The sequence below is a fragment of the Pelophylax lessonae genome (genome assembly GCF_965119305.1).
Source record: "Pelophylax lessonae genome assembly, chromosome: 11".
Lineage (NCBI taxonomy): Eukaryota > Metazoa > Chordata > Amphibia > Anura > Ranidae > Pelophylax > Pelophylax lessonae.
Genome location: NC_138778.1, coordinates 171,941,938 through 172,014,026, shown reverse-complemented (window position 1 = coordinate 172,014,026; position 72,089 = coordinate 171,941,938). Strand labels below are relative to the sequence as shown.

The 72,089-nt window shown below is 46.3% G+C and overlaps 1 protein-coding gene across 1 annotated transcript; it reads left to right on the top strand.

The window, feature by feature from the left end:
- Nucleotides 1–37,740: 37,740 nt before the first annotated feature.
- On the top strand, nt 37,741–71,763 carry PHB1 (prohibitin 1). Its single transcript, XM_082271965.1, has 7 exons — nt 37,741–37,867; nt 44,362–44,461; nt 57,306–57,467; nt 57,553–57,695; nt 58,834–58,950; nt 60,566–60,661; nt 70,629–71,763. The coding sequence occupies exons 2-7, from the start codon at nt 44,374–44,376 to the stop codon at nt 70,839–70,841; spliced, it is 819 nt and encodes a 272-aa protein (XP_082128091.1). The 5' UTR covers nt 37,741–37,867; nt 44,362–44,373; the 3' UTR covers nt 70,842–71,763.
- Nucleotides 71,764–72,089: the final 326 nt, after the last annotated feature.

Genomic DNA, 72,089 nt, shown 5'->3' with positions numbered 1-72,089 from the left:
TCTACTTGGCTCTGGTGAACAAGTAAGGACGTCTAAACACTATGGTCATCTGCTGACTTGGTACCATCAACAGGCAGCTTAACTCTTCGATTCTTCAATAAGACAGAAGATTAATCCAATGCAATTTTACTTCAGATAGGTGCAGTATAGAGAATGTTTTTTTCAGAACAGGCAAGGCCTGTTCTGAGTGGAACCTGTCCTGTTAACTGTATGGTCTTTGCCACTGTGCTGCAGCTCAGTTTCAGGGTCTTGGCAATCTTCTTATAGCCTAGGCTATCTTTATGTAGAGCAACAATTTTTTTTTTTCAGATCCTCAGAGAGTTCTTTGCCATGAGGTGCCATGTTGAACTTCCAGTGACCAGTATGAGAGAGTGAGAGCGATAACACCAAATTTAACACACCTGCTCCCCATTCACACCTAAGACCTTGTAACACTAACGAGTCACATGACACCGGGGAAGGAAAATGGCTAATTGGGCCCAATTTGGACATTTCCACTTAGGGGTGTACTCACTTTTGTTGCCAGTGGTTTAGATATTAATGGCTGTGTTGAGTTATTTTGAGGGGACAGCAAATGTACACTGTTATACAAGCTGTACACTCACTACTTTACATTGTAGCAAAGTCTCATTTCTTCAGTGCTGTCACATGAAAAGATATAATAAAATATTTACATAAATGTGAGGGGTGTACTCACTTTTGTGAGATACTGTATATATATATATATATATATATATATATATATATCTTTTTTTTTTTTTAGCAGAGACCCTAGGTAATAAAATGGTGGTCGTTGCAATTTTTTGTCACACAGTATTTACGCAGCGATTTTTCAAACGCATTTTTTTTTGGAAAGAAAAAAAAAACACTTTCCTGAATAAAAAAATAAATAAATAAAAATGCAATATTTACCCCAATTTTTTTTTTTTGCATAATGTGAAAGATGTTACATCGAGTAAATAGATACCGAACGCTTTAAACTTGCGCACATTTTTTGTATTGTTTACTCAATGTTGCCAAACTTCAATACTTCAAAAATCTCCATAGGCTATGCTTTCAAAAAAATGTACAGGTTACCAGTTTATATTTAGAGAGGAGGTATTGTGCTAGAATTATTGCTCTCGCTCTAATGTTTGCGGCGATACCAGATCTCACCTCTATGCTGGAAAGCCTGGGATTAAAAATAGAAAAAAAAAAAAAAAAACTATCTCAGGCTTTCCAGCAAAAGAAACGGCAGTGTTTACATCTCCTGGTGCTGGAAGTGACGTCATGCCGAGATTCATAGAGATGGCCAGGGACCATCTGGTTCACGGCCAGCTGTTTGGTAAACCGATGCCGCTGGCGGATTCATTCTCAGGGTCCCCGATCGCACAGGCAAGCCGGGAGAAGCACAGGAGGGTGGAGGGAGGGGCTTCCCCTCCCGTCACCTGTAAACGTAATCAAGGGGCTAAACAGCCGCTATGATGGCTTTTACTGTGCAGGGAATCGCCGGCTGAAAAAAAAAAAAAAAGATATGTAAAGATCCAGATATCGCAACTCAAAGTCAAGGCCGTCATATGATGTCATTGGGTGGGAAGTGGCTAGCTAGGACTGAACTAACTAGCACTAAATAGGAGAAGTGGAGGACAGAGGGAGATGCCAAGTTACGTAATAAATAGGTTGTAGGCACTTTGCCCCGGTACATTCATGAGAATCCGGTGTTTAGGTGCAAGCGGAATGCACAGATGCAGCATCCAGGCCCACTGCCAGCGGCCATTTAAACTTAATGAAAGGCTGACAGCTGCTGTGCCTAGACGGGGCTGGACGTGCACCGAGCAGAACTAAGATTGAGGGAAGTATGTGGCCAGGGACAAATGTACAGAATGCAGGCTGTTTGCTTTCCCGGCATTTATCCCTAGGCTCATACTGCCCTAAACTTTAGTACTCAAGCTGCAGCGCCTGTTAGTCTCCCATAGAGTTTAAAAGGCTGCCAGCGGGACAGCTGAACTCTGTACCTGTGCCTTCCACCCTTGCCTAAATGCCAGAGTCTCATGCAGCAGGGCTAAACGCCCAGTGTGTATGAACTTCACAAAAAAATGGAAAAACATCCTCTATACAGCATTAATCTGAAGAAAATTTGTGTTGGATTCAACTTCTGGCAGCTTTGGGTCACTACTACTTGTTTATTATGTAATATATTATCTCTCCCTGTCCTGTTTAGTGCTAGTTAGTTCAGTACTAGCTAGACCATGTCAAGCAAGAGGACAGCAGGCAACTACAAAAACTTCCAATTCTTTGTTGTCACATCCCAGTGAGTAAATAAACAGAGTGGCTAACGCGTTTCGGCGATGAGCCTTGATCAAAGCACATATAATAGCTACACCATTCCTGTTTCTTCCATCCTCCCTCAGTCAGCGTTAGTGCTTCACAGGGACAGGGCTTAGGAAAGCCATTGGGGTTGATTTACTAAAGGCAAACAGACTGTGCACATTGCAAGTACAGTTGGTCCAGAGCTTAGTAAATATGGGGAAGCTTTGATGACTTCCATCATCCAATCATGTGTAAGCACAAATGCTGTGTTTTTATTTTCCTTGTGTGCGACTAGATATTCTTTACAAAGTTAAAGTAGAACTATGGGCAAAACTTTTTTTTTTTTTCATTTTGGATAGAGTAATGGAGGGTTATAACAGATTTTTTTTCCACTATCTGTGTCCCATTGCGGAGATTTCTCTTCACTTCCTGTCCCATAGCCAAACAGGAAGTGAGGGGAAATCCCTGCAAATTAACGGCATTCCTTGGGGACCCCCAGCTCACCGGAACTCATTGGAAGATTTCCCCTCTATTAATTTGGGATTTTATTTTACTTTCACTTAAATTGATGATGTTAAACAGGACAAATAGAGAGGGTGAATCTCCTTAACCGGGACATTGACAGCAATAAAAACTGACAATGAGTTCTGATCGCTCTCCACTTTATCCAAAACAAAAAAAAAAAGTTTTGCCTTTAGTTATGCTTTAATCTTACCCTCATTTACTAAGCTTTGGAGCAACTGCTTTTGCAGAGTGTAACTGCATGTGGAAAGTGCACTGTCTGTTTGCCTTTAGTAAATCAACCCCATTGTCTTCTTATACTTCAAAAGACTGGAAAAAAACATCCCCTGTACTGCAATTATACAAAATAAAATTGTGTTGGATTCAACTTCTGTGTCTTATTGAAGAGTTAGGCTGCCTGTGGATGGTGCTAAGTCAGCAGGTGACTATACTGTTTGGACTGACTGGGTCTATGGGGGCAGGGTCGTAACTACAGGGGTTGCAATTGCAACCAGGCCCCATGCTCCAGGGGGCCTGTGCGGCTCCCCTGTACACCTGGATAGAAGGGGCGGAAGGAGCAGCATGTAGAGAAATCACTGTCCTCCTTTTTCCTCCTGTTGCTGCAGGAAGAAAATGGAGGAGATTGGTTCCTCTGTATGCTTCCCCCGCCAGTCCTCCTATCCAGTTCACTTGTGTTCTGCTGTCTCTGGGCCCCTGTGTGCTCTCCTGGTCCCCCCCCCCCCACCCCACTGTGCTCCCTCTCCTGCCGGCTGCTGCAGGGGATGTGTCACAATAGAGAACCAGGAATGGGTTGATAAATATGTAATTTACCAGCTCCTTCCTTTTCTGAATGGACAGAGTCATAGTCAGTGACATTGTTAAAAAAATAAAATAAAATGATAAAAAATAATACAATTAAAATACCAAAAAATAAAAACTACTGACACCAGTGGGTGAACTTCCAGGATCGCAAAGGTCACATTTGCAATGGGGCCCTGGCATTCAACCACCGTGGGGAGGACCCAAGATGGCAGGAAGGGGGCCCACTGTAGAACTTGTGAAAGGGTCCCACTGCGGGACCATAATAAAGGGCCCTGCAATGAGAGTAAAGGGCCCCTGGATCAGTGGGAAGAGCCCCAGGCTTGAAGGGAAGGGCCCCAGCCAGGGGACCTGGGGGGGCCTTCATGGTTTCCTGCACTGGGGCCCTGAAGGTTCTAGTTACGCCTCTGTATGGAGGTATAGCAATGCATAAAGCGACATTTACTATTTTATTAGGGTAGGTCCTTTTAAGACTTCTTTACTTATTCACTAAAGCCAAATAAATTTAAAATATCCTGAAGTCAGCAGGTGACCATAGAGAAGGCACGTTTTTCTGAACTTCCCCTCTTTTACTAAACTCTGGAGCAACTGCAATTGCAGGGTGCATTTTCTCTTAGTAAATCAACCCCAATTTGCTAAGGCCTCTCTCTATAAACAAGCAACACTGGCTGGAGGGAACATGCAAGAAGAAGAGAGGGTCTAGCTGGGACTAAACAAATTACCACTAAACAGAAGGGGGGGACATAGGGAGACACCAAGTCACATAAGTAAATAAGTTGTAGTAGCCATAAACCACCACTAGATGCCAGCATACATTAAAATAATAGTAACTTTATACAGTTTAATACCAAAACAAAAATAAAAATAAAAAATACTTATAGATGGGACAGAACATACATGATGAGGCAATGATGTAACCTGCTACGGACATCCAAAGAACTCAGGAAGAGGCTTTACCATTAGCTTTGCCAACCCCAAGCAGTAATCCTGTATATCACAGCGGTGATATGTGCCGCCTGTGATTTGTGTTTCCCAAAACATCCTGAAATTTTATGCAATCACAGCTCCATAAATAAACAAAACTGGCAAAAGTGCAACGTTCGGCATATTCCGCTGCCAACTTTAACTTTGGTCTGTGGTAATTGCTGTAAATCTGAAACTCGCAGTGCCCAGATATGAATGAGCCAGGATGGCAGAGAGCTACACGAGGGAGACCCCTTGTGGTCACAGCGCTCAATACACATCTGCATTGTACAGTACTGAGATGGATGAGATTAGCATGCATGTAACCATGCGTCTACACAAAACATTTGGCACCAAGGGAGAACGATGTATCTTCTCTGCTCACTACATTCCTAACAAAAACTGAGAAAAAAAAGGATATGTGTGTGTGTGTGTATATATATATATATATATATATATATATATACTGTATAAATACATATATATTTATATATAAATACACATACATACATATACATACATTCACACATATACACACATACACAGTATCTCACAAAAGTGAGTACACCCCTCACATTTTTGTAAATATTTTATTATATATTTTCATGTGACAACACTGAAGAAATGATGCTTTGCTACAATGTAAAGTAGTGAGTGTACAGCTTGTATAACAGTGTAAATTTACTATCCCCTCAAAATAACTCAACACACAGCCATTAATGTCTAAACCGCTGGCAACAAAAGTGAATACACCCCGAAGTGAAAATGTCCAAATTGGGCCCAACGTGTCAATATTTTGTGTGGCCACCATTATTTTCCAGTACTGCCTTAACCCTCTTGGTCATGAAGTTCACCAGAGCTTCACAGGTTGCCACTGGAGTCCTCTGATGACATCACGGAGCTGGAGGATGTTAGAGACCTTGCGCTCCTCCACCTTCCATTTGAGAATGCCCCACAGATGCTCAATAAGTTTTAGGTCTGGAGACATGCTTGGCCAGTCCATCTCCTTTACCCTCAGCTTCTTTAGCAAGGCAGTGGTCATCTTGGAGGTGTGTTTGGGGTCGTTATGATGTTGAAATATTGCCCTGCGGCCCAGTCTCTGAAGGGAGGGAAGGCATTCTCTGCCTTGGCCCCTCGTTTCGGCCAACGAGATGACGTCCACAACCTCCGTGACCCAAAAAAAAAAAAGCTAAAGCCAGATAAAGACCTGAAAGAAGTAAAGTGAAGGTCCTTGATATAACACAAACCAAAAGTAAAGGTCAAAAATGTGGTCAATGTCCTATACTCAGATGCTGCCAAGAGAAATTAGCTTTATAAGAAAAAAAAACAAATTTTATGGGCAGCCAGTACATCCAAAGCAGAAGATGATGTGGAGGTGGATTGCGTAATACTAGGAGACCAAAATCGAAAGTGCTTACAATGACACAATTAAAGGGGGTACATAATTGTTTATTCAGAGAGACATTCATTGTTATAGAAGATTGGAACCAATGAAAAATCAATACCAGACAATGTAACAGTGAAGAATGATTCATTAAGTATGTGAAGGATGCCTGGGCCAATTAAGGAAAAGAAATTAGAAGCAACCATAGGTCGCCCATGATAGACAGACTAATTCGGGAGTGCAAAGGACGTAGAAGACAGCCCTTTAGGAGACAATCACCTCTAGGAACCGGAGAACAATCAAGGGAACAATGAAGTACTTGAAGACATCACTGGTGAAGTGTCCAAGATGGCCATTGCAGAGGCGAAACTTGGAAAAGCAGGAAGGATAATTAAACTTCTTCCCTAAATTTTTTGGGTGGGGCAGAGATCTTTCATCATAAACTTAAGAAATGATGGAATATGTGTCTTACTCTGCAGAAAAGATGCAAGTAAGGAAACAGGAAAGCAAGACCCGAGGGATATATTTATAAAACAAAAAAAAATATGCAAAGCACATTCATTCTGTGTAAATGGGGGAAAAACAAATATGAATGGGCTACTTCCTGTGCTATTCATTCATTTAAAATGAAAAATACTGCATTTGGCCACTAGATTGTGCTAAATGTCATATGCATTACCTATGATACTTAGCACCATCACATCTGGCCACTAGATGGCACTAAGTATCATGAATTTCATATTATACTTAGCACCCACTCATTTGGCCACTTCATGGTATTGTGTATCACAGGAATTTTTTAGTAATACTTAGTATCACCTAGTGGTCAAATGTGTTAATTTTTCCACTTACCGACTGACTAACTGGGAATGTCTGTCATGACTTTGACATTAAATACCGTTGTTATGGTGGCAGGTAGTTGCCATATACCCCCCAGTATCTGGCTTTCAGATAAAAGTGATCCCAGTGATCCACCATTGTCTCCACGCTTACCGGAGCCGTCGGTAAGCCCTGAACCAATACGATGCGGCAGATGGCTAGGCAGGATGTTGAGTAAGGGCAAGACAGCCCCCGTGGGGCTTTATGCCCTTGGAGGACCAGAGCGACCCCAAAATCACTTCAAGTTCTCAGGCTTAAAGTAATGATTTTTTTTTTTAAGTCAAAGTGTCAATTTTTTTTTTTTTTTTTTTGCTTTTAGGCTCCGTTCACATCTAGGCGTTTTGGGGCGTTTTTGGGGCGTTTTTCTGCTCTAGGATCAGCTCTCAAAACGCCCAACAAGACAAATCCTATTCATTTCAATGGCCCCTGTTCACATCTGAGCGTTTTGACGCTGTATACAAAACGCCCAACGCTCAAAAAAGTACATGAGCTTCTTTTTGGGCAGATTACAGGCGTTTTCCATTGATCTCTATTCAATCTAAAAACGCCTGCACAAAAATCGCGGTAAAAATCGCGGTAAAATCGCGGTAAAAAACGCTGCAAAAATCGCGGTAAAATCGCAGTAAAAAACGCGCGAAAAACGCTACGCTCAGGTGTGAATGTAGCCTTAAGGGTAGATGAGAGATGATTTATCAATAAAGAGGACCTGTCATGCCTATTTCTATTACAAGGGTTGTTTACATTCCTTGCAATAGGAGTAAAAGTGATTAAAACATTAAAAAATAAAAGGGACAGTGTAAAAAAAATAAATAAATAAAATAAATAAGAAAAAAAAAATCGAACGTGCCATATCGCTCAAAGCACACATGTGAGGTATCGCCACAATGGCTAGAGTGGGAACAATAATTCTAGCACAGGACCTCGTCTGTATCTTCAAACAGGTAACCTGTAAAAATGTCAAAGAATCACCTATAGAGATTTTTGAGTACCGTAATTTGTCGCCATTTCACGAGCATGCAAAATTGTAAAACATGACATGTTAGGTATCTATTTACTTGGCATAAAATGATCATCTTTCACATTATATTAAAAAAATGGGCTAACTTTACTGGGTTTTTTTATTTTTTTATTTTATTAAAATTTATTTTTTCCAAAAAAATTGCATTTGAAACATTGCTGCGCAAATACAGTGTGACATAAAATATTGCAAAGACCGCCATTTTATTCTTTAGGGTCTCTGCTAAAAAAAAAAAATATATACATAATGTTTGGGGGTTCTAAATAAATAATTTTCTATCAAAAAATACTGATTTTTACTTGTAAACAACAAATGTCAGAAAAAGGCCTGGTCTTTATGTGGTTAAATCAATTAGAAACGTTTGCAATTAAATTTACAAAGCAATTTTCCAAATTAATGTAGGTGTACATTTACTCTGTGTAAATGGGGCAAAAAAACAAAAAACAAACATGATTGGGCTACTTCCCGTGCTAGTTGCATGCTGTTAATTTAAAATAGAAAATTCTGCATTTGGCCACTAGATGGTGCTAAGTGTCATATGAATTTCAAATGATATTTAGCATTATCTCATTTGCCCACTAGACGGCGCTGAGTAGGATAGGAATTTCTTATGATACTTAGCGCCATCACATCTGCCCACTAGGTGGCACTAAATGTAAATTATTTCATATTATACTTTGCACCCTCTCATTTGGTCACTAGATGGTGTTGAGTATTATAAAAAAAAATTTTTATTAAACTTAGTGCCATCTAATGGTCAAATGTGGTATTTTTTTTTCTTTCATTTAAAATCAAAGAGAAACATTTGACCAGCACTGGAATTTGCAAAGCAATTTGCCCAATGAACGTGGATGTACATTCATTAGGGACATCTGGCCACTACATGAGGTTGAGTATCATAGGAGCTTTTTTTTGTGATGCTTAGTGCCATCTAGTGGTCAAATGTAGTATTTTTCCAATGAAATCAATGAGAAATATTTGACCAGCACTGGAATTAGCAAAGCAATTTTCCCAATGAACGTGAATGTACATTCATTCTGTGTGAATGGGTCAAAAAAAAAAAAAATATATATATATATATATATATATATATATATATATATATATATATATCAGTGTGTGTGTGTGTGATTAGGCTACTTCCTGTGCTGGTTGCATGCTATTCATTCATTGAAAATGGAAAATACCGCATTTGGCCATGGCGTTCAGCGTCATATGAATTTCATTTTTTACTATTATTATTCTTATTATTATTATTATAATACAGGATTTATATAGCGCCAACAGTTTGTGCAGTGCTTTACAATGTTAGTATTGCTGCGATCTCAGCCATACAAAATTGCACAGACATCGCATGGGATGTGCACAGGAATGAGGTGTGATTCCTGTGCGAATTACATGCGATGTCTACATCGCACAAGTGTGAACCCAGGCTTCGGCAGACCCTTGTACTATATAGATGATGGAGGGAGATTGTACAATCAGACTGTACAGTGTATGGTCAGTTTCAGATCTACTGGCAGATATGAAGTGGAAGGGTCTCCTTGATTGGATAGTTCAGGAAGGTCCTCAGATTATTTTAAATCAGATTGGACAGTCAGATTGAAACAAGGTTCGGGTGCCATGAAGGACATTACAAGGAGGCAGAGAGATCGAGTAAGAAAGGCTTTCATGGAACATAGATCCTGGATGTGTATGGATGATGTCGGAGAACACAGATATGGTTTAGTGTCTGGGATTATCCCCTTACATCAGACTTCAAACTCCAATAGATAAAGATCCGACACTTAGCACTTCTCTCTCACATTTCTAGCCTTCTGTGTCCCCGCTAAGGACAATCGTCCTCTGTATTAGTTCTGGTGACCCCTGGCACTAAGACTTAATGAAAATCCGAAAAGTTCAGTTGTCACAGGAACAGGAAGAGAGGGCAAATCATCCACTGGGGACACTTGTTCTGTTGATAACTAAATGTGGCCACGAACACTACAGACTGACCATATGAGCCCTGTACGATTTTACCACTTCATGACCACTCTATAGTAGTGTTCCTGCTACAGGGCGGCCGCTGTGCGCAGCATCACGTATACATGGGCATTCGCAGGTAGGGGTAAGGGGGGGCAAATGCCCCCCCTTGGAATCTCAACTTCCCCTTTTAAGTGGTTGTTAAGCCACTTTATACCATCCTGTCTGTTCTGTTTAATAATCATGTGTGCCTGTGTGTCTGTGTTTTAAAAAAATAAGCTGTTCTTTACCAGTTTTCAGAGGGCCGAGCACCGCTCACGTGACCCGTCGGCTCTCTCCTCTCTTCGGCTGACAGCTGCCTGCAGCGGGTGGGGCCAAGGATTCCTCACTGATGTCAGTTGGGAGGGGAGGAGGAGGGGAAGAGGAGAGGAGGAGAGAGGTGGCGGGTCACGTGAGCGGCGAGTGGCACTCTATACTTGTAAAGAATGGCTTATTTTTATAAAAACATATTATACTTTGCACCCTCTCATTTGGTCACTAGATGGTGTTGAGTATTATAAAAAAAAATTTTTATTAAACTTAGTGCCATCTAATGGTCAAATGTGGTATTTTTTTTTTTCATTTAAAATCAAAGAGAAACATTTGACCAGCACTGGAATTTGCAAAGCAATTTGCCCAATGAACGTGGATGTACATTCATTAGGGACATCTGGCCACTACATGAGGTTGAGTATCATAGGAGCTTTTTTTTGTGATGCTTAGTGCCATCTAGTGGTCAAATGTAGTATTTTTCCAATGAAATCAATGAGAAATATTTGACCAGCACTGGAATTAGCAAAGCAATTTTCCCAATGAACGTGAATGTACATTCATTCTGTGTGAATGGGTCAAAAAAAAAAAAAAATATATATATATATATATATATATCAGTGTGTGTGTGTGTGATTAGGCTACTTCCTGTGCTGGTTGCATGCTATTCATTCATTGAAAATGGAAAATACCGCATTTGGCCATGGCGTTCAGCGTCATATGAATTTCATTTTTTACTATTATTATTCTTATTATTATTATTATAATACAGGATTTATATAGCGCCAACAGTTTGTGCAGTGCTTTACAATGTTAGGGCAGACAGTAGTTTTAATACAATTCAATACAGGAGGATTCAGAGGTCCTGCACGTATTTGGGTACTAAATGGTGCTGAGTATGTCTTATGATACTTACCACCATCACATCTGGCCACTAGATTGTGCTAAATATCATGGATTTCATATTATACTTAGCACCCTCTTATTTGGCCACTACATAGTGTTGAGTATCATAGGAATTTTGTTTATGATACTTAGTGCCATCTAGTGTTCAAATATAGAATTTTTCCATTTTAAATCAATGAGAAACACTCGACCAGCACTGGAATTTGCAAAGCAATTTTCCCAATGAGCTTGGATGTACATTCATTCTGTGTGAATGGGATAAAAAAAACAAATATGATTAGGCTACTTCCAATGCTTGTTGCATGCTACCCAATAATTTAAAATAGAAAATACTGCTTTTGGCCACTGGATGGCGATAAGTGTCATATGAATTTCATATATTTCTTAGCATTGTCTCATTTAGCCACTAGATGGCGCAGAGTATAATAGGGATTTCTTATGATACTAAGCATCATTACATCTGGTCACTAGATGGCGCTAAATGTCATGGATTTCATATTATACCTATTATTATTATTATATAGGATTTATATAGTGCCGATAGTTTACGCAGCGCTTTACACTTGGCACCCTCTCATTTGGCTACTAGATGATGTTGACTGAGTATGAGGATTTTTTTAATGATACTTAGTGCCATCTAGAGGTCAAATGTGGTATTTTTTCATTTTAAATAAATGAGAAACAGTCGACCAGCCCTGTAATTTGCAAAGCAATTTGCCCAATAAACATGGATGTACATTCATTTTGTGTGCATGTGGCAAAAAAACAAATATTATTGGGCTACTTCCTGTGCTGGTTGCACGCTATGCTTTGGTCATTAGATGGCGCTACGGGCCATATGAATTTTATATGATACTTAGCATCATCTCATTTGGACACTAGATGGTGCTGAGTATAATAGGGGTTTTCTTATGCTACTTAGCGCCATCACATCTGGCTGCTCAATGGCGCTAAATATCATGGGTTTCTTATTATACTTAGCACCCTCTCATTTGGCCACTAGATGTTGTTGAGTATCTTAGGAATTTTTTAATGATACTTAGTGCCATCTAGTGGTCAAATGTGGTATTTTCCATTTTACATCAATGAGAAACATTCAAACAGCAATTGAATTTGAAAAGCAAAGCCATTAGCCCAATGAATGTGGATGTACATTTATTCTGTGTGAATGGGGCGAAAAACAAATATTATTGGGCTACTTTATGTGCTGGCTGCATGCTACGCACTTGGCCACTAGATGGGGCTGTTATATGAATTTCATATATTACTTACCACTATCTAATTTGGCCACTAGATGGCGCTGAATATAATAGTGATTTCTTATGATATTTAGCACCATTACATCTGGCCACTAGATGGCACTAAATATCATGGATTTCATATTATACATAGCACCCTCTCATTTGGATACTAGATGTTGTTGAGTATCATAGGATTTTTTTAACGATATTTAGTCCCATCTAGGGGTCAAATGGGGTATTTTTTCATTTTAAATCAATGAGAAACATTTGACCAGCCCTGGAATTTGCAAAGCAATTTGCCCAACAAACGTGGATGTACATTCATTCTGTGTGAATGGGGCAAAAAACAAATATGATTGGGCTACTTCCTGTGCTGGCTGCATGCTGTTCATTAAATTAAAACAGAAATGTATGCATTTTGCCATTAAATGGTGCTAGATGTCATATGAATAATATAATTTGGACACTAGATGGCGCTGAGTACAATAGAGATTTCTTATGATACTTCGCACTATCACATCTGGCCACTAGATGGCGGTAAATATCATGGATTTCATATTGAACTTAGCATTCTCTCATTGGGCCACTAGATGATGTTGAGTATCAAAATAATTTTTTTCATAATACTTAGTGCTACCCAGTGGTCAAATGCGGTATTTTCCATTTTACATCAATTAGAAACATTTACACAGCAATGGAATTTGCAAAGCCATTTGCCCAATGAACGTGGATGCACATTCATTCTGTGTGAATGGGGCAAAAAGCAAATATGATTGGCCTGCTTTCTGTGCTGGTTGCATGCTATTCATTCATTTAAAATTGAAAATACTGCATTAGGCCACTAGATGGCGCTGAGTGGCATTTGAATTTCATATAATACTTAGCATCATCTTATTCAGCCACTAGGTGGCGCTGAGTATCATAGGGAATTCCTATTATGCCTAGTGCCTATTTGACTTAGCACAATTTAATTTGGCCACTAGATGGCACTGAGTATAATAATAGGGATTTCTTATAACACTTAGCGCCATCACATCTACCAACTAGATGAGGCATCATGAAATTCCTATTACTGTATACTTAGAACCCTCTTATTTGGCCACTACATAGTGTTGAATATCATAGGAATTTTTTATGATACTTAGGGCCATCTAGTGGTTAAATGTTTTATTTTTTTTTTCCATTTTAAATCATTGAGAAACAGTAGACTGGCACTGGATTTTCAAAGCAATTTGCCCAATGAACGTGGATGTACATTCATTCTGTGTGAATGGGGCAAGAAAACAAATAAAATTGCCCTACTTGTGCTGGTTGCATGCTACTCATTCATTTAAAATGGAAAACATCGCATTTGGCCATTCGATGGCGCTAAGTGTCATATGAATTTCATATGATACTTAGCATCATCTCATTTGGCCACTAGATGGCACTGAGTATAATAGGAATTTCTTATGATACTCAGTGTCATCACATCTGGCCACTAGATGGCGCTAAATATCATGGATTTCATATTATACTTAGCACCCTCTCATTTGGCTATTAGATGGTGTTGAGTATCATAGGGATTTTTTAATGATGCTTAGTGCCATCTTGTGGTCAAATGTGGTATTTTCCATTTTACATCCATGAGAATCTGCAAAGCCATTTGTGGATGAAATGATAGGAAATGCATATAACATCGCCACCTAGTGGCCAAATGTGTAGCATGCAACTAGCACAGGAAGTAGCCCAATCATATTTGTTTTTCTTTGCCACATTCACACAGAATGAATGTAATCATAGGGATCCCTATGAATCCCTATGAATGCCCCATTCATTCTGTGTGAATGTGGCAAACAATCTAATATGATTGGGGTACTTCCCATGCTGGTTGCATGCTATACATCTGGCCACTAGATGGCGATGTTATATGAACTTTATATAATCCCAAGCACCATCTCATATGGCCACCGGATGGAGTTGAGTATTATAAGATTTTTTTTAACGATACTTAATGCCATCTAGTGGTCAAATGTAGTATTTTCCATTTTACATCAATGAGAAACATTCAACCTGCACCAGAATTTCCAAAGCAATTTGCCCTAAGAAGGTGGACGTACATTCATTCTGTGTGAATGAGGCAAAAAAAACAAATATGAATTTGCACCGTATCTAGTGTGAACCCAGGCTGAAAGGGCTCTTAGCCCTGGTTCACACTGTGATACGGGAAGCACAGCGAATTCATTGCAATCGCAGGGCGTCTATGCAATCTGCTGCGGGTGTCAATGATAGATTAACGACACCCCGAACACCCATGCAATGCAATTCAGGTGCTGGGGAAAAAAAGGGTCCTGCACCATTTTGGTGTGGAGGCGATGCGATCTCAGCCATACAAAATTGCACAGACATCGCATGGGATGTGCACAGGAATGAGGTGTGATTCCTGTGCGAATTACATGCGATGTCTACATCGCACAAGTGTGAACCCAGGCTTCGGCAGACCCTTGTACTATATAGATGATGGAGGGAGATTGTACAATCAGACTGTACAGTGTATGGTCAGTTTCAGATCTACTGGCAGATATGAAGTGGAAGGGTCTCCTTGATTGGATAGTTCAGGAAGGTCCTCAGATTATTTTAAATCAGATTGGACAGTCAGATTGAAACAAGGTTCGGGTGCCATGAAGGACATTACAAGGAGGCAGAGAGATCGAGTAAGAAAGGCTTTCATGGAACATAGATCCTGGATGTGTATGGATGATGTCGGAGAACACAGATATGGTTTAGTGTCTGGGATTATCCCCTTACATCAGACTTCAAACTCCAATAGATAAAGATCCGACACTTAGCACTTCTCTCTCACATTTCTAGCCTTCTGTGTCCCCGCTAAGGACAATCGTCCTCTGTATTAGTTCTGGTGACCCCTGGCACTAAGACTTAATGAAAATCCGAAAAGTTCAGTTGTCACAGGAACAGGAAGAGAGGGCAAATCATCCACTGGGGACACTTGTTCTGTTGATAACTAAATGTGGCCACGAACACTACAGACTGACCATATGAGCCCTGTACGATTTTACCACTTCATGACCACTCTATAGTAGTGTTCCTGCTACAGGGCGGCCGCTGTGCGCAGCATCACGTATACATGGGCATTCGCAGGTAGGGGTAAGGGGGGGCAAATGCCCCCCCTTGGAATCTCAACTTCCCCTTTTAAGTGGTTGTTAAGCCACTTTATACCATCCTGTCTGTTCTGTTTAATAATCATGTGTGCCTGTGTGTCTGTGTTTTAAAAAAATAAGCTGTTCTTTACCAGTTTTCAGAGGGCCGAGCACCGCTCACGTGACCCGTCGGCTCTCTCCTCTCTTCGGCTGACAGCTGCCTGCAGCGGGTGGGGCCAAGGATTCCTCACTGATGTCAGTTGGGAGGGGAGGAGGAGGGGAAGAGGAGAGGAGGAGAGAGGTGGCGGGTCACGTGAGCGGCGAGTGGCACTCTATACTTGTAAAGAATGGCTTATTTTTATAAAAACAGACACAGGGGCACACAGGATTATTAAAAAAACTGTGGACAGGATATGAAACTTTAAATGAAACTACAGCAGCAGGAGAGGAGGGGGTGTGGGCACTGACACAGGAGCAGACAGGCAGGGAGGGAGGGGGTAGAGAGGACAGAGGAGGACAGGTGGGCTGCGGATGATGGAGGCACGTAAACTGACCACGGTGTCAGGGCTCAGCAGCCATGGTATACCGTGGTCAGTTTACAGAGGGGAGGACATAGCCAGGCAGGATCAGCCAGGTATTTTAGGTGATAGAAGGGGCCAAATTACACAGCAAAGCACTGTGCTGTAAAACATGCTTTAAGGGAATATACTCAAAATAAGTATAATAACTAAGCCCTTCCCCTTCATGACATTGTTGAAAAGGGGTGGAGCATGGGTGACCTTAAAATTATGCCCCCCCCCTGAAAAAAGTTCTGCGGACGCCCATGCACGTATATATACACATGATCCCGCACTTCCGCGCAGCTGCGCGCCGGCTTGCTCTCACTGTCATTATGCACACGTGGGACTGGATATCTGTTGTCACCCACCGATCATTCAGTGCAAAGGCAGAACAGCAGTCTGGTCTTGTAAACAAGGTAAATCACTGTTCTGTCAGTAGGGAAGGCATGGATCCTGGGTTCCTGCAAAGCAGGGACATGAATCTATGCTTTCTCTTAGTAAATGCACCTCCCACAGTACATAAACACTGGCTAGGCACACAGTTTATCCCTTTAATCGCACTTATGTTAACCCCTTCCCATCCAGTATCATTAGAACAGAGATAGGGCATATTTTTTAGCTGTATTAGGACAAATTCACACCACAGAAATGCACTCCAGATCCGCTCCAGATGTTTTTCTGCATATGTGTTTTTAATACGTTTTTGATGGGTTTCCCAGTGCAGTCCAAATGCTTTTTCCTGTCTTTTTTGTTTCACTTTTTAAATCTGGAGGAAAAGAGCGTTCATCTCCAAATGCGGAAATGATTCTTTACAGTAAGAGCTGTGAAAATGTAGAATAGACTCCCTCCTGAGGTGGTTCTGGCCAGCTCAGTAGATTGCTTTAAAAAAAGGCCTGGATTCTTTCCTAGGTTTACATAATATACTGTAACTGGATACTTATATTTATAGGTAAAGTTGATCCAGGGAATATCGGATTGCCTCTCGGGGGATCAGGAAGGATTTTTTTTCCCCTGCTGTAGTAAATTGGGTCATGCTTTGCTGGGGGTTTTCGCCTTCTTCTGGATCAACAGCAGGTATAGGATTGTGTATATGGGATTGTATGCATATGTATGAATATATGTAGTGTGTGTATATATATATATATATATATATATATATATATATATATATATATATATATATATATTGTAAGGGATTAGAGGGGTGAACAGCCAGCTCAGAGACAGTCCAGTGAAATTAAAATGTTCTTTTATTCAGCTTCAAGGCAAACAAACAGAAAAACGACAGGCTTGTCTTGAAAAACGGTCCCACACAGGAGTATAGTACAGGTTCTGCAGTAAACAGTCTTCTAGGAAGCAACAGTCCTAGCAACAGTCCTGTACAGAGGTTCTATCTCACCCAGCAGGTAACAATCCAGAAGTGGAGCCGTCCACACATCATGCTGCTGTCTCTCTCCCTCTATTTTTTTAGCAAACAGCTCTACTGACACTTTCAGACCAGCTTATTAATAAGCAGATCTGAAATTAAAGTATAGTACCTGCCTTCTACAATTACCCTCTCCTGACCCTATATCTTTTCATGAGACAACACTGAAAAAATTACACTTTGCTACAATGTAAAGTAGTGAGTGTACAGCTTGTATAAGGCTCCATTCACACTAGAGCGACTTGTCAGGCGACTTGTCAGCCTGACAAGTCGCGGTCCCTCGCGGTCCATTGACTGCTACAGGACCCGTTCTAATAGGAGCGACACAAGTCGCTCCGACTTAGAAAAAGGGTCCTGTACTTACAGTGTATATTTGCTGTCCCCTCAAAATAACTCAACACACAGCTATTAATGTCTAAACCGCTGGCAACAAAAGTGAGTACACCCCTAAGTGACAATGTCCAAATTGCACCCAATTAGCCAAATTTTCCTCCCCAGTGTCACGGGAATTGTTTGTGTTACAAGGTTTCAGGTGTGAATTGGGATCAGGTGTGTTAAATTTGGTGTTATCGCTCTCACTCTCTCATACTGGTCACTGGAAGTTCAACATGGCACCTCATGGTAAAGAACTCTCTGAAGATCTGAAAAAAATAAATGTTGCTCTACATAAAGATGGCATAGGCTATAAGAAGATTGCTAAGACCCTAAAATTGAGCTGCAGCACGGTGGCCAAGACCATACAGCGGTTTACCAGGACAGGTTCCACACAGAACAGGCCTCGCCATGGTCGACCAAAGAAGTTGAGTGCACGTGCTCAGCGTCATATCCAGAGGTTGTCTTTGGGCAATAGACATATGAGTGCTGCCAGCAATGCTGCAGAGGTTGAAGGGGGGGGGGGGGGTCAGCCTGTCAGCGCTCAGACCATACGACGCACACTGCATCAAATTGGTCTGCATGGCTGTCGTCCCAGAAGGAAGCCTCTTCTAAAGATGATGCACAAGAAAACCTGCAAACAGTTTTCTGAAGACAAGCAGACTAAGGACATGGATTACTGGCAGGGCTGGCCTTTGGAGTGTGCGAGCTGTGCGGCCGCACAGGGCGCCATGGGCAACAGGGGCGCCATGTGGCCATCACAGCTCGCAGATGATCAGGCTGCACAGCGGGAGGTAAGCGGCGACCGCGGCCTGGACAGGGTTAACACAGGCCGCTTACCTCCCGCTGTGCGGCTGAGCCTCGGTCTCCTACTGCTTCAGCGCTGAGCTGTGTATCTCACACAGCTCAGCCACAGAGACGCAGCCGCTGACTGATCCCTCCTCCTCTCTGCAGGGAAGCCAGAGGAGAGATCGTCAGCTCCTCCTCCTCCAGCCCCTTCTCCTCCTGGGTCTGCCCCGCCCACACTCCCCAGGGATGTGTGGGCGGGAAGTTTAAAGAAAAAAAAATCTGCAGACAGCGTGAGCCTCCATACTGGGTAAGTAAGCTCTTGATTCTGCAATAAATATGAGGGGGGGCTCTGTGTGGGGGTCTCTGATGTAAGGGGGGCTTTGTGTAGGGGGGTCTCTGATGTGAGGGGGGCTTTGTGTGGGGGGTCTCTGATGTAATGGGGGTCTCTGATGTGAGTGGGGCTTTGTGTGGGGGTCTCTAATGTAAGGGGGCTCTGTGTGGGGGGGTCTCTGATGTAGGGGGGTCTCTTATGCAAAGGGGGGCCTCTGTGGGGGTCTCTGATGTAAAGGGGGTGTCTGATGTAAGGGGGGCTCTGTGTGTGGGGGTCTCTGATGTAAGGGGGGCTCTGTGTGGGGGGCCCCTGATGTAAGGGGGGCTCTGTGTGGGGGTCTCTGATGTAAGGGGGGCTCTGTGTGGGGGTCTCTGATGTAAGAGGATCTCTGATGTAAGGGGGGCTCTGTTTGGGGCGTCCCTGATGTAAGGGGGGCTCTGTGTGGGGGTCTCTGATGTAAGGGGGCTCTTTGTGGGGGTCTCTGATTTAAGGGGGGGCTCTGTGGGGGGTCTCTGATGTAAGGGGGGGCTCTGTGGGGGTCTCTGATGTAAAGGGGGTCTCTGATGTAAGGGGGGCTCTGTGTGGGGGGGTCCCTGATGTAAGGGGGGCTCTGTGTAGGGGTCTCTGATGTAAGGGGGGCTCTGTGTGGGGCATCCCTGATGTAAGGGGGGCTCTGTGTGGGGGTCTCTGATGTAAGAGGGCTCTTTATGGGGGTCTCTGATTTAAGGGGGGCTCTGTGGGGGGTCTCTGATGTAAGGGGGGCCTCTGTGGGGTTCTCTGATGTAAAGGGGGCCTCTGTGAGGGTCTCTGGTGTAAAGGGGGCCTCTGTGAGGGTCTCTGGTGTAAGGGGGGCTCTGTGAGGGTCTGTGATATAAGGGGGGTCTCTGATGTAAGGGGGGCCTCTGTGAGGGTCTGTGATGTAAGGGGGGTCTGTGATGTAAGGGGGGGTCTCTAATGTAAGGGGGGCTAAGTTATTAGTGATCATTAACCACTTAAGCCCCGGAAGATTTTACCCCTGACCAGGGCCTATTTTGCGATTCGGCACTGCGTGACTTTAACGGACAATTGCGCGGTCGTGCGACGCTGTACCCAAATGAAATTGACGTCCTTTTTTTCCCACAAACAGATCTTTCTTTTGGTGGTATTTGATCACCTGTGCGATTTTTTGATCATGCGCTATAAACAACAAAATAGAGACAATTTTACGAAAATAACAATATTTTTATTGTTAAGAAATTCCCCCCCAAAAAAATGTAAAAATCTAAATTTTTTAACAATTTAGGCCAATTTGCGCAATAAGCGTATTTTGATTGATTTGCGCAAAAGTTATTGCGTTTACTAACTAAGGGAAAGATTTTTGTCATTTTTGTTGTTTTTTTTTTTAACGAGTAAATGCGGCGATCTGCGATTTTTTTTGCGGGACTGCGACATTGCGGTTGACAGATCGGACCCTTGACTGACATTTTTGACACTTTTGGGGTTACCAGTGACATTACTACAGTAATCAGTGCTATAAATATGCACTGTTACTGTAAATATGACACTGGCAGGGAAGGGGTTAAGTTTATTTGAGAGGGAGGGGTTAAGTGTGTCCCTAGGGGCGTGATTCTTACTGTGATTGGATGTGGCTGTGTGTGTAACAGCACAGATCTATGGTCCTACATAGCAGGACCGTATGATCTGTGCTGTTACACAGGGGAGAATGACAGGCGGCTTTGTTTACATTAGCCGCCTGTCTTTCTCCCGCTGTAACCGGCGATCGCGAGTGACCGGCGGACATCGGGTCCGCCGGTCACTCGCGCGGGGGGGTCTGTGAACGAGTGGGGCTCATGAGGGGCTGACTGTCGACGTAGATAGACGTTAGGCAGTCGGCAAGTGGTTAAAAAAGAAAAGTCAAATAAAGTGCAAAAAAGGTGCAAGAAAATGTGCGGGGGGGGGGGGGGGGGCAGGCACAGGGCGCCTGAACACCTAAGGCCGGCCCTGATTACTGGAACCATGTCCTGTGGTCTGATGAGACCAAGATACACTTATTTGGTTCAGATGGTGTCAAGCGTGTGTGGCAGCAACCAGGTGAGGAGTACAAAGACAAGTGTGTCTTGTCTACAGTCAAGCATGGTGGTGGGAGTGTCATGGTCTGGGGCGGCATGAGTGCTGCCGGCACTGGGGAGCTACAGTTCATTGAGGGAACCATGAATGTCAACATGTACTGTGACTTACTAAAGCAGAGAATGATCCCCTCCCTTCAGAGACTGGGCCACAGGGCAGTCTTCCAACATGATAACGTCCGCTGCCTTGCTAAACTAGCTGAGGGTAAAGGTGATGGACTGGCCAAGCATGTCTCCAGACCTAAACCCTATTGAGCATCTGAGGGGCATCCTCAAACAGAAGGTGGAGGAGCGCAAGGTCTCTAACATCCACCAGCTCCGTGATGTCTTCATGGAGGAGTGTAAGAGGACTCCAGTGGCAACCTGTGTAGCTCTGGTGAACTCCATGTCCAAGAGGGTTAAGGCAGTGCTGGAAAATAATGGCGGCCACACAAAATATTGACACTTTGGGCCCAATTTAGACATTGTCACCTAGGGGTGTACTCTCTTTTGTTGCCAGCGGTTTAGACATTAATGGCTGTGTGTTGAGTTATTTTGAGGGGACAGCAAATTTACACTGTGAGACCCCGTTCACACTGGGGCGACCTGTCAGGCGACCTGGTCGCCTGACAGGTCGCCTGCCATAGAGAAGCTGTGGACCCGTTCTAATAGGAGCGACACAAGTCGCTCCGACTTAGAAAAAGGGTCCGGAGCTTCTTTGGGGCGACCCGGAGCGACCTGCATAGACTTCAATGTTATGAAGACCGCGCCGGCCGCTCCGAGGTCGCGGTGCGAGCAGCGTGCCGCGACCTATGAGGTCGCCCCGGCAAGTCGGATCGCCCCAGTGTGAACGGGGCCTTATACAAGCTGTACACTCACTACTTTACATTGTAGCAAAGTGTCATTTCCTCAGTGTTGTCACATGAAAAGATATAATAAAATATTTACAAAAATGTGAGGGGTGTACTCACTTTTGTGAGATACTGTATATCTATATATATAATTTTTTCCCCCTCTGTTGGTTAACTAGATAGATTTGTGTCTTTTTTCAGCCAGACTATGTAACTGTACAGGGGTCCGATGCATTTTTATTACGTTTTTGATGCATTTTACTGTGTTCCAGTACACTTCAGTGCAGGAAAAATGCAGCGTGTTCTACTTTTTTTTTTCTGGAACTGACCCCACCAGTGTGAACTATCCCATTGGAAATCATATAACCTACTTTCCATGAGTTTTTGATGCAGAAAAAAATGCACTGGACTGCATGTGGTGTGAACTGACCCTTAGGGTTACTAGTTCCCAAAAAGTGTCAAAAATGTCAGTTAGTATCCCAACTGTATGCCAAAATATTGCAGTCCTGCTATAAGTCGCTGATCACCGCCAATACTAGTAAAAAACAAAAAAATCCATAAATCTATCCCATAGTTTGTACAAACCAATCAATATACACTTATTGGGATTTTATTTTTTTACCAAAAAACATTTAGCAGAATACATATTGGCCTAAATTGATGAATACTGTACATTTGATTTTTGACATTTTTTTATTGGATATTTTTTGGGCTCCATTCACACCTGGGTCACTGTTCCCGAATTGCAGCAAATCACCTACGCCTGATACTGTCCCCCAAAAGAAGCTCCTGTTCCTTTTTAAGCAACATAATATGTGTGTTGCAATCTTGCTACGATTGCAGTGTAATTTATCGCGTGGCTAAATCGCTCTGCGACTGGTGTGCTATTAGGGCGGTAATGACATCGCAAATGCATCCCGTGTTTAACCATGATTCTGAAATTGCGCTGCCGGCGATTTTGGAACGCCCAGATGTGAACGGAGCCTTATAGCAGAAAGTTAAAAATAGTGTTTTCTTTTTTTTTTTTTCAAAATTGTCACTCTTTTTTTGTTTATAGCGCAAAAATTAAAACCCGCAGAGTTGATCAAATACCACCAAAAGAAAGCTATTTTGTGGGGAAAAAGACAATTTTATTTGGGTATAACGTTGCACGACTGCACAATTGTCAGTTAAAGTAATGCAGTGTCATATTGCAAATAAATGGCCTGGAGTGGTCATGAAGGGGGTTAAATCTTCCAGAGCTGAGGTGGTTGAAGTGTTACTAAACCCAGGACCTGCATTCACTATATCTAGTCTCCCACCGTACACAGAACATGGATATGCAATTATTTTAGTAAATATAAACTGCTAAATATCTTTTCTCATCAGCAGTATGTAGCAGTCTTGTGACTTCTATCAGTGTCCGGTTAAAGCGTAAATCCCCTTTTGTGTTAAGAAAAAAACATTCCCCTCTGGGTGATCTCTGTACGTTGCAAAGATTTTAACAACCTTTGTTGCAGATTCCTACATTTTGTTATTCTGAAGAAATTATTGTTTGTTCCTTTGTGCCTCTGTGCTGAGTGGGTCTAATGGGCATGGTTTCATAATTATCAATCAGCTGTGGCAGCTGCAGGGCTCTAATGAGGAAAGCTGCTGGGCCTGCATCCCTTTAGACGTGTTCCTATTGGGAGTATCTCACCAAAAAGGACATTTATGTTGCAGGAGATGCCAGAAATCTGATTTGTATCTTAGGCAGACTTCTGGGAAAATTGGTGAGCCAATCACACAAGCAGGAAATGTTTCTGGGGCGTGGTCAGTACACATTCTATGTACAGAACAGCTCCAGGTAGCCATATTGTAGAGCTGCACGATTCTGGCTGCAATGAGAATCACGATTTTTTTGCTTAGAATAAAGATCACGATTCTCGGGGTAACATCATCTTTTACATTATACAAACAAATTGGGCTAACTTTACTGTTTAGTTTCTTAAAAATTAATTAACCACTTCGGGACCCCTTGCCGCAGTTTTACGTCGGTACTTTGATGTTAAATACCAGGGTTATGGCAGCAGATAGCTGCCATAACCCTGGTATTTTTTATGAGAAACCAGAATAGTCCTGGTGCTGGACCTCCGGATAACCAATACTTTGGGTACTCAATCCATAACCCACATATATTTGGACTGGTAATGGTTCAAATAGTAATAAAAAAGATCTTGTAATATACACCACTCACGGTGCAGCCAATCCCTAGCACGGGATGTAAATGCAAAGAACTAGAGACTGAAAGGATGCCTCCTTTCAGTTTCCGGTATTTTTTTAAACTGCTGGCAGTCCTCTTTCTTATAAGAGTGGTCCCAGTGGCGGATTCGCCACGGGATCACCCTCCCACCGCTTCCCGTTTGTTTTCCCCGCTTACTGGACCCGCCGACAGTGGGGAAAACAATCCGGTCTGCGCTTCTCACAGACAGGAAGCTGAGTGAGGGCAAGATGGCCCCCACTCGACTCTATGGCCTTAGAGGACCGGAGCGACGTCAAACGTTGTCTGCTAGCAACGCATTCAAAGAGCTCATTTTTTTTTCATCATGAAAAAGAAGTACTCTTTTTTTTTTTTTTTTTAGTGTAGATGGGAGATCTGAGGTCTTTTTGACCCCAGATCTCACATTAAAGAGGTCCTGTCCTGCTTTTTTTTATTACAAGGGATGTTTACATTCCTTGTAAAAGTAATAAAAATTATCAAAAATTTAAAAAAAAAAAAAAGTAAAAATAAAAAAATATTAGATAAAATAAATAGGAAAAACTGAATTTTTGTAAAATCTTACCTGTAAAATTCCTTTCTCTGAGCCCTCCGACAGTCGCCGCCTCCTCTAAGTCATCACTATTGGGTATTGTCCACCTATCCGTAGAAATATCTAGGCATTTAGACTTAGTCAAAAGACAAAAGGCATTAGCATATACACACCCACGGGGGCTGTCCCATCTGGTCAATACCCCCCCTGCATCACCACTCCCAACTCAGTTTTGGTAGTATAGCAGTAGGTAATAAGAACCCCAAAAGAGGGGTGGGGGCGGCGACTGTCGGAGGACTCAGAGAAAGGAATTTTACAGGTAAGATTTTACAAAAATTCCGTTTTCTCTTACGTCCTCCGACAGTCGCCGCCTCCTCTAAGTCATCACTATTGGGATGTCCCAAAGCAGTATAGACATGAGGGGTGGGAGACACAACCGTAGAAAAGGCAACGCAGTACCCACATCAGAGAAAGGAATCTTACATGCAGCGTAAGAACCAACTGGGCAAAAGAAAAAAACAATGCTCAACAGGAGCAACAGCCCAGGAAAGCAAATGCCAACAGCCAGGGACCCAGAGACAAAATGTAAGGGTCCATCATGGCACAGCCGCACTGAGGACTTTGCGGTCAAAAGAAGCATCAGCTGATGCCAGAACGTCTACTTTGTAGAACTTGGAAAAAGTGTGCACCGACAACCAAGTCGCCGCCTTGTACACCTGGGCCACCGAGGCCCGATGCCAACAGGCCCAGGAAGTACTCAAAGACCTGGTAGAGTGCGCCTTAACAGGGAAGGGCGGAACCCGTTCCTTCAAGTCATAGGCCTGCTCAACGGTCTGTCTGATCCACTTGGCAATAGTCGCTGCCAACAACATCCAAGGAATGCAAAGCAATCTCCTTTGGATGTTTAGGCTTTGTACAAAGCGAAGGCAGGACTATTTCCTCATTAAGGTGGAACTCAGTGATCACCTTGGGAAGAAAGGACTGGGGTGTTCTCAACACCACCTTATCCTTGTGGATTATCAAGTAAGGGGAGCGGCAAGACAACGCCGCCAGCTCCGACACTCTGCGAGCCGAAGTGATCGCCACGAGAAAAGCTACCTTTTTCGACAGCAGAGGCAACGATATCTCCCTGATATTTTCAAAAGGAGCACGCTGCAATGCAGAGAGGACCAAGTTCAAGTCCCATGGAGGTAAAGGCTCCTTCCTAGGAGGAGCCAAATGTCGCACACCTTGAATGAATGTGCGCACCAAGGAATGAGACGCCACAGGGCGTTGGAAAAGGACCGCCAGTGCTGACACCTGGCCCTTTATAGTGGCCAGCGCCAGGCGCTGATCCACTCCAGACTGGAGGAAAGCCAAGATTCTCGACACCGAGTAAGAACGAGGGGAAAACCCCCTGGACTCACACCAGGTGAAGTAGGCTTTCCAGGTACGGTAATAGATCTTACCAGAGGAAGATTTCCTAGCCTTGATCAGGGTAGGGATAACCTCAGAGGATAGACCCTTGTCCTTCAAGACCTGGGTCTCAACAGCCAGACTGTTAAAGCCAGCGACTGTAAAGCAGGATGGGAGATCGGACCCTGAGACAGGAGATCTTCCTGCAGAGGCAGACGCCACGGAGGCGCCACTGCCAGGTGAACAACGTCGGCGTACCAAGACCGGCGAGGCCAGTCCGGCGCCACCAGAATCACCATGTGCGGTTCCGAGATCAATCTGCGAAGGAACCGGGATAGTAACTGAATCGGAGGAAAGGCGTACATCAGACGATACTGATGCCAAGGGGCCACTAACGCATCCGAGGCGTCCGCCAACGGGTCGCGCGTTCTTGCCACAAACCTTTCCACCTTTCGGTTTAGCCAGGATGCGAACAGATCCACGTCTGGGGATCCCCACTTCGCACACAGCATCTGAAAGACCTCCGGGTGTAGGGACCATTCCCCCTGGTCCAGGGTCTGGCGGCTCAGATAGTCTGCCTGCCAATTCTCCACACCCGGAATGTGAAATGCCGAAATCGCCAGGACATGAGTCTCGGCCCAAGACAGGATGTCGGTCACCTCCTGGGCCGCTCGAGCACTTCTGGTGCCCCCCTGGTGGTTGATGTAAGCCACCACGGTAGCATTGTCCGTCTGTATGCGAACAGGCAGGCCCTGGAGACGGTCCGACCACTGGAAGAGACAGAGTTTTATCGCTCGTAGTTCCAGCACATTTATCGGGAGGGAGGATTCCTCCTCCGACCAAGTGCCCTGGGCAGACAGGGTGCCCAAGACTCCACCCCAGCCCGAAAGGCTGGCATCCGTCGTAACCACTGTCCACACCAACGGACGGAAGGACTTGCCTTCCGCCACCGACGGGGACTGGATCCACCACAGAAGAGCCAATCTGGTCTGGCGACTCAAGAAAACATCCAGATCCAAGGACTGAGGAAGTCTGTCCCACCTGGCCAGGATCTCCGTCTGGAGAGCCCGCGTGTGGAACTGGGCAAAGGGAATCGCCTCGAGGGCCGACACCATCAACCCCAGGCCCCGCATGCAGGTCCTGAGTGACGAGGACGGATTGTCCCTGAGGGACCTGATCTCGTCCCGCAAAGTCCGGAGCTTGTCCTCCGGTAAGAACACCTTTGCCTGAGCAGAGTCCAGAACCATTCCCAGATAGGGAAGGCGAAGCGACGGAGACAACGCTGATTTTTGAACATTGATGGTCCATCCGAACTCCTGGAGCGTCTGTACCGTGATGGACAGATCGCGCACAAGGTCCTGACTGGCACGCGATCTCAGAAGCAGATCGTCCAGGTACCCCAGGACCACAATGCCCTGGGCCTGCAGCAGGCCCAGGATCGGCGCCAACACCTTGGTAAACACCCTGGGTGCCGAAGCGAGACCGAACGGTAATGCCACAAACTGGTAGTGGTCCTCTGCGATAGCGAACCGAAGGTACCGCTGATGACCCTCGAAAATGGGGATGTGCAGGTACGCATCCTTCAGATCTATCGAAGCCAGGAATTCTCCTGGACTCAAGGAGGCCACAACCGAATGGAGGGACTCCATTCGAAACCTCCGAACCCGCACGAAGCGGTTCAGCGCTTTCAGGTCCAGAATAGGACGCACTTTGCCCTCCTTCCTGGGCACAGTGAACAGATTCGAATAAAACCCCCGAAACCTGTCCCGATGAGGCACCGGTACAATCACCCCCTGAGCAAGCATGTCCTGCACCGCTTGATGCAAGTCCTGCAGACGCCCTGGAAGCAGATGGAGATTGGAGGGAAAGAATCTGTCCGCCGGCCTGGAAAGGAATTCGATCTTGTAACCTGATCGAACGATTTCCTGGACCCACCTGTCCGAGATCCGGAGCAGCCAAGGTTGGAGGAAACCGCGCAAACGTCTCCCCACCCCAGAATTGGGTGAGGCGCCCCTTCAGGCAGAGGCGGAAAGTCCCACCGAACCGGCATTGCCGGTCTTCTGCTTACCCGCCCAGGGTTTCTTCTGGTTGCCCTGGGCCTTGAAGGGCTTGCCCTTGGATTGGTTCCGAAAGGCACGAAAGGACCCCTGATTTGATCTAGGCGCAGAACCCCGCTTGCCACAGAAAGACTTGTTCTTCGGGTTCTGGGGTAGCATAGTGCTCTTACCCCCCGTGACGCCTTTCACCAGGGTATCCAACGCCTCGCCAAAAAGGCGAGAGCCAGCATAGGGAAAATCAGCAACAGTTTTCCGCGAGGACTGGTCGGCCGACCAGCTCTTCAGCCATATCAGTCGCCGGTTAAGTACCGCGACACTCGAGAGGCGGGCCACCAAGGGGGCCTAATTTAGGGCTGCATCACACAGATACATGACTCCTTGATGGATCTGGTCCACCATTTCCAGTCGCGCAGGCGGCACGTCATCGGACACTAGGTTGCTTCTAAGCACCTTAATCCAATCAGCCACCGCCTGGGCCACCATAACGGACGCGAAAACGGGTTTGAGCAACGAACCCGCCACTGTATAGGAATGGCGGGCTAGAGACTCCAACCGCCGGTCCGTGGGATCCCGGAAAACCGGGGTATCCTCAGTAGGAACCAAGGTAGCCTTGTTCAGCACGGCCACAGTGTGATCTACCTGTGGAGGCACACACCATCGCGATTCCGTAGCCGGCGCAAAAGGATAAAGCAATTTGAACCGACTAAGTACCAGGAATGGACGTTTTAACGTCCGCCACATTTCATTAACAGTGTAATGAAATTCAGCTGGGCAGGGAAAAACCTGCGCAGACTTACGGGTCCTGTGCGTCCCAAAAGAGGACACAACGCCCGGAGGACTGGGCTCGTCCTCCAAATGTAAGGTTTCCTTAACAGAAACAATCAACTCACCCATGGTCGCCCGTTCTTCGGGTGACCCTGGGGAGGATGTATCAGCACCCTCCACCATAGCCTCCCCCTCAGACCCCGGGGGGGTCTAAGGATGAGCGGGACCCTGAAAAGGGCACGCTCGCAGCAGCAGCAGCATCCATATCCCCATCTGAATCAGAAGAGAGAGACAGCCTGGGCCGTTTTCTCGCAGCCCGTTCAGACATCAGCATTTCCATATTTGCCACTAAAGTCGCAACCACAGCAGCCAGATCAGGTCGCAGCGGGGCCACGGGAGAACTGGGGCCCCCCACTAAAACTGGAGGAAACTTGCTTTCCTGAGAATCCATGGCTCAAGACAATGAAAAACTACAGTGCAAAAAAGTAGTGTACTGTCCCCTTAAATAGCACTGCGGAGTGCGCAGCCCACCGCTACTGTCACAGCTATGAAGACCCCCAAAAGGAGAAAGAAACTGAGCCAGAAGCAGTATACAGAGGAAGACTGAGAGAGATAAACTGCAGAGCCCGCAGATCGTTGCTACCTGTGTCCTTGCTGCCTGAGAGGAAAAGGAAATGCTGCTGGAGGGGGCTGGCTATAAGCCAGACCCCAGGGAAAATGGCTGCCCCATAGGGATGCATAGGAGGCTACGCCAAGATGGCCGCCGACATGCGGCCGAACCGATCGTTCCACCGCCCACAAAATGGCGGCGGATGGCGCCAAAATGAGCTGTATACTCGCCCCAGAGGGGCTATACACGTGTGCATGGTAAAAACATGGCAGACCGCGCGATTTTACCCCCGCAGCGGTCGCCGCACAACACACAAGTCTGTACCCCCAAACATGCACCTAAGGTGACACAGGGACAGGGACCCCCAGCAAACATCCAGATCTGCATACAGCGAACCCCGCAGGGATCGCACAGGGAGTCACACAAGCACAGACATGGGGACACACAGCAACACAGACTGCCACCCCAGACAGAGGCCCCACACAGAAAAGTACTTACCTGTACCCGATGACGTGGGGGAGCCTCTATGCACGGATAAACCTCTGTCCTCATCTGACAGGGAGTGCCGTGAGCCAGGGACATGACGCTGCAGTACCACAGACAAGTCCTGTGAGGTAGCCACCTCACGGCTGCATCCCTGCAGCGAACAGGGATGGGTCGTTCTTAGTGCCAGGGCGAACCATAGCTGAACGCTCGATGGCAGGCTGGGGGTCCATCTGACCCTCTGTGCCCTGGAGAACCAGGGCGGCCAGTCCAAATCCCAGCACTGCATGATCCATCTTCATCCGAAGAATAAACTAACACTAAAGCTGACAAAATAAACAGCTAGTAAAGTGAGAGAAAAAAACTGACATTTAAAAAGAAAATCAAATAAAAGATTTAGGAAGGCTGAGACTGAAGCCCCAGCACAAGGTAAGCCTGACTATTCCTGATTGCTAGGCAAACTAAAACTGAGTTGGGAGTGGTGATGCAGGGGGGGTATTGACCAGATGGGACAGCCCCCGTGGGTGTGTATATGCTAATGCCTTTTGTCTTTTGACTAAGTCTATAGGCCTAGCTATTCCTACGGATAGGTGGACAATACCCAATAGTGATGACTTAGAGGAGGCGGCGACTGTCGGAGGACGTAAGAGAAAAAAAATTAAAGCGCCCTGTCCCCGTTAGCTCACGTGCAGAAGCGAACACATCCGCAAGTCCCGCCCACATATGTAAATGGTGTTCAAACCACACATGTTAGGTATCGCCGCAATCGTTGGAGTGAGAGCAATAATTCTAGCCCTAAAACTCCTCTGTAACTCTAAGCTGGTAACCTGTAGAAATTTTTAAAGTGTCACCTATAGGGATTTTTAGGTACCAATGTTTGTCGCCATTCCACGAGCTTGCGCAATTTTGAAGCATGATATGCTGGGTATCTATTTAATCAATGTAACGTTATCTTTCACATTATAGAAAACAATTGGGCTAACTGTACTTTTTTCTTATTTTTTAAATCAAAAAAGTGATATTTTTTCCAAAAGAATTGCGTTTGGAAGAACAGAGTTTTCTTTTGGTGGTATTTGATCACCTGTGCGATTTCTACTTTTTGCACTATAAACGCTATAAAAAAAGAGCGACAATTTTGAAAAAATAACAATATTTTTTACATTTTTTTATATGAAATTCCCCCCAAAAAATGTAAAAATCAAAATTTTTTAACATTTTAGGCCAATTTGTTTTCTGCTACATATTTTTGGTAAAAAAATCGCAATAAGCGTATTTTGATTGGTTTGCGCAAAAGTTATTGCATTTACTAACTACGGGAAATTTATGTCATTTTTATTGTTTTTTTTTAAACTAGTAATGGCGGCGATCTGCTATTTTTGTTTGTTTTATCATTGCGGCGGACAGATCGGACCCTTGACTGACATTTTTGACACTTTTGGAGGTACCAGTGACATTACTACAGTAATCAGTGCTATACATATGCAGTGTTACTGTAAAAATGACACTGGCAGGGAAGGGGTTAACTTTATTAGACATCCAGGGGTTAAGTGTGTCCCTAGGGGCGTGCTTCTAACTGTAAAGGGGCGTGGCTTTTGAGTTAACCACAGAAACATACGATCCTACATAGCAGGATCGTATGATCTCTGCAGTTACACCAGGGAGAGTGACAGGCGGCTTTGTTTACATTAGCCGCCTGCCTTTCTCCCTCTCCAGCGGGAGATCGCGAGTGACCGGCGGACATCGGAGCCGCCGGTCACTCGCGCTGGGATGGCAGTGAACGAACGGGGGCGAGAGCGCGCCTCCTGCGGCGCGCGCTCGCCCCCTATTGGCTAGCGGGCGAGTGATGTACTGATATGTCACTTTGCCCAGGGGGGGCTGACCGCCGCAGTATATGTACTTGCGGCAGTCGGCAAGTGGTTAATCGTGCAGCTATAGCATATTGCATTGCATTATCAGAAAACTACAACAGCTGCAAATTGAAAAGAAAAGGTAATTTTTAATAACATTTAATTACAATATTATTTGTGTCGTAATTGTATACGCTACATTGTTTTTTCTTTACTTGCTTTTTTTCTTTTACCGAAAGTGGAGTTACCCTTTAAAGCTTGTAGGAGGAGTTTCCATTATCTTCTGCCTGTCCTATCGGAATGCAGGACCCCTGACCCCCAGGGCCGGAGTGCGACTCATTTTCAGCCCTGGAGTTTCATGGCTTAGACCGGCCCACTTTAGTTCACGACTGACTATATGAAAATAATGTAATTAAAACCTCAGAATATTAGTTTGCAATGGCGCACTGTTCTCTACAGCCTTGTAATTCAGTACAAATACAGTAGCCTAAGTTTTACTTCACAGTGAAGATTTATTAGAACAGTAAATAACACAGACATCTCAAGTCTCCCGCAAGTCGTGGGAGACTCCCGCTTTCCGCCCTGAGCTCACGGACACCCGCGAGCTCAGGGCAATATCCCGGTCACAGTCAGGACTCAGGAGCATCAATGCAGAGTGTCAGCGCCTGTGCAGTGAGAGTTAGAACACCCGACGGAGCCTCTGAAGTTCCGGCTCACAGGCGGAGTGATATGATCACATACACTCCACCTGTGGGAGGAGCGGCAGAGAGGAAGTAGAAGCTTTGCTCTCTACTTCAGCCGCATCTTCCACTCCAGAGGCTGTTTGGCGCGCGCTGGATCATCGGACACAACACTGACCAACTCTGACCTAACCTAAAGCCAGAGGCCAGCACAGACAAGAGAGCAGCACCAGTGACCAGGTCAGTACCAGCACCAGTTACCAGGGCAGCCCCAGTGACCAGCACCAGTGACCAGGCCAGTACCAGCACCAGTGACCAGGCCAGTACCAGCACCAGTTACCAGGGCAGCACCAGTGACCAGGCCAGTACAGTACCAGCACCAGTGACCAGTACCAGCACCAGTGACCAGGCCAGTACCAGCACCAGTTACCAGGGCAGCACCAGTGACCAGGCCAGTACAGTACCAGCACCAGTGACCAGTACCAGCACCAGTGACCAGGCCAGTACCAGCACCAGTTACCAGGGCAGGACCAGTACCAGCACCAGTGACCAGTACCAGCACCAGTGACCAGGCCAGTACCAGCACCAGTTACCAGGGCAGCACCAGTGACCAGGCCAGTACAGTACCAGCACCAGTGTCCAGGCCAGTACCAGTACCAGTTACCAGGGCAGCACCAGTGACCAGGCCAGTACAGTACCAGCACCAGTGTCCAGGCCAGTACCAGCACCAGTTACCAGGACAGCACCAGTGACCAGGCCAGGGCAGCACCAGTGACCAGGCCAGTACCAGCACCAGTGACCAGTACCAGTTACCAGGGCAGCACCAGTGACCAGGCCAGTACCAGCACCAGTGACCAGGCCAGTACCAGCACAAGTTACCAGTACCAGCACCAGTGACCAGTACCAGCACCAGTGACCAATACCAGCACCAGTGACCAGGCCAGTACAGTACCAGCACCAGTGACCAGGCCAGTACCAGCTACCAGGGCAGCACCAGTGACCAGGCCAGTACAGTACCAGCACCAGTGTCCAGGCCAGTACCAGCACCAGTTACCAGGACAGCACCAGTGACCAGGCCAGGGCAGCACCAGTGACCAGTACCAGTTACCAGGGCAGCACCAGTGACCAGGCCAGTACCAGCACAAGTTACCAGGGCAGCACCAGTGACCAATACCAGCACCAGTGACCAGGCCAGTACAGTACCAGCACCAGTGACCAGGCCAGTACCAGCTACCAGGGCAGCACCAGTGACCAGGCCAGTACAGTACCAGCACCAGTGTCCAGGCCAGTACCAGCACCAGTTACCAGGACAGCACCAGTGACCAGGCCAGGACCAGTGACCAGGCCAGTACCAGCACCAGTGACCAGTACCAGTTACCAGGGCAGCACCAGTGACCAGGCCAGTACCAGCACAAGTTACCAGGGCAGCACCAGTGACCAGCACCAGTGACCAGTACCAGCACCAGTGACCAATACCAGCACCAGTGACCAGGCCAGTACAGTACCAGCACCAGTGACCAGGCCAGTACCAGCTACCAGGGCAGCACCAGTGACCAGGCCAGTACAGTACCAGCACCAGTGACCAGGCCAGTACCAGCACCAGTGACCAGGCCAGTACCAGCACCAGTTACCAGGGCAGCACCAGTGACCAGGCCAGTACAGTACCAGCACCAGTGACCAGGCCACCACCAGTGCAGCACCAGTCACTAGGCCAGTACAGTACCAGTGACCAGGCCTGTACCAGCACCAGTGACCAGTACCAGCACCAGTTACCAGGGCAGCACCAGTGACTAGGCCAGTACAGTACCAGCACCAGTGACCAGTACCAGCACCAGTAACCAGGGCAGCACCAGGGACTAGGCCAGTACAGTACCAGCACCAGTGACCAGGCCAGTACCAGCAACAGTGACCAGTACCAGCACCAGTGACCAGGTATACTGATTTCATTTTATTATTCTCTGGTTGTGTTAAATTGGAATGGGGGGGGGGGGGGGGCGGCGGCGTGCGTGGGGGGCAACTCCCTGAAATGACTTTGCCACCTCCCTGAAATGAGTTTTTGCAGGTTGGGATGTCTGAATAACAGGACAGTATCAGAATCTATTTTCTTTAAGAATTAGTATTCATAAATATCCAAACATTGAAATGAAGAAAAAAAATCAAATTTAACTACTTGCCGACCGCCCGCCGCAGTTGTACGGCGGCAGTCTGGCGCTCCCAGGCAAAGTACTGTACATGGACGGCGCTAGCCTGGGAGGAGCTAGGGGGCGATCGCGCGCCGCCGGACGCACGCTCCCGCCCCCGCTCGCCGGCTGGGGAGTCAGTGCGTGTGACCGGCGGCTCCGATGGCCGCCGGCCACTCGCAATCTCCCACAGCAGTGAGAGAAGTACAGACAGCTGATGTAAAAACAGCCGTCTGCCATTCTCATTAAAGTAATCACAGAGGCTATGTGATCCTGCTATGTAGGATCGCATGCCTCTGTGATTACATCAGAAGCCACGCCCCATGACAATCACGCCCCTAGGGACATACAATCACGCCCCTAGGGACATACTTAACCCTTTGATCACCAATAAAGTTAACTCCTTCCCTGCCAGTGTCATTTTGACAGTAACAGTGCATATTTATAACGCTGATTACTGTAGTGTCAAAAATGTCAGTTAGGGGTCCGATCTGTCCGCCGCAATGTTGCAGTCCCGCAAAAAAAAAAACGCAGATCGCCGCTATTACTAGTTAAAAAAATAAACCAATAAAAATCACATAAATCTTTCCCGTAGATAGTAAACGCAATAACTTTTGCGCAAACCAATCAAAATACGCTTATTGCGATTTTTTTTACCAAAAATATGTAGCAGAAAACAAATTGGCCTAAAATGTTAAAATATTTTGATTTTTACTTTTTTTTTTTTTGCGAATTTCATCTTAAAAAAATTTGAAAAATATTATTTTTTTAAAAATTGTCGCTCTTTTTTTTGTTTATAGCGCAAAATATAAAAATCGCACAGGTGATCAAATACCACCAAAAGAAAGCTCTATTTGTGGGAAAAAAAGGACATCAATTTCATTTGGGTACAGCGTCGCACGACCGCGAAATTATCCGTTAAAGTCATGCAGTTCCGAATCGCAAAATAGGGCCTGGTCTTTGAGCAGCCAAATCTTCCGGAGCTAAAGTGGTTAAATTTATGAGATGCAGTGCTTGTCTCAGCAATCAGTTTATTCACCCTTAGTCTGGGTTCACATTTGTGCGATGCGGGAACGCTGCGAATATACAGCTTGTTCCCGCATCGCATCTGCACCCGTGGCAGTTCACACTGCCATATGCGATACGCTGGGGGTGTCAATTAAAGGTTAACGACATTCCCAGTTGAGATCGCATATCGCGGCGCGATCTGCAAGTTCGCACAGAATCGTATCGCACAAGTGTGAACCACCATGCGATCCGAATTCTAATAAAGGATCATGTGCGTGTTTAGTGCGATTGCGGTGCGAATTCAGCCATACAAACTGTATGGCTGAAATTTGCACTGCACATGAGATCGCATGTAATTTAGAAGCAGTGCGCTCCGAATTACATGCGATCTCTGTGATAGCACTAATGTGAACCGGCACTAAGGGTGAATAAACTGATTGCTGAGACAAGCACTGCATCAGATAAATAAACATACTGAAGTTACCAACTATTTAACAGGCAGCACAAATCAAAAAGAAGCACCTTATATCTGTCTGGGCACCTTAAGTTTAATTGCCCTATTTTCACCTCACCCTAGCGTTGCCGTCACCATGATTGGCTCCGCCTGCGTGAACGTGATGTCAGGCCAGGGAGCGCAAAGGGCAGGGAGGGGAGGCTCAGGTTGGGAGGAGAAGCAAGTGAGGAGAGAGGTCCTTCTCCAGTTCTCCATCACACTATGCGGCACAGCGGCAATGCAATGCCGGCCTGCCCACATAGATAAAGAGAAGCGGATCGGGAGCTTGGCAGAGTGGTGTCACCCTCCCCCCTGATGGACACCCTGGTGCGGTCCGCCCTTGTGATGCCCCTGGCCATGACAATGGCCCTCGCGGCCAAAAAAGCCAACCAGCCCACCGGGAATTCTCCCGATTAGCCAATCCGGGCCTGCCTGACCCTCTGTCTGGACAGTGCTGATTGGCCCTGTGCTGATCACATGCACCCTCCCAAAAAGAAAACTCTCTAGCAATACACACCAAACTGAGCATGTGCAGAGTGTCTCCAGGGCTCTCTACTATCAGAAGATAGATTGGGGACAGTGGAAGAAGGGGAGGATCAGAGGAGACAGTCTTTTTACACAATGCAGAGGAATAACTCCTTAGGTTCCGCAGTGAGTATAACAAGCATGCTTTACTTCATACATAGACCGATTTTACGGTTGTGGGTATAAAGGGATTGTAAAGTCAGAAGGATAATGCATTCTCTGCATTGAGATTTTAAAAACCTTGTGTGTGCAGCTCCGATGCTTACCTGAGCTCCCTCTCTATCCAGAGATATCTACGACTGTCTCAGCCGTTTGGGACTCCCCTCCTTCATGGCTAAGACACAGCAGCAGCGCCATTGGCTCCCACTGCTGTCAATCAAAGTAAGCTAGCCAATTGGGAGAGAGAGGGGGCAGGGCCCATCTGCAGCTATGTGTCTGAATGGATACACGGAGCTGTGACTCGGCTCGGGTGCCCCCATAGTAAGCTTCTTGCTGTGGGGGCACTGGACAGGAGAGAGGAGCCAGGAGAGCAGAAGAGGGACCCGAGAAGAGGAGAATCGGGGCTGCTCTGTGCAAAACCAACTGCACAGAGGAGGGAAGTATAAGTGTTTGTTATTTTTATTGAAAAGAAAAAAAAAAAAAGACTTTATAATTACTTTAAGTTGCTATAGGACTTTAACTTTGCCATAGGACAAACCTAAGCAAGCCAATCAGATTGGATTTCCACGACTTTGGAGTGATTTCCTCTTACTTCCTGTCGTGCCCCCAGAGCAGGAAGTGAAGGGAAATCCCCCCAGCGGGGACACAAAACTTCTGACAGAACGCTAATAAAAATCTGGGCTTTTTATATACTTGTGGCATTTTGCTGCTTTCCTCCCCAACAAGTCAAGCTAGGACTGAGTCACAAGGATAGTGACATTCTGTCAAGTGACACTCTAGGCTCCTCCCCTCCAGGAACACATTTCAGCACACCAACCTCCCCTTTCTCTTGCCACCGCGTGCCCACAGCGTCTGTGCCCTTCCACCAATCAGCGCACGCTGCTCGCAAATGAAGGTTTACGGGAGTTGTAGTCTTTGCCTGCGGGAGTCGAGGCGTAGGAAGAGAGCGGAGAACTACACCTCCCAGAATGCAGCGGACAGCAGGCGGGCGGAGAGCAGGACGCTTGATGAAGGTCGCAGGTCACGCATGCGCAGTGCGGGATTTCGGCTCATGTGGAGGTCAGAGCAGTGAGGAGGTGAGTGCAGGGCTGCGGGAGGCCGGGGACGCTGGAGAGGGGGCATACAGGGAATGGAGGGGTCTGTGTGTGGGTGAGGGGTAGACATGCACGATGTGGGTAGGTATTGAAGGGAACCTACATTTTATCACAGCTAGGGCAGTGTGACCGGTTCTCTTCATGACCCCTACCTATATATTCTACCTTGTAATCTCTGTGTGGGTCCTTACAGGGGGTATTTACCTTTATCCTCCATCAGGGGGTGCACAGGCCTTTACTTCACCCACAGTAAGGGGGGTACAGGCCTTTACCCTGCTTACTATAGGGGGGGGGGGGAATAAGTACGAACCATTACCCTACCCATTATAGGGGGGGGGGGATAAGTATGAACCATTCCCCTACCCACTAAAGGGGGGGGGGGGTATTAAACATTCCCCTACCCACTATGGGGGGGGGGTACTAAACATTCCCCTACCCACTATGGGGGGGGGGGGTACTAAACATTCCCCTACCCACTATGGGGGGGGGGTACTAAACATTCCCCTACCCACTATGGGGGGGGGGTACTAAACATTCCCCTACCCACTATGGGGGGGGTACTAAACATTCCCCTACCCACTATGGGGGGGGGGGGTACTAAACATTCCCCTACCCACTATGGGGGGGGTACTAAACATTCCCCTACCCACTATGGGGGGGGGGTACTAAACATTCCCCTACCCACTATGGGGGGGGTACTAAACATTCCCCTACCCACTATGGGGGGGGGGGGGTACTAAACATTCCCCTACCCACTATGGGGGGGGTACTAAACATTCCCCTACCCACTATGGGGGGGGGTACTAAACATTCCCCTACCCACTATGGGGGGGGGGGGTACTAAACATTCCCCTACCCACTATGGGGGGGGTACTAAACATTCCCCTACCCACTATGGGGGGGGGTACTAAACATTCCCCTACCCACTATGGGGGGGGGGGGGTACTAAACATTCCCCTACCCACTATGGGGGGGGGGTACTAAACATTCCCCTACCCACTATGGGGGGGGGGGGTACTAAACATTCCCCTACCCACTATGGGGGGGGGGGTACTAAACATTCCCCTACCCACTATGGGGGGGGGTACTAAACATTCCCCTACCCACTATGGGGGGGGGGGGTACTAAACATTCCCCTACCCACTATGGGGGGGGGGGTACTAAACATTCCCCTACCCACTATGGGGGGGGGGGGTACTAAACATTCCCCTACCCACTATGGGGGGGGGTACTAAACATTCCCCTACCCACTATGGGGGGGGGGTACTAAACATTCCCCTACCCACTATGGGGGGAGGTGCTAACCATTACCCTAACCACTATGGGGGGGAGGTACTAACCATTACCCTACCCACTATGAGGTGGGGGGAGGTAGTAAACATTCCCCTACCCACTATAGGGGGGGGGAGGTACTAACCATTACCCTACTCACTGCTATTTGGGGGGGGATATTGCCTGTTACCCTACCCGTTATTGGGGGGAGGGGGGTACTAACCTTGACCCTACCCACAATCGGGGGGGGAGGGGGGTACTGACCATTGCTCTACCAGCTATTGAGGGGATAGAGACCTTTACCCTACCCACTATAGGGGGATACTGAACTTTACCCTATTCACTCTCACATGGGAGTAGGGTAAGAGGTAATACCCGCTGTAACCACCTAGTTCACATGGCCTTCCATTGGTGCCTAAGGGTACGGGTTACAGGAGTGCAGAACAAACTGCACTCCTGTGATCCTCAGAAGTTCAGCCAAACCGCTTTGGCTGTACTTCTCTTTTTAAAGTATAACTAAAGACAAACCTTTTTGTTTTTAGATACAGCGCAGAGGGATTAGAACACCTGACAGGTTTTTTATTGGTGTTTTTTTTACCTGTTAGGGTGCTTCACCCTCATTTTTTTTTTTGTCCCATCCTTTTTGTATTGATAACATTAACAATGAAAGTAAAAGACAATTCTTTCGGTTTGGATGCCCCCAGAACAGTAATAAGGGGGGGGGGGGCCTTCCAACATTAGTTCTGGTGACAAACAGGGATACCCTCACTTTGAAGGGATGCCCCCCTTGCTTCCTGCTTTGGCTATGGGACAGGATGTGAAGGTAAATTTCCCCAATTCTACACAGATGGCAAAAAAAAACCTTACAGGGGTTATAAATCATCCCTCCAAAATGGGGGGGGGGGGGGGATAGTTTTGCTTATAGTTTTACTACTTTTTTTTTTTTAAAGGTAAATAGTTTTACTACCTTAAAGAAAAACTCAACTTTTGAGGGAAAAAAAAAAAGAAAACAATCCCCTCTGGGTGATCTATGTGCATTGCAGGGATTTTAAGAAAATCGTTGTAGCCGATTCCTACCTAATTCTGCTTTGAAGGAAAGCTCCTTGTTAGATCATGTCTTGTGCAGGACTGATTATAAATGGGACTTTCTTTTTTGAATCCGCTAATGGACTTGTGGGACTCTTAAAGAGGAAGTAAACCCTCCTCTACAACTTGTACCTATAGGTGATCCTATGATAAGGCTTACCTATAGGTACTGTAAATATCTCCTAAACATGTACCGTTTAGGAGATATTTACCTTACATGCAGCCAGTGACGTCACTGGCGCATGCGCTCTGAAGGAACGGCCGCTCGTGCTAGTCCCGCGCCGTGACTGTCGGCTCTCGTGCGCGGGAGTGACGTCACCGCGGCTCCGGCCAATCAGATGGCCGGATGCCGCGATCCCGGAAGACGGGTGACTGGACATGTCGCCCGTCATAGAGGTGAGTGAGCGGCATGGCGGGGGCTCGTTCTAAGGTAAGTATTGCATAATGAGCTAGTATGCGATGCATACTAGCTCATTATGGCTTTCTCTTGCAGGGTGAAAAAAAAAAAAAATGCACGGGTTTACAACCTCTTTAATGAGGAGAATGGCAGGGTCTGCATTCCTTTAGAAGTCATTACCACTTTAGGAGCATCTCACCATAACGGAAATGTTTGTTGCAGAGGATTCCCTAGACCGGACTTGTACAGTGCATCCGGAAAGCATTCACAGTGCTTCATTTTTTCCACATTTTATGTTGCGGCCTTATTCCAAAATTGATTAAATGTATTATTTTCCTCAAAATTCTACAAACAATACCCCATAATGACAATGCGAAAGAAGTTTGTTAGAAATCTTTGCAAATTTATTAAAAATAAAATAAATGACAAAAATCCCATGTACATAAGTATTCAGTCTTTGTCATGACACTCAAAATTTAGCTCAGGCGCATTCAGTTTCCACAGAGGCCCAGATCTGGGGAAGGGTACAGAAAAATGTCTTCAGCATTGAAGGTCTCAATGAGCACGGTGACCTCCAATCATCCATAACCCCATAACCACCAGGGCTCTTCCTAGAGCGGGCCGCCTGGTCAAACTGAGTGATCGGGGAGAAGGGCCTCAGTCAGGGAGGTGGCCAAGAACCCGATGGTCACTCTGACAGAGCTCCAGTGTTTCTCTGTGGAGATAGGAGAACCTTCCAGAAGAACAACCATCTCTGCAGCACTCCACCAATCAGGCCAGTATGGTAGAGTGGCCAGAGGGAAGCCACTCCATAGTAAAAGGCACATGACAGCCCGCCTTCCTGACCAGGGGGTTTTTTGCGATTTTTTTTTTTTTTTTTTTTTTTTCTGCGTGACTTTGAAGGACAATTGCGCGGTCGTGCAACGCTGTACCTAAACGAATTTCACGTCCTTTTTTCCCACAAACAGAGCTTTCTTTTGGTGGTATTTGATCACCTGTGCGATTTTTTTTTTTTTGATCACGCGCTATAAACAAAAAAAGCGTAATTTTTGCAAAAATAACAATATTTTTCACTTTTTTATATGAAATTCCCCCCAAAAAAATGTAAAAATCAAAATTTAACATTTTCGGCCAAATTGTTTTACGCTACATATGTTTGGTAAAAAAAAATCGCAAAAAGCGTATTTTGATTGGTTTGCGCAAAAGTTATCGCGTTTACTAACAAAGGGACAGATTTTTGTAATTTTTGGTGCTTTTTTTTTAACGAGTAATGGCGGCGATCTGCGATTTTTTTTTTTGCGACATTGCGGCGGACAGATCGGACACTTGACTGACATTTTTGACACTTTTGGGGGTACCAGTGACATTACTGCAGTAATCAGTGCTATATATATGCACTGTTACTGCAAAAATGACACTGGCAGGGAAGGGGTTAACTGTATTGGACAGGGAGGGGTTAAGTGTGTCCTAGGGGTGTGATTCTAACTGTAGGGGGACAGGTCTCCTATTGTAAAAACAAAGATCAACGGTTCTACATAGTAGAACCGTCTGATCTTCATTTTTACACAGGGGAGAATGACAGGCGGCTTGTTTACATAAGCCGCTCTGCCTTTCTCCCGCTGTACCGGCGATCGTAGTGTGACCGGCGGACATCGGGTCCGCCGGTCACACGCCCGCACTCCTTTGTGAACGAGCCAAGACGGGCGCACACCTCGGCGGGCGCGCGCTCGCCCGCTATTGGCTCTAAAAGGAGTGACAGGCGAGCGACGTAGATCTACGTCACTCTGCCTGGCCGGGGCTGACTGTCGCAGTAAATATACTGTGAGCAGTCGGCAACCGGTTAACGTGGGTGGTATGCAACATTCTCATTGGCTGCAATAATGTTTGTTTCGCCTTCAAGTCGGTGAATGGTTTATGTTTCAGTGAAGCTCCATCAAATCCCATGGTTCTCCTGAGACGTTGGGGGGGCCTCCCCTCTTCACATCTGTCCTACGAGGACGATAAGTTTATGTTCTTCCCGTTTTTTTTTTCTTTTGTTTTTTCCAGGGGATTGTGTTTTCAGTTTATTCTTCTTTTTTTTTTTTTTTTTTTACCCCCTACAAGATGTGCCACGTGAATCTCCATTGGTACTATACGTGGCTTTTCACAGTGTATGCAACCTGACCCCATACTCAGACTGCCTGTCTGTGTGACACTATGCTTACCTATATGTCCTACTTATGGACATCTACTGTATATGGCCTCCCACTGGGCGGTTTGAGTTTTATGGTCACACGACTGCTCTATTTTTGCGCTCTTATGGTTTTTTTCTTTTTGCTATGGATACCTTTTACCATTTTTGCCTCTATACTCCTTGCACAGTTGATATTGTCTGCCCATGGATATTCAGGTGAATATAACTTGCTATCCTGGAATGTGGGGGGGGGGGGGGGGTTATTAGGTGATGGAGTGAAACGAGTGTTGCTATTTTCAACCCCCGAAAGCCGTATCAGAATGCGGTAGTGTGCTTACAGGAGACACACCTCCAATCCAATATGTTATCTTTACTAAAGCGCAGGGGTTATCGGACAGCCATGCAGACCAATTTGATGCAGTGTGTGGCGTATGGTCTGAACACACAGGCTGACCCCCCACCCCTTCAACCTCTGCAGCAATGCTGGCAGCACTCGTATGTCTATTTTCCAAAGACAACCTCTGGATATGACACTGAGCACATGCACTCAGCTTCTTTGGTCTACCATGGCGAGGCCTGTTCTGACTGGAACCTGTCCTGTTAAACCACTGTATGGTCTTGGCCACCATGCTGCAGCTCAGTTTCAGGGTCTTGGCAATCTTTTTATAGCCTAGGCCACATGTGTCAAACACAAGGCCCGCGGGCCAAATCTGGTCCTCCAGTCCATTTCATGTGGCCCTCACACCTCTTCTGGAGCTGCAGTAGAGCTCCAGCCCTCCTTTGGGCTTCCTGCAGATGCTGCACTTTCTGCTTCCCAGCTCTGCCACCAACTTCTTCCCAGCAGCAACACAAGGTAAGGGGGTGCACTTTGATGTAAGGGAGGGTGGGGGTGGACTCTTAACATCTGAGGTAAGGTGTTTGGGATACTCTGGACATCTAGTATTACAGATGCAACCGGCCCTTTGAGGGCAATCATAATGCTGATGCGGCCCTTAATGAAGTTGAGTTTGACACCCCTGGCCTAGGCTATCTTTGTGTAGAGCAACAATTCTTTTTTTCAGATCCTCAGAGAGTTCTTTGCCATGAGGAGCCATGTTGAGCTTCCAGTGACCAGTATGAGAGAGTGAGAGTGATAACACCAAATTCACACCTGCTCCCCATTCACACCTGAGACCTTGTAACACTAACAAGTCACATGACACCGGGGAGGGAAAATGGCTAATTGGGCCCAGTTTGGACATTTTCACTTAGCGGTGTACTCATTTTTGTTGCCAGAGGTTTAGACATTAATGGCTGTGTGTTGAGTTATTTTGAGGGGACACCAAATTTACACTGTCATACAAGCTGTACACTCACTACTTTACATTGTAGCAACGTGTCATTTCTTCAGTACTGTCACATGAAAAGATATAATAAAATATTAACTTTTAACTTAAGTGTTCCTCTTGTAGGTATAAAAATTACAGAAATTATGCACATTGCGGCCAGTAATATAGCTCACTAGAAGCTCTATCTAGGATTATTAATTGTGTTCTTCTTTTAATACAGGACTGGTAAACAATGGCCGGAAGATTATTTGAGTCGATTGGAAAGCTTGGACTTGGGCTAGTAGTGGTTGGAGGTGTTGTAAAATCAGCCCTATTTAATGGTGAGTGAAACAGCTGATTTATCTTATTAAAGCACCTTTTTTTTTTTTTTTTTTACCACTTACCGACTGCATTGCATATATATGTTGCGGTTTGCAAGTGGTTAACCAGGATTATGGCTGAAGATATCAGCCATAACCCTGGTACCATTTTTTTGCAGCCAGCGGTTGACTCTCCCATGAAAGCATTTTGAGCTGCTCATGAGCCGCTGGAATGCTTTCCGAAGGGGCAGGAGGGAACATAGTCATGTTGGGGTTATCTATTTATGCGTAACATCATATTTTCCAGAAAAATGCGTTTAACCACTTGCCGACTGCCGCACGACTATTTACGTCGGCAGTCAGCCCCTCACAGGCAGAGCAACATAGGGCTACGTCGCTAGCCTGTGAGGGTCTAGGGAGCGAGCGCGTGCCCAAGGAGGCGCGGTCACGGACCCCCCCCCCCCCCCGCGCCTGTGACCGGCGGACCCAATGTCCGCCGGTCACTCTTGCGATGATCGTCGGTGCAGAGGGAGAAAGGCAGGCGGCTGATGTAAACAAGCCGCCTGCCATTCTCCTCTGTGTAGGGATAGTGATCATACGGTTCTACTATGTAGGACCGTTGATCACTGTTCATACACCTGAAGCCACAGCCAATCACAGTTAGAATCACGCCCCTAGGGACACACATAACCCCTCCCTCTCAAAAAAAGTTAACCCCTTCACTGCCAGTGTAATTTTACGGTAACAGTGCATATGTATAGCACTGATTACTGTAGTAATGTCACTGGTAACACCAAAAGTGTCAAAAATGTCAGTCAAGGGTCCGATCTGTCCGTTGCAGTACCGCAAAAAAAATCGCAGATTGCTGCCATTACGCCTTAAAAAAAGACAAAAATCTTTCCCTTTGTTAGTAAACACGATAACTTTTTCGCAAACCAATCAAAATACGCTTTTTGCGTGTTTTTTTTTTTTTTTTTTTGTTTTTTACCAAACATATGTAGCATAAAACAAATTGGGCGAAAATTTTAAAAAATTTAGATTTTTACATTTTTTTGGGGGGGGGGGGGGGGGGAATTTCATATAAAAAAAATGTGAAAAATATTGTTGTTTTTGCAAAATTGACGCTTTTTTTTTTTTTTTTTTTTTTTTTGATAGCGTATGATCAAAAAATCGCACAGGTGATCAAATACCACCAAAAGAAAGCTCTTTTTGTGGGGAAAAAAAGGACATCAATTTCATTTGGGTACAGCGTTGCACGACCGCGCAATTGTCCGTTAAAGTCACGCAGTGCCGAATCGCAAAATAGGCCCTGGTCAGGAAGGGGGTAAAATCGTCCGGGGCTTAAGTGGTTAAAAAACCGCTGCGCAAAATACCGCTTGACATAAAAAATTGCAATGATCACTTTTTTCTTTTATTTTATTTTTTTCCCCCTAGGGTCTGTTTAAAAAAAAAAAAAAAAAAAATTGAGTGTTGAGGGAGTAATTTTGTAGCAAAAAAATACGGATTTAAATTTGTAAACAAAAGTGCCAGAAAAAGTCTGGTTGGCAAGTGGTTAACCACTTCTGGACCGGAAGGTTTTACCCCCTTAATGACCAGGCCATTCTTCTTCTTTTTTTTTTTTTTTTTTTTTTTTTTGCGTTACGGCTCTGTGACGCTGTAACCCAAAAAAATTTATCTTTTTTTCCCACAAATAGAAATCTCTTTTGGTGGTATTTGATCACTTCTTCAGTTTTATTGCGCTATAAACAAAAAAGAGTGACAAAAAAGCAATATTTTTTACTTTCTGCTATAAAACACAGCCAATAATAATAATAACACAGCCAATAAAAATAATTTTTTTTTTTTTTTTTTTGCGGGCCCGTGACATTGCGGCAGACATATTGGACACCTAACTGACAATTTTTGGGGGACCAGTGACATTACTACAGTAATCAGTGCCAAAAATATGCACTGTTACTGTACTAATAACACTGGCAGGGAAGGGGTTAACATCAGGGGTGATCAAAGGGTTGTTTGTCCCTAGGGGGTGCTTTCTAACTATGTGGGGGATGGACTGACTAGATGAACATAGAGATCCGTGTTCCAAAATAGCAGGAACAAAGCATCCCTGTGTTCATCTGTGACAGAACGACAGTCTGCCTTGTTTTGCCACTGGTCTGTCTCTATGGGAAGACTTCGCGGGGGACCGGCGGACATCGCATCTGCTGATTGCCCCCCCCCCCACTGGCTTTTAAAGCCGACCTGCCCTAGTATGAGTGCAGTGGCTGGTCGGCAATTGGTTAAACAACAAACTTGTTAAACTTACCTGCTCTGTGTAATTTTGCATAGAGTAGCCCCGATCCTCCTCTTCTCCGGTCCCCCGCCACTCCTGTCTCTTCCTGCCTTTTGAGTATCTTCCCTCCCTCTGGACCAAGAGGAGGGAGATGCACCTAGGTTTTTTACCTTTAATGCAAAAATGCATTAAGGTAAAACTTTTAGCCTTTACAACCAGTTTAAAGTGACTGTGACGCTTCAATGCTTTTTGATGATTTTTTTTTCCTTTTTAAAATAACATATGCACCTTCTCTGTACCGTTTGTTTTGCACAGAGCAGCCCTGATCCTCTTCTTGGGTCCCCCCTGCTTCTGGCCCGTAACCCCCACCACCGGGGCTCATGCTCACTCCTGACCCCCGCACTGTGCGTCCATTGACACAGCGCCCCGCCCCCAATTGACTTGACCCCGCCCCCAATGGCTCCTGCTGCTATCTGAGCCAACGAGGGAGAGATTTGAGAGCCTCCGCTCTTGTGCACAATCCTGGTTCAAGATGAGCCTCAGGAAAGTATGGGGGGGGGGGGGCGGCTGGGGGAGGTGAGCTGCATGCAGAAAATATTTTTACCCCAATACAGAGAATGCATCATGGAAAAAAAAAAAAAAACCTTCTGCCTTTACAACCATTTTAAAGGAGATTTCCACTTTAAGTGTACATTTGTTCGATCCCATCCAGTACATCTTCACAATACATGCATATTTCCCCATAGGTAACCCTGCAAGTACAGAAAGATATGCCGGAATTGAATTCATCTCCTCGGACCCCTTTCACACATGTTGTTGTCCATTTTTCATCCATCCGTAGATGCATGAACAACAGACATTAATGAGTTTAAAAACTGTTTTAAATGGATGATCATCCTTTTACATCAGTTTACATCTGCATTCGTTGTTTGAAATGGATCAAAGCTCTATTTTTCTTCCGTGTTTTTTTTTTTTTTTAAACAGATCGGGTGAAAAATGTATGTAAACTGACAAACTGTCCATTTTTCCATCCGTGTTTGCATTGGTAGTGGATGTAAATAAACTGATGATAATCCAATGAAAACTTCATCCATTTAAAAGGGAAAAAAAAAAAAAAAATGACTCAACTGAATGGGTCATACAGTGTGAAGGGGGCCCAAGTCCTGTTATAAGCTGACTGCACATAGCATTTTGTGGACTAAGGCTTTGCCTAGTTGTCTTTTGCTAAACTACTTGGCACCCCCAGATCTCTAACATAAAGGCTAATTATTATATACTCCTGGGGGGCAGTGTGTGATGTCATCAGCCTGCCTCTCATAGGATACAAAACCTTCCTCTGAATGGCTGAGTAGTGCTCAGCCCGTCCCGATTTTCCTTTTGGGATTGGGACGGGATGTTCTTATCTTGCTGCAGGAACACAGCGCTGTGTTCTGAATGTAGATGAGGCTGCATACAATTTGTACGACGCTTAACAGCCACTGAAACTAATGAGGTAAATAATTTGATCGGGCCAGCCTGGTCCAAACAAACTATTTAGAGTTAAATGAAACCTGGAGATCAGCTTTCAAGTGTAGCTGCACCTTTATCCTGAAAAAACTCCCTATGTCCTCTCTTCCCATCCCCCTACCTAGGAGGCACAAATCAGCCCTCAGATATAGCAAAGTACCCCTCTACATTGTCTGTCTGGATTTCAGTTGTGCCAGACAGTTTACTTTCAGTGCTCGGTTTGGGTTTTGTGCTCCACTGCACAGGCACATATACACACTCCATGAATAGGAGATCCGAGTCGGGAAGTCTTCCCAGTGTAGACGGCAATAGAATAGTTTTGGCTGTGGTCTCACCTTGAGAACTTGGGTTGAGTCAAGATGTTATAGCAAGACATTACGTCTAAACATCCCTAACACTTTATCTTGTGTCTTGTAACCTTGGCATTTGGATATGAGTGCAGCGTGGAAACAAATGTCAAGTGATTATTTTATTTTATTTTTTTTTTTTTTTTTTTTTTTTTTTTAGAAAATCTGCTTTTGAGTTCTACTAGAGTAGAGCATATTTATTTTCAAAGTGAATTTTGCACATATCTTGGTGAATGAGGTAAAACAGTGGCCTCCAAACTGCGCCCCCTTGCATGCCTTTATCCGGCCCTTGGGGCATGATTCTTCCTGCTGACCCCCAACAGTGTGGCACTATTCTTCCTGCAGACCAACCCCTGCCCCCCCCCCCAACAGTGTGGGATGATTCTTCCCGCTGAACCCCCCCAACTATATGGCACAATTCTTCCTGCTGACCCCCCCCCCAACAGTATGACACAATTCTTCCTGCTGACCCCCCCAACAGTGTGACACAATTCTTCCTGCTGACCCCCCCAACAGTGTGGCACAATTCTTCCTGCTGACCCCCCCTCCAACAGTGTGGCACAATTCTTCCTGCTGACCCCCCCTCCAACAGTGTGGCACAATTCTTCCTGCTGACCCCCCCTCCAACAGTGTGGCACAATTCTTCCTGCTGACCCCCCCTCCAACAGTGTGGCACAATTCTTCCTGCTGACCCCCCCTCCAACAGTGTGGCACAATTCTTCCTGCTGACCCCCCCTCCAACAGTGTGGCACAATTCTTCCTGCTGACCCCCCCCTCCAACAGTGTGGCACAATTCTTCCTGCTGACCCCCCCTCCAACAGTGTGGCACAATTCTTCCTGCTGACCCCCCCTCCAACAGTGTGGCACAATTCTTCCTGCTGACCCCCCCTCCAACAGTGTGGCACAATTCTTCCTGCTGACCCCCCCTCCAACAGTGTGGCACAATTCTTCCTGCTGACCCCCCCTCCAACAGTGTGGCACAATTCTTCCTGCTGACCCCCCCTCCAACAGTGTGGCACGATTCTTCCTGCTGACCCCCCACAGTGTGGCACGATTCTTCCTGCTGACCCCCCACAGTGTGGCACGATTCTTCCTGCTGACCCCCCCCCCCCCCCCAACAGTGTGGCACGATTCTTCCTGCTGACCCCTCCAACAGTGTGGCACGATTCTTCCTGCTGACCCCAACCCCCCCCCCCCCCCAACAGTGTAGCACGATTCTTCCCGCTGACCCCCCCCCCCAACAGTGTGGCACGATTCTTCCTGCTGACCAAGCCCCGCCCCCCCAACAGTGTGGCATGATTCTTCCCGCTGACCCCTCCCCCCCCAACAGTATGACACAATTCTTCCTGCTGACCCCTCCAACAGTGTGGCACGATTCTTCCTGCTGACCCCCCCCCCCCCCCCAACAGTGTGGAACGATTCTTCCTGCTGACCCCCCCAACAGTGTGGCACGATTCTTCCTGCTGACCCCCTCCCCCACCACCAACAGTGTGGTCATCTCACAGATGCCAATTAATGGGCATACCCAATCATGTTCAAGATAAAAATGGAAGAGAACTGGATTTTTTGCTCACACATGATTGCATTATTGCCCATAAAAACAAAAAAGCTCATTCTTCCTGCTAATTGAAGAGCTCTAGGTCTGACTTGGCAGGGGCTGTGTAAGACCTTTGCAGAGAGACCACTGCTTCCCCAAAGAGATCAGAGGTCCTTCAGTACAGCATGCTAGCTGGAAATAGACTTTGTACTCTAAAACAATTAAACCATTAGACATTGCACATCTTTTTGTTTTATTGCACCGAGAATGTATTCAACTTATTTAAAGTGTTACCAAAGGCAATTTTTTTAAATTAAAATATTAAACATGTTCTACTCCCCTACTGGCCCCATGCTTCCTCTTCTGGGGTCCCTCGCTGATGATCTTGGCTTCTCCACTTACTGTATGCCCCCATAACAAGCTGCTTGCCACATGGGCGCACACAGTGCGTGCTCCATTTTGTGTGTGACTATGGAGCCTCTCTTCATAGACAGAGCATGGCTTGACCCCGCTCTCCACTTCCTCATCACAGCATTTGATTGACAGCAGCAGGAGCCACTGTGTGATGGGGAAGAGAGGGGAGAGAAGAGATTGTCGTGCACAGTGCTCGATCGATTGAGGACTCGGGTAAGTATTGTGGGAGCTGGTGGAGGACAGCTGTAAAAATATTTTCTCTTACGTCCTCCGACAGTCGCCGCCTCTTCATATTCATCACTAATGGGGGTTATTGACCTTTGCTCCGTAGGAGTGCTAGGCAACAGAATATATTAATATCAAAGCTTTTAGCATATCCCACCCCCAGGGGGTGGTCCCCTCAGTCAATACCTCCTTGCTTCCTGCATACCAACTCAGTTTCATATGCCTAGCTCAGGAGTGCAGGCTGTTCCTGTGCTGGGGCTCTTAGTCTCAGCCACTTTTCTCTTTTTTTGATTTTATTTGAAGTTTTTTCTCTTTCTTTTACTTAGCTGTTTATTTCCAGCGTTAGTTCTTCTGATGAAGATGATTCTGTGGAGCTGGGTCTCAGTCTGGCCACCCTGGATCCCAGGGCTCAGGGCCAGGGGCTTCCCAGCCTGCCATCGAGCGTTCAGCTTAGGTTTTGCCCTGGCACATTGAACGACCCATCCCTGTTCGCTGCAGGGATGCTATCGGTGAGGTGGCTACCTCACTGGACGCCATTGCGGTTTCGCACCGCAACTCCACTGCGTCATGCTTACGACACTCCCTGTCCTCAGTACTGCAGTTTGGTCGCTGGAGCAGGCTCCCCACGCCATCCGGACTGGTAAGTGTATGTCTATGTGGGGTGTCAGTCTGGGACTGTGTGACCCTGCATGTCTGTGTGCTGCTGTGCTCCCTGTCAGCTCCTGTGTGCACTTGCTGACTGTGTGTGTGGGCTGTGAGCGGGGGGCTCTCCTGCTCTGCTGGGTGCCATATGAAGCAGCAGGATTTTAGACATGCTGTGCGGCGATCCGCCATTTTTCTGGGGCAAAAATTATGGTGGCAGGTCCTGTGAGGTACTGCACACGTTTTTGGCGCCAAACGCCGCCATTTTGGGCGGCGATCGATCCACATGTCAGCGCCATGTTCTCTTTGCCCAGGGTTTTGTCCTCAGCCGAGCGGCCATGTTTGTGTAGCCTTACAGAGGCTTCATAGGGGCGGTCAGTCTTGCATCACTTCCTTTTCCTCTGCGACAGCGATCGGTGCAGCAGCCTGTGTGAGCTCTCCAGGTTATATATCTCTTTTTTTTTTTTTTTTTTTTCCTGTATTCCTTGCCCAGTTTCTTATCCCTGTGGGGGTCAGTGTATTCAGTGGGTGTGGTGGGCAGCGCTTGCCACGATCTTAAAGGGGCAGTACCCTTTATTAATAAATTTGCTGGGGCATGGATTCTCAGGATTGCAAGTTTCCTCCCACCTTGGTGGGGGGGCCAAGGGGCTGCTGCTTCCCCCGAGGGGGCTGATCTGGCCACTATTGTGGCAAACTTAGCTGCTCAGGTGCAGATGCTGGTGGCCTGATCGATCCACTAAACGGCCCAGGGTGTCTATTTCCTCTGATTCAGAGGGCGATGGGGCTGCTATGGCTGGAGTGCCCTTCTCAGGGTCTCACTCATCCCTAGAACTTGTGGGGTCTGACGGGGAGGCTGAGGTGGAAGGGGTTGATAATTCTCCCCCTGGCTCGTCTGAAGAGCTTGCACTCATGGATGAGTTGGTTGCTTCTATCAAGCAAACGCTGCATTTGCAGGATGAACCATGTCCTCCTGCTTTGATGTCCTCTTATGGGACGCAGAGAAAACGCAAAACTTCGCAGGTTTTTCCTTGCTCTACGGAATTTCAGCGCGCGGTTGATGAGCAATGGCGCAATATAAAGAAGCCTTTTGCTGTGCCGAGTAGGTTCAAGCTGCGTTATCCCTTTTCACCGGCTACTGATGAGCGTTGGTGTGTACAGCCTCAGGTGGATCACGCGGTGGCGATTTTGAATAAATCAACTGCGATCCCTGCTGAGGATACCCCGGTGTTCCGGGACCCGACGGACAGGAGATTGGAATCTCTGGCCCGTCATGCTTGATATGGTTGCTGGCTCTATGCTGAAGCCTATTTTTGCTTCCATAATGGCAGCCCAGGCTATTGCGGATTGGACGCAGGTGCTCAAGCGCACTCTGGTGGCTGCCTCTGCCCCGCCGACAACTTTGGCTATGGTGGATCAGATTCATCAGGGTGTCATGTATTTGTGTGATGCGGACTTGGATTTAGTCCCTTTGGCGGCGCGCCTTTCTGGTGTGGTGGTCTTGAACCGTCGCCTGATATGGTTGAAATGTTGGTCGGTTGACCAATCTTCTCGCAAGACTCTGGCAAATTTGCCCTACGCTGGATCTCGCCTTTTTGGCGAATCTTTGGATACTCTGATAAAGGGTAATTCTGGGGGTAAGAGCACTCTCTTGCCCCAATCTCACAAGGCTAAGTTTGTTCGTGGTAAGAAGAAGAATGCTTCGTTTAGGCCCTCTCAGGGGTCCTTTCGTGCCTTTCGGTCGCACTATAAGGGCAAGCCCTTCAAAGGCCAAGGCTCCCAGAAGAAGCCGTGGGCGGCTAAGCAGAAGTCCGGCCAGTCTGGATCCGCTGCCCATAACAATGCGGCCTGAAGGGGCGCCCTCACCCGTTTCTGGGGTGGGGGGACGTTTGCTCCGTTTTCTTCAACCCTGGCTGGACCGCATCGGGACAGGTGGGTTCAGGAAATCGTTCGATCTGGATACAAGATCGAGTTTCTCTCTCGGCCGGCGGGCAGATTTTTCCCCTCAAACCTTCAGCTGACTCCGGAGCGCTTGCAGGATCTGCACCTGGCGGTGCGGGACCTGCGGGCCCAGGGAGTGGTGGTTCCGGTGCCTCATCGGGACAGATTTCGGGGGTTCTATTCCAATCTGTTCACTGTGCCCAGAAAGGAGGGCAAGGTACGTCCGATTTTGGACTTAAAAGCTCTGAACCGCTTTGTGCGGGTTCGCAAGTTCCGCATGGAATCCCTACGCTCGGTGGTGGCTGCCCTGGTTCCGGGGGAATTCATGGCCTCCATCGACTTGAAGGATGCGTACCTACACATCCCCATTTTTGAGGGTCACCAGAGGTACCTTCGATTTGCCATTGCGGAGGATCATTATCAATTTGTGGCGTTACCCTTCGGTCTCGTTTTCACCAAGGTGCTTGCGCCGGTTCTGGCCTTACTGAGAGCCCAGGGCATCTCTGTCTTGGGGTATCTGGACGATATCCTGATTCGGTCCGCGACCAGTCAGGGTCTGGTGAACGACCTGTCCATCACGATGCAGACTGCAGGAATTCGGCTGGACGATCAATTTTCCAAAATCGACGTTGTGTCCGTCGGTTCGTCTTCCCTACCTGGGGATGATTCTGGACTCTATTCAGGCGAAGGTCTTCCTGCCAGAAGACAAGCTTCGGACACTTCAGTGCGAAGTCAGGTCCCTCAGGGACAATCAGTGCTCATCCCTCCGGACGTGTATGAGGTGTCTGGGATTGATGGTTTCGGCCTTCGAGGCGATTCCCTTCGCCCAGTTTCACACACGGGAGCTTCAGGCGGAGGTTCTGGCCGTGTGGGACGGGCGTCCGCAATCTCTGGATCTGCGGATTTCGTTGAACCGCCTCACCCGAAGGGGTCTTTGGTGGTGGCTCCAGTCCCCGGCGGTGTCGGGGGGGCAAGTCTTTTCGTCCCTTGTCATGGACGGTGATCACCGTGGATGCCAGCCTGTCGGGCTGGGGTGGTGTTCTGGGCGTTTTGTCCGCCCAGGGTACTTGGTCGGAGGAGGAATCCTCTCTTCCGATCAACATTCTGGAATTGCGAGCGATAAATTTCTGCGTTGGACAGACAGGCTTCAGGGCCGTCCAGTTCGGGTGCAGACGGACAATGCCACAGCTGTGGCCTACATCAACCGCCAAGGGGGCACCAGGAGTGCCCGGGCGGCTCGGGAAGTAGCCGACATTCTGTCTTGGGCCGAGACGCACGTCCCGGCGATTTCTGCAGTTCACATTCCGGGGGTGGAAAACTGGCAGGCGGATTATCTGAGCCGCCAGACCCTGGACCAGGGGGAATGGTCCCTTCACCCGGATGTCTTCCAGATGTTGTGCGCGAAGTGGGGGTCCCCAGATGTGGACCTGTTTGCGTCTCGTCTAAACCACAAGGTGGAAAGGTTCGTGGCAAGGACGCGCGATCCTCGGGCAGACGCCTCGGACGCGTTAGTGACGTCCTGGCCTCAGTATCGCCTGATGTATGCCTTTCCACCGATTCAGCTGCTGTCCAGGTTCCTTCGCAGGTTGGCCTCGGAACCGAAAACGGTGATTCTGGTGGCACCGGACTGGCCTCGCCGGTCTTGGTACGCAGACCTCGTGAATCTGGCGGTCGACGCTCCGTTGCGTCTGCCACTTTGAGAAGATCTCCTGTCTCAAGGACCGATATTCCATCCTGCTTTACAGTCGCTGGCTTTAACGGCCTGGCTGTTGGAAGCCAGGTCCTGAAGGATAGGGGTCTCTCTCCTGAGGTCATTCCCACTTTGATCAAGGCCAGGAAGGCCTCTTCAGGGAAGATTTACTACCTTACTTGGAAGGCGTATTTTGCCTGGTATGAGTCCAAGGGGTTTTCCCCTCGCTCATACTCTGTATCGAGAGTGTTGGCTTTCCTTCAAACGGGCGTGGGCCAGCGTTTGGCGTTGGCCACGATTAAGGGTCAGATTTCTGCGCTGGCCGTTCTTTTTCAACGTCCTGTGGCGTCTAACTCTTTGGTTAGCACCTTTGTTCAAGGGGTGCGACATTTGGTCCCTCCTAGGAGGGAGCCTTTGCCTCCATGGGATTTGAACCTTGTTCTGTCCGTGTTGCAACATGCTCCTTTTGAAAATATCAGGGAGATCTCGTTGTCTTTGTTGTCCAAGAAGGTTGCCTTCTTAGTAGTGATCACTTCGGCTCGCAGGGTGTCGGAGCTGGCGGCCTTGTCCTGTAAGTCTCCGTATTTGGTGATTCACTTGGATAAGGTGGTCTTGCGACCTAACCCATCTTTTCTTCCGAAAAGAATTTCTGATTTTCACCTCAATGAGGACATTGTCTTACCTTCGCTTTGCGGGAAGCCTAAGCATCCGAAGGAGGTGGCTTTACATTCCTTGGATGTTGTTAGGGCGATCAGGGTTTACCTATCATCGACAAAATCCTTTCGCAAGTCGGATTCTCTTTGTCCTTCCTGAGGGACCTCGGAAGGGCATGGCGGCGTCGGCTTCTACCATCGCCAAATGGATCAGCCAGACCATTGAGCAGGCCTATGCTTTGAGGGGGAAGGTTCCTCCCATGCCTGTGAAGGCGCACTCTACCAGATCTCTGAGTACGTCTTGGGCCTGTCATCATCGGGCTTCTGTGGCCCAGGTGTGTAAGGCGGCGACTTGGTCGTCCGTTCACACCTTCTCCATATTTTACCAAGTGGATGTTCAGGCATCGGCAGATGCTTCTTTTGGCCGTAAAGTTCTTAGTGCGGTGGTGCCTTAGGGTCCCTTATTTGGGCCCTTGGCTGTTGGGGTGTTTTTACCCCTAGGTTACTTGTTTTTTCCTGGGTTGTTGCTCCTGTTGAGCTCGTTTTTTTCCTGTTGCCCAGTTGGTTCTCTTACTTTGGTAAGGTTCCTTTCTCTGATGTGGGTATTGCGTTGCTTTAGGCACGGCTGCTTTTTTCCCACCCCTCATGTCTACACTGCTTTGGGACGTCCCCATTAGTGACGAATATGAAGAGGCGGCGACTGTCGGAGGACGTAAGAGAAAACTGAATTTTTGTAAAATCTTACCTGTAAAATTCCTTTCTCTGAGTGCTCCGACAGTCGCCGCCCCCGCCCCTCTTTTGGGGTTTGTTTGTATACTCTACTGCTATTCTACTGAAACTGAGTTGGTATGCAGGAAGCAAGGAGGTATTGACTGAGGGGACCACCCCCTGGGGGTGGGATATGCTAAAAGCTTTGATATTAATATATTCTGTTGCCTAGCACTCCTACGGAGCAAAGGTCAATAACCCCCATAAGTGACGAATATGAAGAGGCGGCGACTGTCGGAGGACTCAGAGAAAGGAATTTTACAGGTAAGATTTTACAAAAATTCCGTTTTTTTACCTTAAAGAGGAACTGCAGTCTGCTCACATAATTTGTAATAAAAACCTCTTTGCCCTTTAGCCACTTTGCATATTATTTTATATGTATCGGAGATTTAATACATGGAAAGATGAAAAAAATGACTGAAGAGCCGCTTTAATGCAGGGAATGCATTAGTAAAAAAAAATAAAAGAATTGTCTTTAGAACCACTTTAGGCTAAAAGTTCAGTTGTGTTTAAATACCTTTTTCATTGTAGTGTAACTAAAACATTGATTTAAAGTGGTTCTAAAGGCAGAAGGTTTTTTATCCCAATGCATTCTGTGCAGCAGCCCCCTAATACTTGCCTGAGCCCCATCTCGATATAGCGATGTTGCATGAGAGTCTCGGCTGCCAGGGACTCTACCTCCACATTGGCACCATTGGCTCCCGCTGCTGTCAATCAAAGTTAGTGAGGTATATTCGTACAGTTCATTCTTCAGCTAATCAAGTTGAATTTTCCTTTTTTTAATTTTTTTTTTTTTTGTGTTACCAATCTATTCTGGTTTGGCTTCACATGTTTGGTTTTCATGGTTTGTATTCTTTTTTTTCTACTCACCAGTGGATGCTGGCCACCGCGCTGTCATATTTGACCGATTCCGAGGAGTTCAAGAAACTGTAGTAGATGAAGGAACACATTTCATCATCCCCTGGGTGCAGAAACCAATCATCTTTGACTGCCGGTCCCGCCCCCGCAACGTCCCTGTGATTACAGGGAGCAAAGGTAGGTATTGATAGTAAAAGTAGTATTGATAGAAAAGTCAGATACGTTAAGAGATATACATACCACTGTTGGCATTTCTCCCCAGATCTGCAGAATTGTAACATCACTCTGCGTATTCTCTTCCGGCCGTTTGCCAATCAGTTGCCCAGGATCTACACAAGCATTGGCGAGGACTACGATGAAAGAGTTTTACCTTCCATTACGACTGAGATTCTTAAATCGGTGGTGGTGAGTTTGAATAGCATGCAGATCCCACACCTGCAACGAAATCCACATAGTAAATTTTTACTTTATCTAATCTGAAAGTTTCAATATTCCAATTGTCCGTGCTATGCATTGCTTAAAGACAAATAAATTAAAACCTCCAGAGGAAGGCATAAAAAATCACCTAAGGCAATATCCTATTGCCAGGATCCATATCCTACATTGAGGGTAATTTGTCAAAACTTGAGCAGTTGTACATGGCGAGCAATCCGCTTCTGTATTTCATTTCAAAAGCTTAGTGGAACTATGCTTAAAGTGACAAAGTTTAGTTTAGTTTTTTTGCCTTATTTTAATTAAAAAAAATAAATAAAAATAAACATTTCATACTTTCCCCTGCAAGACCAATGCATAATGTGCTAGTATGCAAGACTTGCAAAGCCTTCCATTTTAACTCTTATTCTAACTACCCTGTGAATGGAAAATGTGTGTACTTACCTATTCTATGGGTGCTCCAGTCCGGTCACGTGATTGGCTGCCAGCACCAGCTTCAGGGGTGAGTAGGGACAGCTGACAACAGATGCACCATAGTAAGCCTATGGGTGACGTCACTGCCCAGACATTTTAGCAGTTGCCGGCGATCTCTCTTCTCCAATGAAGCCGGCGGCTGGGGAGATCACGTGACTGGATCAGAGCGCCCTATTGGCTTACTATGGGGCATCAGTTGTCCCTCCTCTCCCCTGAAGCTGGTGCTGGGAGCTGATCACGTGAACGCACCAAGCGCCCTTAGAATACCTATGTATGCTCATCTTCCTTTTACAGGGTAGTTAGAATAGCAGATAGAATGGGAATGGGAGCAGGTTTAGGCAGAGTTAGAATAAGCTTAGACTGAACAAGCCAAAGAGTTTATAAACAAAAATAGAATCGTCATTTAGTCCTTATGTGCCAAGGGGTGCACATTTGGAATAACAGAAGCTGATTGGCTGCCATGCACAATTGCTCCCAGGCTTTGCTCCAGTTTTAATAAATGCCCCCTATTTTTATTTCTCATTTCAGTTCTATTTTGTCTACATTCTTTCTCCACTCCTTCCCTTTTTTTATTTTTTTTCCTTTTCCTAATATTTTAGAATAGGTTTGTATTGATCTTTTTCTGAATCTTTGACAGGCCAGGTTTGATGCTGGAGAGCTGATCACACAGAGAGAGCTGGTTTCTCGGCAGGTCAGTGAGGATCTCACAGAGAGAGCAGCTACCTTTGGGCTTATCCTGGATGATGTGTCTCTGGTAAGTTCATTTTTGAACTGGTGCTGGATTGTGGAGGATGGCAATACAACAGCTTACATACTGTATGTACTGAACAAAAGTAGTCAGGATTTAAAGAAGTTGTAGCAAACCAAAGATTTCCCAGGCTGCTGCCACTTTTCTTTGAATCAACAAAGTGATTGTGTCTAACATTGAATCTGTACCTTATTATCCATCACAATTTTTTTTTTTTTTTTTTTTTTTACCCAACCTAAAGGAGGTCCAACAGCACTTGCTAGAAAATTTCAACACCCTGTTGGGCCCATTGGTTTGGGAACAATCCCCTAGAAAATGTTCTTCATTCCATTGTTTGATGCACTTGGCAGATTGTTTGACAACAAAAATAAAATGCCACAGAAGCCGCTCGGCTGTCATTACCGGACCAGTTTCCCCAGGCACTCAAAGTACTGTAGTCTTGCCGTAGATTACACGGAGCGGAGGGAGTATGGGAGGAGCTGGAGTGCAGAAGGCTGGAGGGGCTAAATTAAGTCCAGCTGGTGAGGCGGAGCTGGATGGCAGACGGCTAGAGACTGAGACGATCAGAGCCGAGTGCCCGGACACCCCCGAAGACGTGATCAAAGCCGCATTCGGCTCTGATCGGGTCTCCATGTGACATCACTTCCAGGTTTTTATGACTTGGCTGTTTTGAATGCTTTTAAGTGCAGAGGAGGGGTTTGGGGTCTTTTAGACCCCCAGATCCCTCCACAACAGTACCTGTCAAGTGTAAAAATTATATATATATATTTTTTAAATGTACAAAAATATCGGCTGATACTAATATTCAATGGCCAAAATATCGGTATCTGCAACGAAAATCCGATATCGGTCGATCACTAATTTAAAGTGATTGTAAAGACTTTTTTTTTTTTTTTTTTCAATAAAAATAACAAACATGTTATACTTGCCTTCTCTGTGCAATTGGTTTTGCACAGAGCAACCCCAATCCTCCTCCTCTCGGGTCCACCTTCGGCTCTCCTGGCCCCTCCCTTGGCATGCCCCCACAGAAAACTGATTGATTGCTATGGGGGCACCCAAGCCGAGTCACAGCTCCTTGTATCTTATTCAGATACAAAGCTGCGGCTTGGCCCTGTCCCTCTATCTCTCCTCATTGGCTAACTAACTTTGACAGCAGCGGGAGTCAGTGGCGCCGCTGCTGTGTCTTAGCCAATTAGGAGGGGGAGTCCCTGATGGCTGAGACAGTCGTGGACATCAGTGGATAGAGGGGGCTCAGGTAAACATTAGGGGGACTGCTGCACACAGAAGTTTTTTTTATCTTAATGCATAGAATGCATTATGATAAAAAAACTTTCTGACTTTACAACCACAGATCACAAGGAAGCAAAAAAGAGATGTTTCATTGTTGTGATTTACATACATTTTCGTGACTTTAACTAGTCATTACACTTTGCATAGAGGAGAAGCCGTACCTTGGTCTATATCTTTATGTACAATGTACACATAATGATGCTTCTCCACCATGTACATCTCATTGGCAGGATGATGGTTTTTTCAGTTTGTAATTGTATTTTGCTGCTCAGTAATTGAGAACTTCATTATAGTAACCGTTAAAGTTTTTCTTTTCTTCTTCTTCCTGTAGACACATTTGACATTCGGAAAGGAGTTCACAGAAGCTGTTGAAGCTAAACAAGTAGCCCAGCAAGAAGCAGAGAGAGCCAGGTTTATCGTGGAGAAGGTAAAGTGGACATTATCCATAGGGGCTTGGTGCCTAGATTTAGGTAGATCCCTAGAGGTTCTAGTGAATTTTATGCTTTTTCCTTGCAGACTTCCACAGACCTATATATACTTGCCTTTCTTTCACTCCCATGCCATTCTGTTTAGCTGTCAGAAGTTAAGGCATGGTCCCCTGTGATGGTTGGCCCAGCGCTGCCACATGGGTGAATCACTCATGCCTCCATATCTGAAAATATCAGCTCCAGAGGGAGAGTAAAGCATAGCTGAATATGTGCTGCTGGGGGAGGACCTTAAAGTGAATGTGTGACGATATACCTGCTTTGTGTGAAGATATTGCACAGATCAGTCCCCTACTTCCTTTTTGACAGTCCCCACCGTTGCTGTCTGCTCTTTCTTCTGAGTGTCCCGTTAGCAAGCCATGTGCTGTGGGGTTGCGTGCTTCCTTAGACACATATAGTGTATAAGCCACACCCCCTGATCCCTCCCCACAGGAGTTTGACTGACAGCAGCAAGAGCCTATGGCTCCTGCCGCTCTCAGTTCTCCTGGGAGTTCAGGAAGTGGAGGAGCAGCCAGGGACAATGCTGGATAGGTGAGAGGAGTCAGGTAGGTGTTTTTGGGGGTCAGTTAGTGGGGCATTTTTTACCTCAGTACATTCTTTGCATTAAAGTAAAAAGGGTTTTTAGTCTTTAGAACTACTCTGCTGAATGGGGACTACACATTACCCACTTCAGCTCCAGGCCATTTCTGGCACTTTGTGATTACATATAGCAACCCCCAAAAATGTCTATTTTTTTAAAAGCAAATACCCTAGAAAATAAATTGGTGGGTTTTGCAATATTTTATGTCACGTAGAGCTGCACAATTCTGGATAAAATCACAATTTGTTTTTGCTTAGAATAAAGATCATGATTCTCTCACAATTCTCGGGGCAACATCATCTTTTACATTATACAAAAAAATGGGGCTAACTTTACGGTTTGTTTATTTTTTTTAATTAGTGTGTATTTTTTCCCAAAAAACTGTATTTAACAGACTTCTGCGCAAATACAGTGTGACATAAAAGATTGCAATGATCGCCATTTTATTCTCTAGGGTCTCTGCTAAAATATATATATATTATATTATATACAGGTCCCTCAAAAAATTTGCATATTGTGATAAAGTTCATTATTTTCTGTAATGTACTGATAAACATTAGACTTTCATATATTTTAGATTCATTACACACAACTGTAGTAGTGCAAGCCTTTTATTGTTTTAATATTGATGATTTTGGCATACAGCTCATGAAAACCCAAAATTCCTATCTCAAAAAATTAGCATATTTCATCCGACCAATAAAAGAAAAGTGTTTTTAAATCAAAAAAAGTCAACTTTCAAAAAATTATGTTCAGTTATGCACTCAATACTTGGTCAGGAATCCTTTTGCAGAAATGACTGCTTCAATGCGGCGTGGCATGGAGGCAATCAGCCTGTGGCACTGCTGAGGTGTTATGGAGGCCCAGGATGCTTCGATAGCGGCCTTGAGCTCATCCAGAGTGTTGGGTCTTGCGTCTCTCAACTTTCTCTTCACAACATCCCACAGATTCTCTATGGGGTTCAGGTCAGGAGAGTTGGCAGGCCAATTGAGCACAGTAATACCATGGTCAGTAAACCATTTACCAGTGGTTTTGGCACTGTGAGCAGGTGCCAAGTCGTGCTGAAAAATGAAATCTTCATCTCCATAAAGCTTTTCAGCAGATGGAAGCATGAAGTGCTCCAAAATCTCCTGATAGCTAGCTGCATTGACCCTGCCCTTGATAAAACACAGTGGACCAACACCAGCCGCTGACATGGCACCCCAGACCATCACTGACTGTGGGTACTTGACACTGGACTTCAGGCATTTTGGCATTTCCCTCTTCCCAGTCTTCCTCTGGGTCCGGTCACCTCTTCTCATTGTGCAGCGTTTTCTGCCACACTTTTTCCTTCCCACAGACTTTCCACTGAGGTGCCTTGATACAGCACTCTGGGAACAGCCTATTCATTCAGAAATTTCTTTCTGTGTCTTACCCTCTTGCTTGAGGGTGTCAATGATGGCCTTCTGGACAGCAGTCAGGTCGGCAGTCTTACCCATGATTGCGGTTTTGAGTAATGAACCAGGCTGGGAGTTTTTAAAAGCCTCAGGAATTTTTTGCAGGTGTTTAGAGTTAATTAGTTGATTCAGATGATTAGGTTAATAGCTCGTTTAGAGAACCTTTTCATGATATGCTAATTTTTTGAGATGGGAATTTGGGGTTTTCATGAGCTGTATGCCAAAATCATCAATATTAAAACAATAAAAGGCTTGCACTACTTCAGTAGTGTGTAATGAATCTAAAATATATGAAAGTCTAATGTTTATCAGTACATTACAGAAAATAATGAACTTTCTCTGTCGCTCATTGACAGACGTATTCGGTGATTCAACACCCTCGGGTTATGCTGCCCTCTACAGGAGTAGGACTAGACAGGAAAGAAAACGTTCTGGCCACACCCTAGGGGCAGTCCCAGAGGGTATATCCTCTCACTTCCTGCTACAGCAAATCAGTTTTTTTCTGTCTAGTTAGGAGTAAGGACCTAGATACCTTGCTGGGATCTTCGGTCCTGGCAGGATTTTTTTCTTAGAAAAGATTTTTTAGACCGCTTTTTTTCTCCAGTGTTCCTGTGAGATCTTCAAGCAAGAAAGCTGAACTGGGCGACGGGCTGGATGTTGAGATCCAGTGGTCACCCCAGTTCAGCCTACGAGCGCGTGCAGGCCATAGCTCCGCGCTGGGTCGGCCGCGACATAGTCCCACTGGACGGGGACTGACCCTGCGAGTTAAACGTCTCGCTGAAACGCCAAAGACCATGAGTCACGGCGTCCGTATTGGTCGACAGCCCTCCTACCTCGGTGGAGAGGGGTTCTGTCAGGAGTTGGCGCCCGCCTGGTTCCGGTATGGTGAGTAGTATGTTCCCCCTTTTCCCCCTGACGGGTTTGTGGTGAACGCGGGCCCCTCTCTGTATGGTAAGGATGGGTTCCCCTCTATCCTATAACGTGTCACAGATCCCCCTAATTGAGTGTGATTTTTGTGTACAAGAAGCCAGAAGGCTTGGTTTGGGAGCTGACAATCTCTAATTGTAAAAATGTGAAAATGATTGTAGTCAGTGGCAGTACTAGAACTTTACTGTGATAGTATAAGGTATCCTACCTGTCAGAAGCCACAGGGCGATGTCTATACATGTATACTGCATTCCAGATCATTCCTCCAGCTAAGCAGATGCCTCCCGACGGCCACGGACCGCATACGGCCCGCCAGGGTCCGGTACCGCTGACCACCATGAGGGTGAAGGGTTGTGAGGCCGAGATCCTTCTGCAGACATGCCGCTATTCTGTGCAGGCCGCCGCCATTGTCTGGTAGATCGCACGAGGCCGCCATTTTGGTGTTTGGGTTTTGGTCTCCAGCATGGGGGCGGCCATGTTTGAGGTGACTCAAACACCTCGTGGAGCCAGGGGGAGGCGCCGGCAGGCGTTTTAAGGGGCGGAGCCGCCTCCTTTACCCAGGAAATAGGGCCAAAGACTTCCTGTCTGTAACAGGACAGCACTGAGCAAGCTGATGAAAACTTCTGTGCATCAGGGATGAGCCTTGGGGTCTCTCTCTCTCTCTCTCTCTCTCTCTCTCACTCTCACTCTCACTCTCACTCTCACTCTCACTCTCACTCTCACTCTCACTCTCACTCTCACTCTCACTCTCACTGAGGGGCACTGTTGCGACTGGGGGACACACAAAAAAAAAAAAAAAAGTTTTTTACTTTGTCATTTTTTTGTCGCTGGCAAGTGTCTTGTATTATCATTGACCCTGACGCATAGGTATCCCCCACCTGATCCCCTCCAGTACCCCACTTGTTTTTAATGCATTATCGTCAGTTTTGGAGTCTTTGGTATCCCGGGTGGAGGTGGCCTGTCAGGGACGGGGGTCAAGAAGCGACCCCCGCCTACCCCTATTGTTTATCAGATACGGATTCGGAGCTGGTCAATACAGTTGCAGGTCCCTCCTAGGGGGCTGTTGTCTCAGGTAAGATCTCCTCAGCAGTAAGGAGCACGTTTCTGCCTCCGCCATAGCACAAGAGCGGTGGATGCACTAGTTGTGTCCGTCCGGGAAACCTTTAGTCTTGAGGTTACACCGGCAGAGGTAGCTGAGACTGAGATTCCTTTTTGGTACTTGTTAGCCTACCAAAAGGGCGAAGGATTTTCCTTTACCCAAATGGGGTCGTTTTGAAACGAACTCCTGTTATTTCCAAACGCATGGCTAGGCGCTATCCGTTTGAGGAATTCCTCTTTATAAGATAGACGGTACCACCTGCTGTCTTGCCACAGACTGTTAGGATAAAAGGACCTCGTAACTAACGAGGACCTTCCTTTTCTGCTCATAAAGAGTTGTTCGTTCCGCGATAAGGCGAAACCCTCCAAAGCCCCTTTTAGAGGGGTTTCAAAGGGCGCTGGTCGGCTAAACAAAAAGTCCGGCTCAGCCAAGCCTGAAGAATACAGCCTGATGCGCCCCTACCCATCTCTGGGGTGGGGGGGGATGTCTTCACCGGTTTCTGGAGGACACAGGATCGAGTTTCGATCACTTCCACCGGTGCGATTCTTCCCTTCTAACATTGAACGGTTTCAGGGGTTCTATTCGAACCTATTCACAATGCCCAGGAAAGAGGGCAAGGTGCGTCCAAATCTGGACTTGGGAAGAAATAGAGTCCATCCGTACAGTGGTGGCCTCCCTGCATCAAGGGGATATCCTGGCGTCCATAGACATTTAGGAGGCCTATCTTTATATCCCCATCATCGCAGGACATCAGCGTTTTTTCGCTTTCCCAAAGTCATCCCTGGTTCCCACCAGGAGACTGAACTATCTGGGCCTAAAGCCCCATACACACACGCAGATCGTCGTCATACAAATGTTCGTCTTTTCTCCCCGGGATGTCGGTGTCTGTTGAAAAGTGCAAAGACAGCACAAGAATTTTGTCCGCAGACTTCAGCTAACTGCAGAAGTGATGTCATGTAATGGTTAACTTTCCCTGTGTTTTTTATTTTCTGAGCATGCCCAGTCTTGCAAATCTGCGGTCTGTTGGCTGATTTCTGTACTGACAGGCAAACAATTGTCCGTTCTGGTGTCCGCAGACAAAAATTTTCATGTTTGCAAGAAAGACTCTTGTCCGCGGATTGTGTGCAGACAGCTGTCGGAGGCACCATACTAACACGCATACAATCGGCAGATCTTTCGTCCGCCAACGTTTGTATGACGACGATCTGCGTGTGTGTATGGGGCTTTAGGTTGGATACATCCTGGGCAAGAGTTTCTCCTTGCGGAGAAACTCCAGAAGGTTAAGTCAATGATTCGGATGTTGCTGTCCGTCAATTGGCTGGGACTGATGGTGGCCTTCTTAGAGGCAGTACCGTATACCCAGTCTCATACCCGAATTCTCCTGAAGGAGATTCTTTTTTAATAGGAATCAGAATTCCGATTCCCTGGACAATCGGATCCGGCTGAGCGAGCGGACCAGGAAGTCTCCGATGCTCAACCAGGGGAAGTCATTTCTTCCGATAGTATTCAGATTACCAATAAGGGTATCGGAACTGAGAGCGATCAGATTTTGTCTGATTTACTGGATCGAGCAGCTCTAGAGCAGCCCGATTCGGATCCAATCGCATATGGCCTCTTCATCCAGAGGTTTTTCACTAGCTGTCCCTTCATTGGGACATCCCGGATGTGGATCTGTTGGCACCTTGGCTCAACAGGAAGGTGCGGAGGTTTGTAGCTCGCACCGCGATCCTCTAGCGGACGCAGCAGAAACGCTGATTGCCCCGTGGGGGCAGTATCAGCTACGGCATGCCTTCCATCCTCTCAAGTTGCTGCGGGAACTTCTTCGCAGGATAGAGGTGGAGGGAATTCCAGTTATTCTGGAAATTCCGGACTGACCTCGTCGAGCCTGGTACGCCGACTTGGTGAGGCTAGTCACGGACGCTCCTTGGAGACTTCCTCTCAGGGGGATTGCGGTCTCAGGGACCGATCTTCCATCTTGCTTTACAGTCGCTGGCTTAATGGCCTGGCCATTGAGACCCAGGTACTGAAGGACAAGGGAGTGTCAGCTTCAGTTATTCCTACCTCCAGTTAAAGCAAGGAAAGCGACTTCCAGCACATGGAAGTCTTATATTGCGTGGTGTGAATCTATTTGATTTCCCCCACATACCTATTCGGTGACCCGAATTTTGGTCTGTCTGCAACAAGGGGTTGAGCAGAAACTATCCTTGAGCACGATCAAGGGTCAGGTTTTCGGCGTTAGCAATCTTCTTTCAAGAAACCTTTGGCTAATCATTCCTTGGTGCGGAATTTCATCCAGGGGGTGCGACATCTGGCTCCGCCAGTGGGTGCACCCTTACCGCCTGGGATCTTAATTTAGTGTGGTCGGTTCTTCAGAAACTTCTCTTTGAAGATATTAGGGAGATTCCCTTGCTTACATTATCCCAGAAGGTGGCCTTCTTGGTGGCCATTACTTCTGTACGCAGGGTGTCAGAACTGGCCGCATTATCCTGTCGTTCCCCAGATCTGGTGGTTCATAGGGATAAGGTGGTTCTTCTCCCGAATCCATCCTTCCTTCCTAAAGTGGTTTTCGTAAGACGGACTCACTTTTTGTGATCACGGATAGCCCTTGAAGGGGGTTGCCTGTGTCTGCCGCGACCATATCCTAGATGGATCAGTCAGACGGTGGTACAGGCTTATTCTATTAAGGGTCGGAATCCTCCGTTCCCTGTTAGGGCGCACTTCACTCGAGCGCTCAGTACTTCCTGGGCCTATCGCCATCAGGCGTCAGTGGTCCAGGTATGTAAGGCGGCCACCTGGTCGTCGGTACATACCTTTACAAAATTTTATAAGATTGATGTGATGGCATCGGCGGATGCCTCATTTGGCCGCAAGGTTTTGCAGGCCGCAATTTGAGGAGACCGGTGGTCTACCTCGGGGGTTTTTTCTGTTGAAAAATTTCTGTTGAGTCTCATCACTGAGGATGAGCATTGTAAACTTCTAGTTGGCACCGGTTGGGCCTTCTAGATTGGATTTGATTTCCATTTTCCCACCCCTCATTTGTGGTACTGCTTTGGGACGTCCCGAGGGTGTTGAATCACCGAGGACTACGTCTGTCAATGAGCGACAGAGAAAAATGGATTTTTGTAAAATCTTACCGTAAAATCCTTTTCTCTTAGCTCATTGACAGACGTAGTACCCGCCCCTCTGTTTTTGAGTTGGGTTGGGTCAAATTCTCTAAACACTGCTTTGTGACATAACTGATTTGCTGTAGCAGGAAGTGAGAGGATATACCCTCTGGGACTGCCCCTAGGGTGTGGCCAGAACGTTTTCTTTCCTACTCCTGTAGAGGGCAGCATAACCCGAGGGTGTTGAATCACCGAGGACTACGTCTGTCAATGAGCTAAGAGAAAAGGATTTTACGGTAAGATTTTACAAAAATCAGTTCTTATCACAATATGCTAATTTTTTGAGAGGGACCTGTGTGTATATGTGTGTGTATGTATATGTGTGTGTGTTATTTATTTATATATATATATATATATATATATATATATATATATATATATCTCTAATGCTTGGGGGTTCTAAGTAATTTTCTAGCAAAAAATACTGATTTTAACTTGTAAGCAACAAGTGTCGGAAATGGGCTTAGTCTTTAACGAGGAAGTAAACCTGCTTAAAAAAATGTGAAAAAAAACCTGTAAAGACAAAGGCATTATGAGCTAGTATGCATCGCATACTAGCTCATTATGAAGTACTTACCTAAAAACGAAGCCCCCTCAGAGCCGACAGGACGGCTAACATGTTGGGCCATCCTGCTTCCTGGATCTCGTCCTCCGGCCATCTGATTGCCCGGAGGCGCGATTACGTCACTCCCGCGCATGCGCGCGGGAGCCGCCGTTCACGGCACTGGGATCTGAAGGAACGGCACGGGTGGCCGTTCCTTCAGAGTGCATGCGCCGATGACGTCATCGGCTGCATGCAATGTAAATATCTCCTAAAACGGTGCAAGTTTAGGAGATAAGTATAGCACCTATAGGTAAGCCTTAATGTAGGCTTACCTATAGGTAAATGTAAACAAAGTGGGTTTACAACCTCTTTAAGAGGTTCAACTGCCCTCACTAAGTGCCGGGTCACACTTGTGCGATGCGGGAAGGCTGGGAATTTGCAGCAAACGCAAAACGCACATCTGGCAGTTCACACTGCCATATGCGATACGCTGGGGGTGTCAATTAAATGTTAACGAAACGACACCCCCAGTTTGATCGCATATCGCAGTGCGATCTGACAGTTCGCACAGGATTGAATCGCACAAGTGTGAACCACTGTGGGATTCGATCCTGATGCGGCTGAAAAAATGCCTCATGTGCGACTTTTGTGCGGGTGCAGTGCGAATTTAGCCATACAAAGTGTATGGCTGAATTTGCACTGCACATCCGATCGCATGTAATGAAAGAGCAGTGCGCTCCGATATTACATGTGATCGCCGCACATGCGGAAGTGTGAATCGGCACTTACAGATGGAAGTTCATTCCTTTGATCTAAAAGAAGGAAATAATACATTGTTAAGGCCCCGTTCACATTGCCGCGATCCGACTTGGGGGGGCGACCTCCGAGTCTATGGCGGTCGCCTCCGGGTCGCCCCAAAGAAGCTCCAGACCCTTTTTCTAAGTCGGAGCGACTTGTGTCGCTCCTATTAGAACGGGTCCGCAGCTTCCCTATGGAAGGCGACCTTAGTGTGAATGGGGACTAAACATTGTGTTTATAGTTATCTCATAGCCTCAACAATGTTGATAAACATTTCCCCGGGACTTTTTTTTCTTGGACAGCTGTGAGTGAGCAGAGAACGGCTCTGTAAGATGCGAGGACATGCTGTTTTAAGATCGTGAGGGGGGTGGGGGGGTTGAATTTGAGATTGTAATTTTCTTTTTTTAACAATTAAAAAAAACACAATATATAACCTAATATTTTTGTAAAATATAAAACATGTTACACCGAGTAAATAGATACCAAATGTGCCATGCAACAGTGACAAACCACTTAAATGTTATCACTTTAGATTTAGAGAGGTGGTCTGGTTCTAGAATTACTGCCCGTGATCTGACGTTCACAATTATACTTCACATGTGAGGGACGATCTCTGTTTGCGTGCGTGCGGGACTGACTCATGTGTTCGCTTGTGTGGGCAAGCACATGGGGGACGGGGGCGCTTTCATTTTTTTTTTTTAATCACTTTTACTGCCGTCACAAGCAATGTAAACATCCCTTGTGACAAGTACAGTTTATGGAGAGATCTGGGGTCAAAAAGACCCCAAATCCATCCTCTGCACTTAAAAGCATTCAAAACACCAAAATCTGTGTTTTAGGAATGCTTGTATTTTATTTTTTTAAATGGTGCCCGTGACATTTGGGTAAATCGGAAGTGATGGCTGTTCATCTCTTCCGGGTTCCACCATGGAGACCCTATCAAAGCCGATCCCAGCGAGCTGCTTCTTGTAGCCGCAATCGAGCGGCTATTTAGCCGCTCCGATTGCTCTTACAAGCGAGCTGACCCCCGGCTTTAAAAAAAAAAAACAGTACTGCACCTCCAGGCATCATCCCAATACAACTACTTGAAGTCCAGCGACATACCGGTATGTCGTTTGGCAGCAAGTGGTTGCATAACCTTATACATACCTTCTGATCATTTCCAAAACCTTACATATTCATTAATATTTTTACTTACTGTATGGTAAGGCCTTTTATTATTCCAGTGAAACTATTTGACTGCGTTTGGTTGACTTTAGAACCAAACTTGGCTTGTCAAGACAAGGTCGTAAGACTTTACTGTGATCTTTTTATTTTGCCAAAGATTTGCTCCTCCTAAATTTTATATTCCTTTTTTGCAGGCTGAGCAACAGAAAAAGGCAGCCATCATATCTGCGGAAGGAGATTCTAAGGCTGCAGAACTCATCGCAACATCTCTGTCCGAAGCTGGTGACGGTCTAATCGAACTGCGCAAGCTGGAAGCTGCTGAAGATATTGCATACCAAATGTCCCGCTCTCGTAACGTCACATACCTACCCCCAGGGCAGTCCACACTACTGCAGCTGCCACAGTAACCTTTCAGGGCATAACTAACTCTCCCCCCAATGTTTGTATTTGTCACTGTGTCCTCAAAAGGGCTTTGACAATGTCAATATACCTAGGTCCCCTTTTACCAGATCAGGAAGCAATTAATATTTTTGCTTCTTGCACAATCCCACAGAATAAGGTGCAGCCGTCTGTAGTAACCTGTCTTAACCTGAAACTAGCATTCACTAGCTTTGTGGACAGGTGATGGAAAGGATAAAAGGCATCCTTTAATTTAAAATGAATTGGTTACTGCATACCAGTGCACTTCCATGGTAATGAATTGACCCCTCCATAAAAGTTATGGCTTGTGGTATAAATTCCTTATATCAGCTGACAAGCCTAATGGTGGAATGTATTGTGCAATCCATTGCATTGTGTCTACATTCTCCATTTTTAACAGCACTGTAAAATGGTGCCTATACCAAGCACTTACATGAATATATTGGGTCTTATGTACTTATCAATTACATCCTAAAATCAACTTCTTAGAGAGATATAAGGAGGCCGCCATTCCTTATCCCCTTGTGAAAATGCTAGTAATGTTGATCCAGTGGCATCAGTCGCCTTTGGAGTCCCTGACCTGGAACAAGTATAAAGATCAGGAGTTTTCTTCACTCTGGTTGCTTGTTCCAGGTCATTTACACAGGTATGCACTCAAAGACAGACAGCATTTCCAGAAAGTTAGCTCAGCAAGAACAGTGTCCAAGTTTCTCTTATGAGTGCTGTAGTTTCTTTTTCACATATATTTAACACTTCTGTAAGGATAGCCAATCTGTGCCTCTCCATACAAGATTCTTAACTGCATACCAAGTCCATGTCATTCCTCCCGTTTGGGGCTTTTTGGAAGGGGACTGTCTGTTCACACCTTTTGATTTGCAATCGGGCTTTTCATTAAAAAAATATACCTGTGATTGGTGTCCTAGCTTGTATTATTTTTGTTTTTTTTTTTTGTTTGGCATTAAACAAGAATGTTGACCATTTTGCACATAAGGTTAACCCATATGTGTGTGATAAACTTCTTTATTTCACTCTTAGTCAATTGCATATACCATTGAAAGTGTATCTATCTGTTTGATTTAAAGTGTCACTAAACCCAGGAGCCTGCATTCACTATATTGGGTCTCCCACGGTACACAGAACAAGGAAATGCAATTATTTTAGTAAATATAAATTCCTTAAAACCTTTGCTCATCAGCAGTATATACAGGGTTCATACAGTCATGAAAATCCTGGAA

Excerpts from the sequence above, each read along its gene's own strand:
- PHB1 (XM_082271965.1), top strand. The coding sequence starts at position 44,374 with ATGGCCGGAAGATTATTTGAGTCGATTGGAAAGCTTGGACTTGGGCTA. Across the intron at positions 44,462-57,305 it reads AAAATCAGCCCTATTTAATG|TGGATGCTGGCCACCGCGCT; the intron begins GTGAGTGAAACA and ends TCTACTCACCAG. Across the intron at positions 60,662-70,628 it reads CCAGGTTTATCGTGGAGAAG|GCTGAGCAACAGAAAAAGGC; the intron begins GTAAAGTGGACA and ends CCTTTTTTGCAG.